Consider the following 71,257-nt stretch of genomic DNA (forward strand, 5'->3'; position numbering starts at 1 on the left):
TATTTCAAAACCTTATTCCTTTCTCCAACAGCATTGAATATATTCCCATGCTAACACTGCGCCAACAGAAAGAAGTGAGAACAATCATAGAAACACAGGATAGGCATGAAGCAGCCCCTAAATGAATTCTCACTTGTCACTGCTGAAGTCTCAGGCTTCAGACAGGGTTCATGCATGAAACAACCTGACATTACGACTAGAAATTAAACAAGAAAATAAAAAGGAGATAAATTAGCAGGATCCATCTGCAGAGACGTCTGTTCCATTTGGAGAGTGAACAAGCTCTTCCCTAAAATACATGTAAACAACAGCACAGCCTAACTGTCCCGGCATACAAATATCATCAAATCATTAACCTGCTCAAAAACACCACCAGCAGTGGCACAAAGTTTACCTGGGTGTATTTGGAGCTATTCTCTCCGTAGAAACAACAGTGCACAAGAGTGTGATATTAGACCCAGGAAAGGCACCCAAGTATTTTTTAGAATTATTGCATCGGGGAAATAAATTGCTTCCAGTCTCCCCACCCTCTACTGCCTTCATAAACCTCATTTCCTCCTCCCCCTCAGCGGGTCAGTTGTTGACAACTGCCTGAGCGGCTGCTTTCTAGGCTGCACCGCTGGCTGTCTTTGTATTGAAGCTAGTGGGAAGAGTCAAAATTTGTGCAGAGAAACGAGGGAGTCCGAACCTGTATTTCACACAGATGCCTTGAGAGAGTGAAGCCCAAGCTACCCCGTTAAGAGTTTTCAAAGAGAAAGCAATCACTGCCTGTTCTCCCACTCGCCTCAGACAAACAGGTACCAGTAAGGTAAGAGGTTACAGCAGAGGATGCAGAAAAGGAAATGCCTCAGAGCAGCAAAGCAGTCAGCGGAGGGTAAAACCCTGTGTAAACAGAGCAGCAGCTTTAATTCGGAGCAGTTTCACCTCTAACTTGATATACGTGTACATATGAAGTACAAGCCGAAGGATGCAGGAACATTAATTACCCTGCAGCTGCCATAATCTAAATATATGCAAATATGTGCATATATGTGCAAAAAAAGAGCAACATATAGAGCAGAAGTTAATCAACTATGACTTCAATTCATTACTTTATTTTTTTTTACATTAAAAAATTACAACATAACAAGGGTTTGAAAAGCCAAGTAAACCTGGTTTCACACACGCACACACTTGCTAAGTCACAGGGTTCAACCGCTTGGAGTGATATTTTCTGATTTTCACCAGGATATTTTATTAAACAATATACATATTAAGAGCCTCATGACAAAGCCAGACACATTTTTTTTTTTCCCCAATCTTTAAGATGTGCAACTGAACACGCAAAGATTCTTGTGGAACTTCCAACTTCCCCCTCAGTTACACAAGACGTAGTTTTTGTTCATTTGACTGCCCTTTCTTTGGATGGGTCCACCTAGAAATTCTCTAGTGTCACATCTCATCTCCCCCAAGCCACGTGAACATATCACATCGTATTGCAGTTTTGTTCGCAGGGCCACAGACGGATCCCTTAGTAATTTCACCCACCCAATGGTATAAAACCTGATGAAGCTGGAACCGAGATGCCACAAAGAGCTACAGAGAAATGGAGAAGCAGGTCATTGGAAAAAGAAAGCAGAGCTTCTGTAGTATGTAAACTTTAGAACGCAAGATTCTTCAGCACGTTGAACTGCTTGAGGTGGGACAGATCGTCAGTGCTAGTGGCGAAGCAAAAGCAACAACAGGACAATTTTAAGGCAAGTCCCAGAACAGGGAGCTATTTACTTTCTAGGCACGATTTCAAGCTATGCATCAAGGCTCCTGCTTTATCCTTTATATTGTCAGTAATTTGTAGAACAGATTAACAACAATACAAAAAATAGTCTACATGTCATTTTTAAAGAATCCACTTTTAGCTGAATTTCATTACCTGCAGCTTGTATTTCATTAATTGCAGATTTATAAACGTTTCTTAGCACTACTGTTGTTTGTCAGGCCCACATAAAGCAGTTCTAGATCTATATTGCTCGTTTCTTGAAAGTAGTTTCGGTCGGAAAACAGATAAATTCAAAATAATTCCTTCTGTTGCAGATCTTCCTACATTTAAGCTCTCTCATACTTAAGAAAGAGGCAACCTCTGATGTCTTTGTTCAAGGGATCATGAAGTTAACAGCCTTCCTTTTATGAAAAGTCTGTACAGTAAAAAAGGGGCAGAGCAAGACCTTACAAAGACAACTGTTTTCAACTCATTAGCTCCAACCTGCAGTACATTCATTTTAATCTCACACAGGAGGATACAGTCCCTGGTCCCCCTCATCCCTGCAGAGGACTAGCTACAATCCTCAAGCATCGACACCCAAGTTCCTCTAGAATCAATGCATTAAGAAGCGGAGATGCGTATCCAAGGGCAGAACCTGGCCCACAGGCGTTAAAGTTAACAGTGTTGTTTACTGAAGATTTAGAACTTACCTAAATGCCACATGAGATTAATACTGCCAAACACAAGACATGCTTTTGTGAGCCTGGGAAGACATTTGGCAGGGGTGTAACAGTGCCTCTGATGTGTTACGCTGTTGTGTGCACCAGTCCTTTGAGTCACTTGCATATGAGGAAGGTGTGCCTGAAGTGGGACACGAGAGTACAGCTCTGTTTATTAGGACAAGCTGGAATATAACTTAAACAAACCACTATTCCCTGAAAATTGGATTTAGAAGGCTAGGTCTCGTTAGAGATCAACTTTCACCATAATGCTCCTCCTTATGATTGACAACTGCACCTAAGTATATACTTTTTATAAAAACACGCAGGTAATTCCCCAAACATTTATCAAATAAAAAGGGTTTAACAAAAATGGATAATTAATCTCATAAAATAAATTACAGTAGCATGACAACATTTGGCTTCTTTAGTGTGACCACGTGCTTTTCCTGTGTTACCTTGCTGTTAAGACCATTACAGATCCAGTTTGCGTCTCTGAAGGTTAATGAGATGTCTGTGACGATAAACGTATAAAACTCTGCTTGCTACAAGCAAATGTCTGATATCAGTTTCACCTGGTCACAGATTATATGTAGACAGCCTTTCTCTGGCCCCAAATAAATATAATATAGTATTCTTGCAAGTTCCAGCATAACTAGACTCAAACAGAAAACTCAGGTCCTCCTTTCTTTGCTCTCAGTAGAAGCCGCCTGATCCGAAATCCTGCAAAAGGATTGATCCACAGGAGTGAAGGCTGACCCCCGAAAACAGATTTCATTCCTTCCCAGCGTAGTCTCCGCTCCCACGTTGGCTTTTCACTCTTCAGTCTTTCGATCTCCTGTGTATAAACAGACAGGCAGTGATGCACAGTTAAGTCCGAAGCTGAGTAAAGTCTAACAGCCGTTATCAAAACTGATGACTGTTTTGCTTTCTTGTTGACAAGAGGGTCACTCTACCTCTACCTCTTCCCCCTCAAACTAGAGGACAAAATGACCACAACAGCTGCTGTTACAGTAGATCTGCAGGCAATACACCTGCACTAGAAGCTGTTTACTCAGTCCATGCGACCAGACGATAAGGCTTCCGAGAAGGCTCTTGTACTGCAATTACTGAAGCTAGGCTGACTCTCCAAATGCATTATTTTGATGATCATTTTATGGACTTCCCACTAATGAAGGCTGGATATTTACCAATTGCTTTTCACCGTTACTCTTCAGCACAGAAGTACACTTTGAAACAGCCTCACACGAGAAAATTCTGAACAGCCACAAGATTCAAATTTCTTATGTTTCCAGTCAATTATCCATCACAAAACACCCTCTGAAGGCTTTACGCTTCAGATCAAGAGCAAGTGAGCCAAAGGTCCAAACTATGGTGAATATCCTAATAAAGTCTATCAAAGTGGAGGCAAGTGTGAAGGGGTGACACAAGACAGCTAGTTCAAGTGCAAACCTGAGAAACGCAGACATTTCTCATGACACATATCAGGAGTTTATGATAGTTGAGAAGTGAAAGCCCAAACTGAAGTCAGAAGCTGTGCAATCTTTGTAACCAAAAACCTAATTATAAAATTTAGGTTGGAAAAGCAAATAATGCAAGAACTTCTGTCAGAAAGCAAACCCCTAGAAAGTATCTCAATCTTTACAGCTGTGGAAAATAAAGATGATGAGCTACTTCAGATTTGGGGTTTTCTCCAAAATAAGAGCCTCCCCTCACGCAACTAAAACCACACCTAATCACATCTTCCCAGAATAATTGTTACAGCAATACAAAGGTAGAGGTCTTTACCGTTTCGTCATTGCATATTGAGTGGATTTGGGTGCCAAACATGACTGCAGTGAAAGTAAGAAACAGAAAACCCTCAAGGCACAAGAAGATCATCAGGATCACAGTTACGGGTGGGGAGAAGTCACTGCATTCTGTGAAAACGATATATGTAGTTATGAAAAAGAAGCAAAAAAAGAAGAAAAATCTATAAAGCATGTTCTTATTGAGACATCCCCTCTTCAACAAACAGCAATAGAGGTTAAATATCTGACACTTGAAACAATATTTCACAATTAAAACAAACTTCTAATTTCTAGCACTGCAGCAACTTCATTTGCTGCCCAAGGAAATAAAGAATTTTAAGGACGTAACACTTTTGGCTTCATATAAAGCACACGGTACTGCACCACTGCAGCCCTGCCACAATATTTCAAGGGTATCAAATAAATGTTTGCACATGAGATGATTTAAGTACTTGGAACTGCACATCTATAAAGATGAGAGCAGCTTGAAGTTTCAGGCATGATAAATGCTATAAAAACCACCACCACTGTCAGCTCTGACTTGCTAGTTAATCTAGAAGTTCCATTTTGCTGTGACTGTTTTGGTGTTTTGTTTTTGGTTTTTTTTTTAATTCACCACACAAAGCGATCAGGTTGTGACTTACACGAGCATCTCTGGAGATCCTCTGATCAACTATTAACTCAGTTATAGTTAAACAAAGAAGAAATGGGACAGTATACAGGAAGCACAATGTCTCAGGTGAAAAAAGGACTAAGATTCCATCCATTTAACGGAATACTCAGAAAAAAACAGCCACATGGATTCCCCTGTTGCTTCAGGTACCAGGAAGAAAACATGATCAACCACCTTCTGTCAAAAGTGCAAGATCAGGTGAGCTCCGGCACATCGGAATGTTAAAAAATGCAAGTCAGAGAGGCCTAAACAAGTAACTGGGCCAGTTTAGGAAGTCTCTTTTCTACTGGAGCCTCACAGCTGGCTCCAGTAACAGAATGAGGGAGAAAGGAGAAAACAGTTCCAGCGGCTGTTCACCGAGCTGTGGTGGGACACACAAAGCCCAGCTGGCAGTTCCAGGTAACACAGGGCTGAGGACCAGCTGCTTCCTTCCTGTTACAGAGGCAGCAAATTTTCACTGTGTGGAAAGGGACCGAGAAGCTCTTGCCAACCACAGCTCTTACAGTGAGCGATGAAAGGAAAGAGAACGAGAAAAAAAGGGAGAGATGGGTAAACAGGTACGACATATTTTCAGGACCTCACTTTAAAAAGATCAAAGTCCTGTAGTATTTCATACATGGGACTGAAATCGGTGGAACTCTATGACTTTCCCTTAATATCCGCTGCATTATGACGTGAAAGTTAAGTATTTGCTTACCAGTCCACTGCCCTCGGACACAGGAGAAAAACTGAAACCCACACAGTACGAGCGCATGAGCTGAAATTAGGGCTATATACATCTGGAAATAAGAGAGAGTGCTTACTTTTGGCTGCTGCCAGGTAGCAAACCAGACATTCCTTTCAGCCAGCCTTCGCTACTGCCCACTGAACATACTTTCCCATTTCAATTTTTAATTCAATACAATGACATAAAAACAAATTCTAATTAAGCTTGAATCTAAAAACATGGGCAACAAAGAAAGGTTAAGGATTAGCTCCCTGAATCACCGTACCGTTTCACTAATTGTTACTACATAAACCACAGCAAAATTAAGACACTTTAAAATAACAGCACTTTACAGGTTAAAATGAGTATGAGTAGAAATACCTTCGTGCTTGGAGAATATCTTGCATAGAAGGAAAAAAAAAAACAACCACCACCACAATTGTGCCCTTAAGCCATTACTCACAACTAAGCACAACCGAAACTGTTATTATCAAGGTAGATTCATACTGAGACCAAGCCGCTGTTGATTTTCACTTACCGTAAACAGAACAAAAAATCTCTGATTTTTCTCCCCCACACAATTATTCACCCACGGGCAGTGGTGATCCATCTTTCGAATACATCGTTTGCAAATACTGCAGGAAAGAAAAGGAGACTTCTGTTGAGAAACAACACTTTGCCTTTTCATGTAGAAACAAGGGGGTCCAGTGGTTGTATGATGACATGCTGAAATTTTTCTTGACAAACTGCAAACAGTGATTTTTATTTGCATTTCTTTAAAGAAAGCAGTTGCTCACAACTCAGCTTCTGGTTGTTGCAAATCCGACCATGTACATAAGATATTCTTCACGTAAGAAAAACAGTATTAATATCAGAATCATTGCTTATCCAAACCCACAATCAAGCGAATCCAGTAACTTGGTTTTAGACACTTGTGGCCCTGAATGAGCAAAGCTTCAGTTCTTTCTAGATTCAGTATTAAAAAAAAAACAGAATTCTCCCTTCTGGAGAAGCTTTTTTAGACAAAGTGAGTATTTCAAGTTTATTGACATTCAAGCTGTAAATTTAGCTTATGTATCAGAGAAAAAAAAAAAAGAAATTCACATCTTCAAGAGAGAAATGGTCACTCTTGAGGTTTCACCTGGCCATACAACTCTAAACATATGCAATCTCACCTAAGGAACAGCTTACAGTCACACCTCGCTTCCTCAACATACAAGCATTGAAACGGTAAGCAGCACACATTCTTTGCCTACTTGTTAATGAACACTTAACCACTATCGTTCTTTGCTAGTTCTGCAACTAATTGCTTGGTTTCTGCCCAGTTTGGAGTCAAGGTTATTTCCAGAAAAGTCAAAACATTTCAGTAACTCCATTTTACATCTGTTAGGCCCTACAGCACCAGAGGGCTCATTTGTCTTATATTCAGGCCCATCTGCAGCCAAACATGAACAGTTATACAAGAGGAACAGAACAGTTGCAACATGTGTTGAAGTTCTTCCACAAATCAATAGCTTAAGTAATGCTGATATTTCATTTTCCTGGCTTTGTACTTAGGATAGCCACAGCCTCAAAGTGTTCCAGATTTTCCTGCAGAACATCCAAAATATTACACATTTTCATTACAGCAGTTACAAATCCAAATTAGCCTACAAAATGCAGGCACTATTATTCAAAATCCTTTGTTTTTAACGCATGCTTATTTATGGATGGCATCTATGAGCGCTGCAGTGACAAGCCACGAAGCAAAGCTAGATGGTTCTCGCTAGAGTAAAAAAAGGGGGGTTTGTGTGGGGGAAATCAACGCTCTGAGGCATAAAATACTTTTAAAGTCATCACATGCGCATGATTATAAGGTAATTCAGCAAGAGGCAGAACATACTCCTGTGCAGGTTATGTGAAAGAATCCCAAATCTCTCGCTGTTCCTCTGAAGCTGCCTTTGCCCTGAGCTACCATAACCCAGCCCCTACATTCCCACTGCCTGTTGTTTTACGGACATCGAAGACAGTTCATTCTCTGATGCAAACGACCTTGTAAGTAGTGCCAGTTACACAAGAAAACCCCAACACCGTAACGAAACACCACGACCATTCTCTAGCGCAGAAGAAACAGGTATCATTCAAGAGAAGGCATTCAGAAGGCTCTCCAAAAGATTTTCATTTCACAGCCTGCTGCCTGTAAGCTCAGCATCTCATGAATTTCCCAAGCTCTGTGGGAAGGTGAGCTAACTCCAGTTACCACAACCATGCAAGCCTCCTGATGTAACACAGAATATACACTGTCACTCGAAAAAGAATATTAACGTGAAGTACTGAGTAAAATCATACCCAGACTCAATCAAGCCAAACACTGGAGGATGTGAGGTGGGCAGGACTCACTTTTGCTCATTCAGTATTCCTCACGAGCCCACGCAGAGCTCTGATGTCTGGAACCCTGCCTTCATTTCTAATCTCACACACCACGATTCAGCGAACTCTTCCAGCCAATACACTCACAGCAGTGCTTCAAACAGTGGTTCTGCCTTCTTCCTACCCCTGTCACTTGTATTCTGCTCCTTCCCCTACCCAAGCAGAGATGTTTGCGTGGGAAGAGTTTGGGAAAGTCACTCCATCAGCTGCAACGTGGGTCACGTCACTGTGTGTGAACACACAAGAGGAAGGAGCAACACGGTAGTGACAACAGGCAGCTGTGGACAAAGGAAGGTCTTCTCCAGCTTGGCACTGCTGCTGAATGCATTTGGGCAACTGTAGATGCCATTACAGTTTTGAATGGCAAAGGTAACGTTCAGAAAGCCACAGCTAATGGCTTAAGAGAAACTGGTCTGGAGAACAGAAATTCACAGGAAGACAGATGCAAACATCTTGGTGACACGAGGCTGAATAACAGCTCCCCCCACACAAATGCAGGTGCTCTGAATAGGCCAGAAATAATGACAGTTGTGCTCCTTCAGTGAAAATGAAACAGCATCCACCCAGGATAAGCCTCTTCCTTATGCTGAAAATGTTAACTGCTTAAGTCAAGTCTCAGTTTAACGTATTTCACCGAGGTGAGGTATTTAGCAGTAAATAAAAGCTTCTTGTTCTTCTTCCCCATCGCTGATGTGTATTATGAAACTGGTTTTCTTCCTTAAAAGAACTTCTGCTGCAGTGTTGCACAACAATTCTCATAACTACATCACAAGAGTCTCTTCTGTTAATAATTTACTACTCAAAACACACACTGTGGCTTTGAGTGTAAGTATTTCCCAACAGGAATCAACTTCAATTTCCATTTTCAAGTATCTTCTATCAGTAAATTGCCACTTTGACTACTTGGGACTAGATCATCCTTTCAATGTCCTTGGAATGAGTTTGTAAGCCAATAAAAAGCTGGCAGTATAATTAAACAAACCTTTTTTCTATTTGGTAAACTTCTGCAGCGCTAAATCTACGGCAAAGGATCAGATCCTGGTAGCTCGTTTTCAGCCCATTTACCTGCCTATGCAGTATGTATTCAACACTCAAGAAATTACAATAAAATCCTTTGCTTTACGTCATGAAAGTTAACAGCAACTACTAACAGCACAAATTGTATAACAGAAACAAAGGCAATTAAACCAGATATCCAGCTGCTGAGAAAAACACCACAGCAGGCTTACAAAAGAATAGCACATACACTTTCAGGCTCTGGCTTTCTCTCTCAGATGCTCTGTGAAGCCAGCTATGAGCTGTGCAAGCACCAAAATGCATCATTTGTCCTTAATGTGGAACATCTCACAGCTTGTTTTACCAAGGCATAATATGCAAAGGTAGGTCCCTAAACCAGTGGTTACTGAAAACAATCCCTTTGAAAGTACCACAGGTTTCCTTTGTTGTAGATTCTACCCATTTTTGCTCTGCTTTAACAATAAATGTTGCCGAAATCCTTGCTATAAATGTATCCGAAGTCCCTACTTAGTTTGTTTTTATTCTACTTCCACAAAGAAATAATTTTTCTTGTGGGAATTTAACTCGGATCACAGGCTCCTGGAACATCCAGGATAACCCCGTGCCTGCTGGGGACACCTGCCCGGATGTACCCAAGGGTCTGCACAGGTAGGTCTGAAACCTACCCAGGTCTAACAGAGAAGTGCTGCCCACGCAGAGCCATGCAGCCACACGGGCTCGAGGCTCTCCAATACTCCAGCTTTTTTGCTCATATGCAGAGTTCAACATAAGATGTCTCCATTTAGGGCTACTTCCAAATCCTATCAGGACCAAAGATGTGGGAAAGGCTTTACAAAAATAGCTGCAAAGTCTCCGAAGGAACCAGCCTAAAGCTGAGGTGGGAAAACGAGCAAGATCCAACCTACGCTCGGCAGAGGCTCTCAGGTGTCCCTTTACCACCTCCCAGGAACACAATGCCAGGATATGGGAACAGACTGCACAAAGCTGGTTTGGATCCCCGGAGACGAACAGCTTCTGTTCTGCCACAAGAAAGCAGCTGCACCGCTTCCAGCCCCCGGCCCAGCGAGCAGCCGGGACAGCTGTGCTCACGCTGCGCTCTACCGGAGCTGACAAAGGCAGCCAGGACCAGAACTGCCCAGGAAAGCAGGCCTGGTACCCGCACCCGTGCACAGGCTAATCCACACCACAGACAAACTAACCGAAGATCATTCTCTACCCGACTATTTATACACGAAACTTTTCCCTTCACACTCCAGATACAAAAACCCACTCACATCTGAGACAAGAACAAGATTTCAGCGCCAAGGCTGGGTATTTATAATGGAAATAGCTTCTCAGCCATAACTTTCACACAGATAAGTGACATACACCGAGACATTTAATTTAGAAACCACAAATTTACAGAATAATTTGAGAGTCCTGACAAGACTTCACTCTGTTCTTTTGACGGGCACTAACTCAGAGACTTAAATTTAATACACCGCACAACTCAATACACATCACTCCTCACACCTAGAGAGAGCCACCAGAAACATTTACATATTTATGTAAGTCTTAATTATGCAGGCATATCTATTTTCAGCTCTCTCACAATAAACATTACAAATGCATATCCACAGCGCCTGAAAACTCAAAAGATTGAGCATTAATTAAAAATGGATACATTTACTATCTCTTCCATTGCATGTTTAGTTCAAATTATCATCACTTCTGTCCTTATTAAAATGAATCTTCAGTGAGCAGAAGGGCATTTAACCAATTATGCATGCAACTTCGGAAAAGTAATCTGCCAATTCACATCTAACTTCAAATGATGCACTATGAAGTCAAGAAGACACAAATTACAGTGATAGTTTAAAACTAATCTGTATTTTCTTAACTTAAGATTGCAGGAGCCATTTCTTAGATCAGCTTCTATCTGAAATGTCCTTGATATTCTTCCCTTTGCCCTGCATTATTAACAGTACGGCAGTAATTAGAATGATGCACAGGAAAAAATATTCACAGATCAAAAAGTACTTAAGGCACCACAGTATAATTAGTTTTAAAAACTCTTGAGTCTCTTGCTTCTTTCCCCTCATCCACACTCATTTTTGGCCACAGTATATTATATTTATAAAATATTCTGCAATGGATGAATTTGAAAGTTTACCGGATACCAGAAGAAATCTGTGGGGAAAAAATGAACACAAATATTGGGAACATTATTCCAAGAGTCAGTACGCATAACTGCTTTAGAGAAAACTATGGCATACCTGCAATGGTGTGCACGTTCAGGTTTGATACTACAGCACTTTGGACATTTGTAGATCACTTCTCCTGGTTTCAGTTGCAAATTATCCATGTATTCTTTAGTGGCGTTTCCTTTGGGTACAGCCCCCTGAAACCATTTCAATTAAAGGAGAGAAAGCTTCTTAAATGCTATGAGAGCATTTAAAAATACATTTTATAGACTTCATAGCAGTAATCTCAGGATAATTGCTGAAATAAGTTCATTTATTCAAAGATAGTCTGCCATAAGCCAGAATCATTTCCAAATGAATAAATTACCTCTGCTTGACCTCAAATTCAGTTTCATTTCAGCAACGCTCTTCTGTGGCCAAGTATTAGCATAATTCTGACAGAATCTGTCTCCAGCATACATAAAATGAAGAGGAAGACACATCTTTCCATGCAGATACAAGCACTACAGGCACGATATTCGCCGAGAAGTTACTCTGAACAAGCACTACGAAGAGAGACGTGCTTTCTTACAGCAGCATACGTTAATCGTCGTGACATTCGATTATTAGGTCAGGCCATCCACAAAAGTTAAATCAGCAACAACTCCTTGAAAGATGTTATATCAACTCTCCAAATCCAAGATTTAGCCACCTGCCCCAGGTACACAAGTTTTTGAGAACCAGCCGCCGCCCTTTTTTCCTTTATACTTAAGCATTTAGCTTGGATACTGTCACCATGGGGTTCACTGTCACCATGAACCACCACCGGCTTCTTTACTCTACATCTAGTATCCCCTGCTGCCTTCTGCTACTGTGAAAGTTTGCGTAACTACATGGTAAACACCTGAAGGAACTGACCCAGAAGAAAAAAAATTATTTTTTAGTGATTAGTTCTCCGAGTCGTTCGCTGCATTAGCAGTTGTTTCAACACAATGAGGAAAATGACGAATGGAAGGCAACAGCAGGCAACTGCTTCTTCCAGTTACAGTACTAATCTACAGCCTCGTGAGAGCGAAATCTAACTTTGGATTAGTAAGAAAATAATGGACAGTATCACTGTCACCTTGCTGATTTCTAGAGCTAAAGGCTCATCTGTGACAGGAAGTGATTGTGAAATAAAGCGGGATGTGAAATGAAAGCACAACGGCCTTTCTGTGCCGACTCCTCCAGCCCAGCACTTCCTTCACACAGGGATAACCTTCTCCAGGTTGGCTTACATCATCTGCCACACTCTGTAATTATTTCTCGTTCAAAATAAAAAGCCCACTGGCAACATCATCACTTTCCATAGACACTTTAAGGAAGTTTTGGGGGCAGAATTAAGAAACCAGCAGGCACTTCAGATTTAATTGTGAAACACCTCTCTACTTACGCCGAAAGTTTTTGTTGCCTACAGCCTGGAACAACAATTTTGTGTTTGTATTGCCCGAGACACAGCCCAAGTTCTGCCCTGGATGAACTCTTTGCCTAAGTGGCGCTTCAAACTCGAGCCCGCTGAAACTGGCCTTCCCAACTGAAAGAGAGTTTCTTAAACACTCACGTCGTATTGCTGAAGTGGTTTTTGCACTATGAATGTTCTCATTGAAGTTACTGCTTTGGTGTAAATATGGTGAATGATCTCAGAGAGAACTCCTAAAGCACAAATTGATCTTTTTCCAGGTAAATTTATGCTTATAAAGCACATCTCACGTTCACCTATTCACCTGTCATTAAGGACGATAACTTCAGGCTGTGCTTTTGGCATTTTACTGATTGAAATACGCTCCATTTCAAACATCTTTCATATTCTCAGACAATCACCAATCACTTTCAATGAAAAATCTATTTTTATAGTTATAAAAGTAAAATTAATTCACATATGTTTTGAAGTAGTTTATTCCTTTTTTCCTTCAATCTCAGTTCCTATCACAGCCGTGTGTTCCAGTCTGCGAGTCAACAGGAAAGGAGTGGAGGAAAAAAGGTAGTGATTCACCTCAAATTCTACCCTGTTTTATCCATAAAGAACAACATAGGTCTAGAAAGACACAGTTTTACCAGGACATATTTTTAAGCAATCTATCCTTAAATCATTAACTTTCTTAGCTGTCACGGTCTGCGGAAGTTACAACATTTCATCTCTGGGTGTGGGCTCAGAAGTAAATCAAAGACCTAGAAAACCATTAACCACAACATCCCGCTGTTTTTTCAAAGACTCCCATAACTGCCATACACACTGTTGCTGTCTCAAAAATCTGGAGAAAATTGATGGTTTTCCCCTCACCCCTCTTCTCCCCAGATTTCTTCCCTAAAACGAGTAATAGATTTTAGTACAAAATAAACAATTTCATTTCTTGAACTCTTGAATTGAAAAGTCCTAAGAAACGAGTACTTTCAAGACCTCTTACACCTACACTATTCCAATGTGGGTTCAACACAAATGTTCCTTCCCACTGACTCCAAATACCCAAACACAACAATGCGTGAATCATGTAGGACAGCAGTTCTTACTTTATGCCAATACATGACAAAGGTTTTGCAGCATGCTTATTTCTAAAAGATCTTTCATGTGCCATAAACGGAAGATACATGTCAAATGATACAACAGGACGAAACAACAACTTCTTCTGAAGTTTTGAAAATACATCTGATGAAAAAAACTATGAAAAATTAGGACACAAAAGACTAAAGCCTTATTAGCTTCTTCAGAACCTGGGTTAATATTTTACAAATCAACTGTATTTCTCATGAGCCTCTCTCTCCCGTATACATTAATTTTATACTGCCTGCTCCTCGAGTTAAAAATGATTTATGGTTTCATTAACAGAACAACAGGAAAAGTACAGCTATCATCCCTTCACCTCGAGGGTTTTGAATCTAACACTACTTTTCCCAGCTGGAGAAGCCTGATACCACTTCTCCAAATTTCTCTGCGGAGGATGAGCTACGTGAGCGAACAATCCAACGTCAAGGAACGACCGCATACTTACTGGATCAGTTAGCATAGTTCTCAGATGCGATGACAAAGCTAGTACTGCCAAGCAGTTAAAGAGAACACCGTTGATCACAGAGTACCAAAAGTCTTTGGAAGGCAGCAACATGACAAAAGTCACTACGAAGTCTGCATAGACAACCAGAAGCCATGTCATTATAGCACAGACCATACCACAGCCATCTCGGATGAACCAAACCCTCTCTGCCATGTCAGCCTCTGAGGAAGAGGAATCGTAGCTGTCATTTTCAGCAAGAAGCGGGTGGTGCTCAACATCACGGAATCTGTGCCCTGATGACTGCATGGTTTTCTGGCCTTGCCCTGCAGGAAGCAAAGATACTATTATTATGCATGAGGGAACTGGAAATACAGGTGGCTTTCGCTTTTTATTTCTGTACTATAAAATATATCGAAGTGCAAAATAGGTTACTGAGATTTTTTTTGATCAAAACCAGAAGAATTCTAGGACTACATAAAGACGAAATATTTCTGTAACCAAAAGATGTTTATTTACAAAGTTTCATCAACAGTTTTGTAAGCCATTCAGTGAATTTTATAATCCCATTACTTTTTTTTAAAAAAAAAAAAATTATTGTATTGGGTTTGTGTAGCAAGGTTTTGGTAGCAGGAGGGGGGGGTAAGCTACAGGGGTGGCTTCTGTGAGAAGCTGCTAGAAGCTTCCTCTGACACAGCCAATGCCAGGTGCTCCAAGACAGACCCACTGCTGGCCAAGGCTGAGCCCATCATCGACGGTGGTAGCATCTCTGTGATAACATGTTCAGGAAGGGGCACCCAGAGAGAGGAGTGAGAAGATGTGAGAGAAACAACCCTGCAGACACCCAGGTCAGTGAAGGAGGGGAAGGAGGTGCTCCAGGTGCCGGAGCAGAGATTCCCCTGCATCCTGTGGTGAAGACTACGTGAGGCAGGCTGTCCCCTGCAGCCCAGGGAGGTTAACGGTGGAGCAGATCTCCACCCCGTGGAGGACCCCATGCTGGAGCAGGTGGATGCCTGAAGGAGGCTGTGACCCCATGGGAAGCCCACGCTGGAGCAGGCCCCTGGCAGGACCTATGGACCCACAGAGAGAGGAGCCCACACTGGAGCAGGTTTGCTGGCAGGACTTGTGACCCCGCAGGGGACCCACGCTGGAGCAGTCTGTTCCTGAAGGACTGCACCCCGTGGAAGGGACCCACGCTGGAGCAGTTCATGAAGAACTGCAGCCCATGGGATGGACTCATGTTGGAGCAGTTCGTGGAGGACTGTCTCCTGCGGGAGGGACCCCATGCTGGGGCAGGGGAAGAGAGTGGGGGGTCCTCCTCCTGAGGAGGAAGGAGCGGCAGAGACAATGTGTGATGAACTGACCACAGCCCCCATGCCCCGTCCCTCTGTGCTGCTGTGGGGGAGAAGTATTGAAAAATCAGGAGTAAAATTAAACCCAGGAAGAAGGGACGGGTGGGAAGAAAGTGTTTAAGATTTGGTTTGTATTTATTTTCACCCTCCACTGTGAGCTGCCCAGGGAAGCTGTGGATGCCTCATCCCTGGCAGTGCTCAAGGCCAGGTTGGATGGGGCTTGGAGCAACCTGGTCTGGTGGGAGGTGTCCCTGCCCATGGCAGAGGGGCTCGAACTAGAGGATCTTTAAGTCCCTTCCAACCCAAACCGTTCAATGATTCTCATTAACCTACTCTGATTTGATTGGTACTAAATTAAACTAATTTCCCCAAGTCCAGCCTGTTTTGCCAGTGATGGTAGTTGCTGACTGATCTCTCCCTGCCCTTATCTCGACCCACGAGCCTTTTGTTGTTATTTTCTCTCCCCTGTCCAGCTGAGGAGGGTGTGACAGAGTGGCTTTGGTGGGCACCTGGCCTCCAGCCAAGGTCAACCCACCGCAATCATGCAACCTCAAAGTTTGACAAAGGGATTTTGGAATGGTTTCATTTCCATCTTGCTGTGCCCATAAATCATTCTTCCTCTTCTGTTAAGAATGCAGCCTCTTTCTTTTATCTCAAACTAAAACGGCAAAGTCTTCATTAAATTACAGCTCATGTCTCTCAGAAAACAGCAAATTATGGCACCAGACTGTTGACTTTTCATACTGCTCCAACAACCCAGGGAAGAGCAGAAGGAAAAAACAGAATGGAAATAAAACTCTTCTAATACATTGTTCGCAACAAAAAACCACAGCAAGTTAGAAAGCAGCTAAATTTGTTGACAAAAGCGCTATTGTGTTGAAAAACCCACAAACTTGTTACAAAGATATATTGGATAACTTACAAAATGGTCTCAGATCAGACCAAACTTAAGGGAAACAAATGGTAGCGGTTAAATTAGCATGGCAAGGGATTACATGAACCAGATTTTCAAAGAACACATTAATTAATTTAATTTCATGAAAACTCTTTTAGGTCTTTGTTGTTGTTCCAGCATGGAACAAAAACAAGATTTGAAACCTTTATAGTTTTCATGAAAACAGAGTTATTTTCCAGACATCTCTAACAAGCAAAGACACAGAATGGCAGAACTGAAGTGCTATCAACAAACAGGAGACAAATTAAAGCTTAAACATTATGCATCAAGAATAGCCTGCTACTTTAAAAGTATACTGCGTTCTAAAAATCATATTGATTCATGTTATTAAAGGCCAAGTCTGAGAGGAACTTGAAAGCATTTATATTGACTGACGGCAGCCACGCAGAAGTCTCCATTTTTCCCCTTTATTAATGGTAGCCTATATAGGACTGGTAGGAATTCTGGCACTTCAATTTACACCCCAAAACCTTGAATATAGGATCACTTCGTTAGTCTAAAATGCTCAAAATGACCATTACCAGGTAAAGAGCCTCACACTGGGACAGTTTTCGGATGAAGCTTTTTATTTCTAAACTCTTTAAAAAAAACTCTTAGTCCTACCTACAGATAAATATATTCTACCCAGTAAATCTTTCTGATCCTTAAGCCTGAATGCTAGAACTAGGGAGAAATAATCCAAGAGACTAGAAATGAAAACAAGTATATGCAGATTGTGTAGAGATCCCCGAGCAACAGTTAAAATAGCTGGCTGAGATACAGGACAGAGCTAAGTGTGGGCTACGTTCTCTGGTTGTGAACCAGAACAAACTGAAATTCAGCTCTGGTTTTTGGATCTAGCTGCTAACAACTCAATAGTACAAATTCTAGTAGTTACAGTGTTTTCTATCCACACATTGGGGGTTTTAGTTAGTTTGGTTTTTTTACACAAAAGTACCCTCTCTTACCAGAATGCAGCTACCAACCCTAAGGTAGTCACATACCAGAAAAATACCTTAGAAAAGAATAAACTTCCCCTCCCTTAAAAGCAATTCAATCTTACCTTAACCTAGATAAGGCCCTCTTTTCAGCCACTTTATCGTAATCTTTCTAAATATTTACAGTTAAAACTACAATCTATGCCAATTAATTTTAATGGCACTTTGGGACATCAACCACCCCTTGTAGTCAGGACTTGTAAAAGAAAATTCAAGTTTCACAAAGCCTACATAATCAGCACTGGAACATGAAGATAACTAGGCAAATCAGCTATTATTTCATCAAAAATAGGCATATAAAACTTTTAAGAAATATTATTGTCTAACTTCTTCTCTCCCCAAAAAAAGGACCCACAAAAGAGTACATACAATTAACTTGCAACTAAGCCTTGCAGTATATGAAGAGCTGTCAGCCAAGCAAAGTTATCACACACACAAAATACCCAATAAACGCTCTAAAGAGACAAACTTCTGAAGAGGTAAGTGGCGGTACTGCAGAAACAGTCAAATATAAGGCATTCACGTACTAGTATTTTGTCACAATATTTTTTCACTGGCAAATTCAGGTTTTGTAACTCAAATTTAGGGTAAATTCAACCAAATTCACAACAGCAAAACTACTAGCTTTTCACATTTTTTTTTTAGTATTCTTTTTTTGCCCCAGTTTTATCTTTTTGTTTAAAAAAATCACTACGTAAGTAATTTGGAACTTTTTCTTTTTTTAAAAACAAAATGTCTTTTTTTTTCCCCATCAAAGGACTGTTTAGAAACCTCACTCCTTCGAGACCTGCCACACAGATGTTTTGAAGTGTCCGAGAGAAATCAATGAATCAAAACCAGCCTCCCAATTCTGACACTTCCTATAGAACACAAATTTGGAATTCCTTCCAGTTAAGGTTGCAATACCTCAGAAGAAGAAATATGCAATTATTTTTCAATCAAGGCAACTTTTCAGCTGCTCAAATCAACAAATCTGCTTAAATCAGAACAGATCTCGAGATTCTGAAAGAAACCCGAATCATTATTTGTGTATGTCATGACAAATGTGAATTTTAGATCAATTCTGCAAGCAACTCCTCTAGCATACAAATGAAATGGCAATAAATCACTGTATTCATTGTTTTAACCGTATTAAAGACAACCAAGAAATTTTTTTAGCACAACAGAAAAAACCACCACGTACCTCACAAATGTTTTGTATGTTATTCTGACATTATGTCCTTCCTTTGGGCTATCCTGGGCTATTCACATAGTCATATCCGATGTAATCTGAAAAGACATGATCAACAAAGTGATCAGTAAAGCACTCTTGCTTCATCAAGAAAATAGTGTTAAGCACAAATAACATATGCAGATAGTAGTACTCTGAAATACGCTGCGTGTACTTGCAGCAAACAAGCTTCTGACCGAGAGGAAAAAACCTTCCAGATGAAGCTATCAAAGCACAAACTAAAAAATTCTAAACAGTGTTTCAAATTAATATCTGTCTTGTTCATTGTTTTTTTTAAGGAGTTGCATATCCAGATTTTAGCATTACAAATGCCTCTATCCACAGACCAACTGCTTTTTCCTGCTTGCCACTCCTGTATGACTAAGAGACAGAGTATGCAAGAAGTCATGATCTCACTTGACTGTCTTCAGAGGTCACAGCAAGGTTTTGGGTAGCAGGTTATTAATAACAAGTATACATGCCTACCACTATTTCTATATTTGTAAGATAAGACTGGAAAAAAAATTATTTTAACTCTAATTATTAGACCAAGCTATGGCCAATTTAAAATAAAGAAGCTACTCTTTCCGAATCTCTGTATAAAAGAAAGTGGCCCACAACTATGCTAAAGGGAATATACACTTAGAAAAGTCTCCTTGCTAGAATTCCACCATATAGGCACATAATTACCATACAACTTAGGATATACAAATCAGTGTAAGGACTGAAACGCTAGCTTAAGCCGTTCTAACCATGCTTAACTTGACAATGCAAATGTTCCATGACCTTGAATCGCGTTCGTTCCTTTTCACAAGGACATAATACTCAAATGCAGCACAGACTGGGTAAAGTCACTGAGCACCAGCAGTTTTAAACGCCCAGATTTCTGTCTTCATAATGAAAGAGGAGGAACAACTTATTTTATTTAGAAAACAAGGTACTTCAAAGCTTGAAAGTTTTGGCAGTTAACTTTTGGAAATCCCCACATGGCATTTGGAGCAGGACTGCAGCACAAAACCTTGAGTTAGATTTCTATTTGGGGAAGAGAACAGAAGAGGTGTGGGCCTGAATTTCTGACTGGAAAAGTTAGTGATCACACACATGCTGCACAGAAAGCACTGCTGCACTGGTTTCTGGCAAATGAAGTTGGGACCCGTTCTGCACAACACCACTTTACTGCCATTGCTGTTCTCTCACCCAGTCCTACTGCTGCAAACTACGTCTGTCTGGCAGTTAAATCCCCAGTATGCGATCAAAGAAGATTTTTCTTGCTTTGTTTTATATAGTACAGGATAAAATGCCTAGCTTGGAGTAGGAACTGCAAATTTGTGTCTGATTAAAGCTGGCTAAAGAAGTACCTAAGTTTATTTCTTCAGTTGTTTTATTTTCTAGCTTTTAAGATAAGCTTTGTGACACGGAACCTTCACTCTTATTTGGAAGGTTAATTTAAATTAATACATTTTGAGAGTAATGTAAGGATTCTGGCATTTAACAGCTATTGAAAATACGAAGCCACTTACTTGTAAAGGAAAGCTTCTGAAACTGGCTTTTTAAGAAAAAAATATTCCAAATACGACCTTACTGATAGAGTTCTTCAGCATACATTTTCAAATTTTCCCAATTCAAGGGGAATCATACCAATGCAGACTTCCCCTGAAAATGAGAAGCCTCTTCCATATTTAAAACAAACTCATCTATCCTATTGCAAGCCTAAAAGGTAATGCGAACGCTGATTATGCACATGCGACTGCACGAAGCTACTGATTGCCTTCTGGTTTGTTTTATAAATAAGCTTTTATATTTTTGTTAAACAAGGTCTCACAATATTGTGAAATCCACAGTCATTAAGTTGTCATTGAGACTGCATTTCATGGAAGCTCAGCAGAAGCACACAAAAAGACGACGGGTCGAGTGTAACACATTGATTTGCAATGTCACCCACCCATTCCCTGAGTGGAAGATGACAAGCAATAGCAGACGACATGCAAAGCCTCTGCAGGTAAGATACTGAAGCCTGAGTAATCATTTGAAATTGTTAACAGAGAATTCATTGACAAGACAGGGATGTGATTTGTTCAGTCAGTTCCCTAATTCTGAATGCAGTTCTGTGAAAAACTGCAGTGTTCATCCCAGCCTCGTCACTTAGTGGTTTACGTGGAAGTGCCACCACAGTTCAGCTTTTGCGAGAATAATAGATTTAGTCAGTCTCATATGCTTTCTCCCTCCCCTGCTCCTGCATGTTGTTCTCCTCTCCAGCTGCCCACACCATTACCCCCCACCTTGGTTCCCTTCAAGGGGAAGAGGATCAATGTTTGAAAAGCACTTAGACTTTAGGAAGAGCTAAGCATCCCCACAGAGATGCTCACTGAGACTACTGATTTATTTGCTTCAATGCCTGTCCTAACCAAACTGACATTGAGTCTTTGTTGCACACTTAAAGCACAAACCTCCAGGACAAAGCGTGACACTTCAATCTCCGATATGCCAAGCAGCAGTTTTTAATTTGACGGTTTAAAAATCTTTACCTAGCACTGGAAGATAAAACTAGCACTAGAAGATAAACCTACATTACTCAGTGTTTCAGGCAAAATGTTCTCTGTTTGCACAGGTGATGATATGAAACCTAACCCAGTGCTGTTCTACTCTTACCTGTTACTTGAAATTCTCAGGCTGGGAATGCCTCATCTGACCTGGACCTCATTGTTAACAAAACGTACGCCCAAAATATTACTATCTTTTCCAATATATATTATTGGAATAAAAAAAGCTTTTGAAGAAGTTACGTTACAAATTCACGATCACTGGAAAGATAGTCTTGTAAGATGACTGTGCCCAAGATGTTTTTAGTTTTCTAATGGGGCTAAAGAAGATCCACTGCAACAGCAAATCTCCCTTCTCTAAGTTTACTGGAAAAAGGTTACCAAGGTCATTGGGAAGATGAATGATACAACACAACTATTGTATCAGGAGGCCCCTCTGTTAATTAAATTTTTAAAAAAGGGCACTCCAGGGTTAAGTACAGTCCTTTTCCCTGCTATTTTTTGAAGAAGAAAAAAAAATTGTTGTAGGAAAAAATGTAATTTTCCTTTTTTTTTTTAAAAAAAAAACCAAACCAAACCAAACCAAACCAGATATACAGATAAGAATTTATATACAGGCTAAAAATCCATCACCTGTCCAAGCCTAAATCTTTTTTGGTCACTTTTTCCTTCAATTCCTACGACTCCTCATATTTCAGTTACAACACAGTACAGGGAATGCTTTTATTTCAAAATTTCTGAATGCATACTGGTAAGTCCATAGCTGTAGGGACACTAACAGATACTGCACACCGGGATAATAATCCTGCAGCTCTTACCTACAATGGATTTGAACCCTACCTAGAAAGCACAGCATCGATGGCAAACCAAAATCACAGAACTGCAGTCTCATTAAAAGGTTACAGCGTAAACATTAACTGCAATAACTGCAAAAATTTTAAGTAAACCAAATGGGCACACCTACTATTGCATCCAATTCCATGGGCAATTTGGACTATTCACTGCTGACAGATGAATATCCATCAGATAATGTCTAGACACAATCACGCCTAATTTAGGTGAATAACCCACTTTTAATTGCAGATACATGCAATCTGAACTGCAAAGCCATTAAATAAGTAAACTGTGGCTTGTTTCAACTTCTCAGTGACTGGTCTGGCAACGACCTCACAGCAAACAAATAAAACTACTCCAGTAACGACATCAACCAGTAACTGCACTGAAAACCCTTCCGCTCAGCCCCAGCAACAGCCTAGCTCTGTACGAGGAGCCCTCTGCTAGGGCTTCGAGGCTGACCTTTCTGAGCAACCACGTGTAAGAGCAGCTAGGGGAGCAAGTATTCAGAAGAATCAGTCCATCAACTGCAATCCCAACTTAGCCCTGACAGACTCAGCTTTTGCTATCTGTAATTACAAAGAGATATGCCCAATTTCAGGCACTAGGACGTACGTAACACAGCGCACACAACTGGAAAAGAGCAGCTGAAATAGCCTGTGATGGCAACCCATGATAGAAGCCCAAAGTCTCATTATCAACTTAGCCCCCAATCTCTCCCATACCCTCAGTGGCATGGCTCATCACCTAAATCCTTGCTGCTTTTGCTCTAACTTCATGTATTTTGTACCATATTTATCTCACGAATTTCCTGTTTATGCCTTGTAAGTCCTTCGCTGTACTGACCCGTACCTGCTCTACGGCAGGCATACAGGGACACTTTGCAGTGGAAACACGTAACTAACATGATGCTGTTTATATGCCAACACCTGGCAACACACTCAAGAGACAATCTTCAGCAGGTACCTATTTAACACAGTTAAGCTTCAAGCTATTGTAATGATTCTCCTTACGCCAGTCTCTTAGGATACAGCAAGCACCAGGCCATAGGAAAACACTGGAATTGTTTCTTTTCTGCTTTGAAAGAGTATATACTTCTAAATAATCTCAGAAAAAGGGTATACGGAAGAAGTACTTAAGCATAAGCATAGCTGTCTCACTGGGAAGCTGGTCATCTAATTACTTATGTCTTTATGCCATTACCATCTTTATAAACATCCTCAAAACCCATCAATGAGAATCCAGGGTAAAACAAGTTATGCAAAATGAATGAAAAGAAAGCTACGTATGTCTTCAGAACGCATATTTATGAAGAGTATTAAAGAGCTTTGCTATCAGCAATAAACCCGACAGTTTTGTGGTACCAAGTCACTTTCCCATAAGCCCAAAAAACCCACCCAAGAACATCTTGGGTAGCTTTTCGATGACCTATTTTTTTCCCCCACAGATACGGAAGTCAAAGAAAAATATATTCCACGAGACTTTGGTGCCCAGCAAAGATACACACCATCCAAGCACGTGAAGAGTTCACTGAGCTACAACCGCAAGGGCAGAACACTTGTGGATTAAAGAACAACCTTTACCTGAAAGGAGGCCATGAACACAATCTACGGCTGGGCTTTGTGCCTTACCTCTTTTGGAATATGGCCACACATGCAAACTCAGATTAGACTCCAGAAATCTAGATGCTTAAACCAGTATCAGTATCATTCCGTGGAAACTGAGTTTCACTTCTTTGCCAATGACAACTGGATGAATCACATTCTACTCGAGTATAATTTTTTAACTCTCACTTTTGCATTCACCAATATATGCTATACCCTCGCACGCAATTGAGGACAGCCTGGCTATCACATTTACTGACTGCACCTTGATTATCAGGCTGGCAAGTCTGTCAGTTATTTGTCTGTCAGTTATTATATCCATATCCACATGTGATTCTTCCTTCCAGGTTCCAAAAAAAGTAACGTCACAGATCAAACCCGAACTATTTTCACCAGCAATTTTCAATATCGATTAAAGGAGTGCTAAAGCCTTTGTTTCACTGGTTCCTCATATCAGACACACATAAAGCCCCACATTTCCTGTGTATTCACCTGCAGCCTTTCAACTGCAACAGAATTCTACCAGTTAACTTTCTTCAAAAGTTCAGTGTCTTCATAAAAGGCATAAAAAAGAAATCCATCAGATATATATGATAAAAAATATACCATGTTCGAGCAAAACCAAGAAAGTTTCAGAGATGAAAAGTATTTTAGCCACAAAGAGCTTTCAGCTATTTAACTCCAATCTAAAACTGCTAAACTTTTACTTCGGTTTCATCTACAAATGAATCAGTACTTGATCTGTAAATTTTCAACGTTAGAAAGCATCCACTTCAAAAGATCTAATTTAAGTCTGTTAACCGTGAACAGCCACAGTGACTTCAACCCAATTACATCTCCAGCAAAGCGAACAGTTACATGATGTAATTCAGAATCCTGGCACCATTACACAACCTTATACGTAGTCTAGAAAATAGTCAATGATTCCCCAATCCTTTCTTTTTTTGCGGCACAGATCACATACGTGCTGTGCTGTACGAACCCACCCTCTCATCTTCCAGAGTGTGAACTATTTGCATTCCTGCTTCCTGTAAGCGCTGTTCTTCCCTCCGGGAAAGAAGGAAAACTAGCACCACACAAATCAGCAAAACTCCCTAGAGCAAGTGCTAGGACATTACCGAAAAGCGTGGTGTGTCAAATGGTTGCTGTTCCCTCCCCTTTTCAGCTTCCCACGGCGGCAGCTGAGACTCTACAACACAACTGTGCTGGGGCACGGGGACGCTCCCATGCACTTGTTTCCATGGCTGCTGACAGATGATTTTTACTTATTTATTTAATTTTTTTTAAATAACCCGAAAAGAGGCAGAAGCGCAGCCAAGACCCAGAAACACCCCTTAAGAACCGACCCCAAACAGGGACGAAGACCGACCCGGCGCCCAGCGCTCAGCCCGAGGCTGATCCCCGCTAACCTTCCCCGCTCGTCCTTCGCCGCGGCTTCCCCGCGCTCCTTCCCCGCGGGGCCGCGCCTCCGGGAAGGCCGAGGGCAGCGCAGGGAAGGTCCCACGGCGGCCGGGCCCGGGGCAGCGGCGGCGGGAGCCCTGAGGGGACCCGACTCGGTGAAGGGAAGGTAGCCCCGGGAGCGAACGGGAGTGGATTTACCTCAGCGGCGGCGGCCCCGCCGCCCTCAGAGCTGCGGCTGGCGGCGTGCCGGCGGCGCGGTGGGGCGAGCCGGGGCCGAGCCCCCGCCGCTGGACCGCCGCCGCCGCCACCGTGCCCGTCGCCGGGCGCTCCGCGGAGCCGAGGACTCCCGGAAGCGGGAAGGGCAGCGCCGCAGCAGGCGGAAGCCGGGCGCCCCGCACTGCGCAGGCGCCCACGAAAGGAACGGGGCACGGTCCGCTCTGCGCAGGCGCTACCCCGAGCGGGACGTCCTTGGCGGCGACTGTCCGGCCGGAGGGCGGGCTGCTGGTGCGCATGCGCGCGGCGCCACCGGCCGCCGCTGGGCAGCGCCGAGCACCGCCGCGCCTGAGGGCCCGGGGCGGGAGGTCGCCACCGTCCAGTGCCCGCACCCCCTCTGGCCGCCGTAGCGAGGCGTTTTTCCCCCTCAGGTTTTCAAAGAATCATGATAAAATGGGGCTCGTGGGCCTCTGAGGTGATACCTCGGTCACCAGCGGCCGCAGGGTGAAGATGCGGGGCCTGCTGTCAGGGCGGCCTCAGCCCCACGCTCCCCCGGCAGCGCCCGGGCCGTTCGCGGGGGGTACACCCGTGTTACCCCCGGAGGCACCGTCCTGCTGCCATCCCTTCGAAGTCTTCGTAGCCAGCGGCGTGGCAATCCAGCAGCAGCACACTACGGGCACCTGCGGGGGCCGAATTCAGAGCCAGCGGGTTTTGCTTCAGTTCTTCCATGAACGGGTTTTGCTTTATGTCTACGCACGTTTTCGTGGTGATACTTCATTAAAGTCCCTCGTTACCTCAGGGAGTCTCAGGAGGGTGACTTGGCTCCGAAGTTCTGTGGCCGTTTACTAAGTTTGGTCAACCTAGGCTTCAACAGCAGTAGTTAAACTAGACAAACTGGTTTATATGGAAATAGTGCTGCGTGACACTCTTTCAGAATTTTCCACGGCCTGTAAGGAAAAATACATACCTACTAGCGTTAAAAATTAGGCACAAAATGGCAAAACTTGCAGTGTGTGAGCTTGAGGATACGTTTAAAGCACTAAAAGATAATGCTGAAGGATGACAAACAAATTATGATGGCTCAGGCACACTTCTGCATCCTGTTTTTTTTTTTTTTTCTTGTAGCATGAACACCATCTAGTGGGACATGGGCAGCAAGTGCATAAGGGTTTGTGTATGTCGATAAGTACAATGAAATGCAGGTGCCCACGTGTCGTGTGTTTCTACCTTTTTTTTTTTTTTTTTGCATTTCCTTCTGCTGTGCTGAAATATTAGGAACTTAGAAAAGCTTGTCTTTGTGCAGTCTTCTATTTCCCAACAGCTGGGTTTCATATACTGAAAGAAATTAGAGGATGCCAATGTCTCTGCTATTCAAATGAAAGTCTGTAAACACCTACAGACACCAAATCATAAGAGCTGATCTTTTTCTAAACTTCTTTCTCCCTCCTTGTTTTCCCTTAATAGAACTTGTATGTCAGGAATAAAAACTAAATGAAGAAAAGCACTTTTTCTTGGATACCTACTTACGGGGGCACGGTGGTGATTATAGTGAGCTTAACCCTTGAGAAAGCTGAAACACATGGCTTGTGCTTTCATCTCAGTATGGCCGTGATACGACAGTTACCCAGAAGTTACAAAAAAGTTAGTACTGTGTGGAGTTTTTCTTAGCAGTGCCAACTAGACAGGACTCCGCCTGTTGCCCCAGCCAGGAGGTTGTGTAACTCAGCAGTTCTCACGTGTGCTTTATCGGCGAGAGCTTCTCATTCCGTGGAAGTTTTGCAATCGAGTTCGGTGGAACCCATGCCTGATAGCTTGTCACCGCGGTGTAACTGGTGCGTTTGTCCACTGGATGGTGCACCGCTTATTTCTGCAGCCATATGACGTTGGCAAACAGGGTATCTCCAGGTGCAGATGCAGGGGGGGAAAGGTGTATAGACAAGGCAGTTGTTTGACAATCTTTTAAAGAAACATCACATATAATTACATGTAACTTAAATACAGGCTGAAACCAGGAAATTCTCTCCCAGACCTGCGCTTTCCTGAAGTCCAGGCATGTCTGGGTCTCATGCTACAATGTGAGTCTAGCCATTATTTCTGGATGTAGTTCTGAAAATCCAGTTCCATTCGCAGCTTTCTGAGGAGGAGAGGGCCTGATGCTTTTTTTTTAAAAAAAAAAATTCTTTCCTTGGCTTTGATTTCTGCTCAAACAGCGCTGGAGAGACTGGAAGGCTTCGCACAGCAAATGCAGTCAGTGCTCACCGCAGGGCAAAGATCCTGAGAACCCGGCTGGACCTCGGAGCTACACTTCAGCTGGTTTTGCAGGCCCTTGATTTCTGAGGGTGCTGAAGCATTTTTTTCTGGTGGAATGGAGTCCAAACATACCAATGCCCCTGGCCAGGCAGCTGGATTTTAAAGGCAGTGCTGTTTAAAGTGTTTGATGGCCAATATTGCAGATGCTTAAGGGCAAATTAGCAAGTTTATGCCACCAGAAATTCTTAAATTCAGCTTGCTTTGTTCTCTGTATTTTTAGCACCCTCCATCAGTCGCAGGTTCATCCTTTCCTCCTGAGCTTAAAAACTAACAAATCAGTCGAATATTTTCCACCCCACATTTTTGCTAGGCGTGTGGAGCACACCTCAAACTTATTTTAATACGCGCAGCGTTGGTTTTGCCATGCTAAAAACATTGCCAGACAATGTCAGGACTTTGGTTCTTCTGCAAGTCCTGCTGGTTTGGAACCCATTTCCACAGCAAACAATATTGCCAAGATAAATTGTTTGCCAGAGATAACTTCAAGTCCCCAAACAAATTACCTAAGAAATGTTGAAAACTAATGCTGCACGCAGCAAATTGTTTCCATGCTTCCTGTCCTCGGAGGAAGGAACGGAGCTTATCTCTGTGGCGGATTCCATAGAGGCAGCCACGATACCTTTGCCGGTGCGTTGGTCAGGCTGTGGGAGTTTTTGGATACCTCATGTATCAGAGGAACGCAGGAAATATTCATGCCCTGTTTATCCTCCGCTCAGAATTGCTCAAATTCAGATGATTTGTGTAAGGACTCCAACAGTTTGGCAAAGGGCGGTAGAGCTGCTGGTGGGCTGCAGCAGAGCGGAGCTGCTGAGGGTTTAATTGTGCGCACGTCTGTGAAGTCCCAAAGGTTTGTCATTTGTGTGGATCTTTGCCCACTGGGTATTGCTTCGTGTCAATACCGTGTTTGAATTTTAATGAAAAATAAAAGCTGGTGTTGATAATCCGTTCCCTTTGCAGCCTTTCTCTGGGCAGAACCGTATCTGCTGTGCTGCAGGTGCAGGGTGATAATGTTGTGACACATCTCCTAATTTTAGACTGTTTTCAGTCCCTCCAAGACACAATCTGAAGCAAGAAAAAAACCCCTTATTGTCCCTTTGGCTCTCTGCCTCCTCTAGGTGGTTAACTTGAAGATGTACCCTTCCGTATTAACTGAAGCAATGGCCATTTAGAGAAGTACATTTCTGAACCTCATTGTCTTAATCTCTGGTGCCTTCTGCTTTTTAGGTTCTGCCCTTCTGCTCTAGATTTGGTCCACAGACAGCAATAAAGCAATACAGAACAGTTGTGCTCGCTCTCAAAAAAGGGGAACTGTGTAAAAATGAGGAAGCTTTTTAAGAAGAAGGTGAGAGGAACATCTGAGGCACTAAAGGCTTTTGAAGGATAGATAGAAACATGATCGTAGAGGCAGAGTAAGATAGATACCTAGATACTAGATGAAAAGACGAGATACGGAGCAAAAAGAAGCAGCAGAACTAAGGAGGTTGTTAAAAACAAGTTGCATTCAGAGAAGAAAATCGAAAGAACCGTAAGCACTGATCTGTTAAACACAAACCACAGCAGAGGCTGTTGTAAAACCAAATTGAGGGATGATAAAAATGTACAATAAATGCTTTTCCAAGTAACAGGAAGTTCGCTGAGACATCTGTAGAGCTAACAGGGAGTCAAAACACTCGGAAGACAAAAGAAAGCACAGGTTCTGAGAGCCCCATCTTCCTCCAAAGCAAGAGGAACTTCAACCACTCCTGAGAGGCTGGGTTTATTTTAGTGTAGGGAAAAGAGACTAAATGCTTGCTAATTGCAAAAGGAATAAAAAGATGTGTTGTGCAGCCAGCCAAAAGCCTTCCAAAATACAGCTTCTAGAAGCGGTGCCTACAAGAGATGCTGGAGAGATGCCCGCTGTGATTTCATTTTGTTTTATTTTTTGGTGCCTTGGATGAAATGGGCTGCAAAGCCTTTTCCCTGCCCCTTGGCTGGAGCTGGCAGCGAAGGACCCACCGACACCGAGAGCCCGACAGAAGAGGGTCCGAAATCTGCCACAGGCACTGCGATCCGAATCAAAGAGCTGGGAACAGCCCCGACCTTCAGCCTCGGGGAGGAGCCGCGGATGTTGCCCTCGTACCCGCCGCGATAGCCCCGGGGAGGCGGGGGAGACCCCAAACCCCTCCTCTCCTGCACCCTGAGGCTTAACCCGGAGGATTTCCGAGGAGCTTGGGCTGTGCCTCTGCAGGGGAACTGCCTCAACCTCCTCCCCGGGAGCGCGGCTGGGCGAAAGGCGCGCTGAGATCGCGTTTCCCGCGGAAAAAATTTAAAACAAAACATTAAAAAAAAAAAAATTAATAATAAAAGAAGCAAATACAACTTCCCAGAGTGACCTCACCGCGCCGACAGCCGGGACAAAACCCCTCGCGGAAATAACCGCGACCGGCCCCGGGACACAGCGGGGAGCGGCCCCGAGGCGGGGTTTGGCGGCGGCCGGAGCCAGCGCCCGGCCCCGCGCTCCGCTCCGCCGCCCCGCTCCGTGCCCCGCGCTCCGCCCCGCGCCCCGCTCCGCCGCCCCGCTCCGCGCCCCGCCCCGCGCTCCGCGCCCCGCTCCGCGCCCCGCTCCGCCCCGCGCCCCGCTCCGCCGCCCCGCTCCGCGCCCCGCCCCGCGCTCCGCGCCCCGCTCCGCGCCCCGCTCCGCCCCGCGCCCCGCTCCGCCGCCCCGCTCCGCGCCCCGCCCCGCGCTCCGCGCCCCGCTCCGCCGCCCCGCTCCGCCCCGCTCCGCCGCCGCGCTCCGCGCCCCGCGCCCCGCTCCGTGCCCCGCGCCCCGCGCCCCGCTCCGCGATGCTGGCGCTGCTGGCGCTGCTGGCGGCCGCGCTGCTGGCGCTGCTGGGGGCCCGCCGGGCCGCCGCCCCCGGCGCCTGGGCCCCGCTGAAGCGCTGGGCCCTGGGCTGCCTCCTGCTCGGCCACGGCGCCTGGAGGCAGCGGGCGGCCGGCGGAGGACCCGCGGAGCCACGGCGGCCGCGCCCGCTCCGCCCCGACCCCCACGTGAGTGTCCCGCCAACCCCCCCCCCCCCGGCACCCCTGGTCCTGGGACCCCCCTTCCCCCAGAGGCCCTTCGTGACAAGCCTTTCCCTGGCACTCCCGTCTCCCTGCGTCCCTGGCACCTCCCTGTTCCCCTGGGACCCCGTCCCCAGCATCCCCACCCACCCCATCACTGGAACTCCCATGCGCTGGGACCCGCGTTCCCCTCACAACACCCATTCCCCCTGGACCCGTAATCCCCCTGGACCCACACCACCTCCATCTGCAGAGCCCACGTCCCTCAGGGACCCGCACCCCTCTGCATCCCCTGCACCCCGGCACCTTGCATCCCCCTGGGACCTGCGTCCTGGTGCCTGGCACCCCCCGCTACCCAACCCCTGAAGCCTCGGGACCCACATCCTTTCCCTCGCGCTTCGACACGTCCCACGGAGGGCAGGTTGGGGATGTCGCCTTGGCTGCCCCTTGCAGGGAGGAGGGTTACCTCCCATCAGACCAGCTGATGCGGATGGGAAAAAGCAAATACACTGTGGGACACAGAAGCCTTTTATTTTAGCACACCTAGTGAATTGAATCCAATTTTCCAGGTGTATTTGGCTGCTTAATAACTAATAAACCCTCTACCTGCACCATGTACCTCGCCTGTGTTCATGGACCATCCTGTCAAAACACTCACTGTGCCTAACAGGGAGATTTGGGTGGGCTTTGCTGTTCTGTTTGGGAGAGGGGGAAAGGCTGATGAGACAGGATTTCCCTCGGTTTTCCTTGCCTCATCAAGATTCAGCTTGCAGATGGCAGCTGTGATTTTGGATCCTAAGTAATTTCTGTGAAAAATCAACTCCTTGCTAACATTTCCTGGAGCCTTCTGGCAATCCTGAAGTCTTATTATCTAACAAATGCATTGAGGCTTCTGCTTAGCCTTTTAAAAAAAATGCTGTTTTCTCTAGCTTTTCCTTTCTGCTAATTAAGCTGCTGCTTGGAGCGTTTTCAAGTGTTTTGCCAATCTCAACCAGATTTGATGGGGCAGGAGTGACACCATCTTCCAAATCAAACTGACGTCCAGGGTGATTTGAGATACAGCCAAGGGGTCTGTGCTTTCCTCTCTGCTCCTCCAAGCAGCAACACTGGAGCAGCACTTACCAGAAAGGTCTAAAAACGTGTCTGGAAAATACTTCCAGCAGTGATGTCTCTGAATTTTTGCATTGGCATCCAGTAGGCTCGCTCTGTGTGAATTTCCAGACTCTGTGCCCTCCAAATCCCCCCTTACCTGCAGGCAGAAGGGCAATGATCGTTCTGATTTCACTATTTTTTTGGCATTTTATGATGGATAATTTTTCAGAAGCAGAACTTCATCCATGCCCCAAAATGCATTCATAAACCTTAGTTTCCGTGTTCCAGCGTGTAAAATTTCACTTTGAGCGAGTTCTGCACAAATACATGAAAATGTACATTTGATTTTGACATTGTGGACTTCTGTGCCTCATAGTTTTTGAGATTTTCAATGTTAACTGGCCCAACTGCTAATTGTGTTAGTCAAGGGCTGAGGCTCCTGTGATTTACTTTCTTTCTGTTCCTTTTGCCTTTTTAGTTCCATGTTTCCCCTACGTGTAAGTTGTCCTACATACAGTTTGGAGCTAGACGGGGAAGCAGCATGATTGTGGCTCAATTTCATCCTCACGCATACTCTTTCTGAGGACGCATTTCGTAAGGATTTTGGTCAAGGGAACTTCTTGTAGCAAAATAATCATCTTAATTCAGGATAATATTTCACCTTGTCCGTGGCTAACATGCAGTAATTATGTTCCCTCTCTAAAACTGTTTCTCGTCTGCTCCCTCTCTGCTTTCTGTATCTGCCCTGGCGAGGAAATAAACAAACAAGAAAGGAAAAACACTTTTGTGTCAATGAACGATATGGTTATTCTACGCCAGATTAACAAAATGTTGCAGATCTCAGTCATTTTCTGAGCACACGGGCTGTCGTGTCTGGTGAATGAGGCTTCACTGCTCCTAGCAAAACTCTCTGGCTGTTCGCTGAGGTGCCTGCTATTAAATATAAAAAGTGAAAGTAAAATTTGATTCCTGAGACGAAACCTACGGAAAACAAAGAATTACTCACCCTCTCCCCCTCCTTTTCCTGCCTCCAGCTGGAGCTGAAATCCATTTCCCTTTCCCTAGGCCCTTGATTCGGTTTACTTCACCGGCTTTGCAGAGACCAACAAGACCTTTGTGATTGTTCGTCTTGCGAAACGTCCTGAGGGGATCTGCGAGATGTGGCTCTTCCTGAGGGTGGATGGAATAGGAGAGTTTGAAGTAAGTGGTGGGTGTGGGATGACATTCAAGATCCGTGCTTAACTCCGATCTTGGGCCCATGCTAGGATCCCAAGCAAAAAATAACGTTCTCTGCATCTTTCCTACGTTAACATCCTGACAGTAAGACATCAGTGCTGTGTCTAAAGACAGGGGTAGCACTGGCCAAAGTGCTGGTTATGTCTAAATGTTTGAGTAGGTGCCTGACACTCATTCCCTTTTTCCCATAATGTGCACGAAACATAGCGGGTTTTTTTCTAAAAAACGTCTTGGTAAGTCTCGCAGGAAGAATTTGAGGATTCGGTGTTTCTGATAATGTGCAGCACATGGTTAATAAGTCACTGGTTGTATGGTGGCCGTTGTTTTTTTCCCTACTTTTTTAATGAGCAAATGCTATAAAAACCGTTGTGGAATTGACTCTTTAAAAGAGAAAGGGCAGATGCTGGGGAGTTACATGTGCATCTGCTCCATTCTTGCTAAAAAGAAGACTATTAATCCTATATTTTGCCTGTGGATTTTCTTTTGTGTTAGTAGCTGACTACATAGTAAAGAAGGAGAGAAGATCTGGCATGAATCCCGTTGCACTCAACTATCTTTATGTTCATAAATTTGTTTCGCTAAGTAGCCATGACCAGAAAAATCAGGAAACATTGTATTTGCAGAAAATAAAAAAAGAGAAGACTGATATGCATTGGGTTTTTTTTCTAGTGATATTTAATATAATGATATTATTTGTGGCTTTGTTGCTTAGAACTTAGCCAAGTTCAGGACCTTCTTAGATCCTTCCCTACAGCAGCAGGCGTAAGCTCTTTCAGAAAGGTGGCGGCTTTAGGAAACAAGACATATATTCAAAGAGCAGCTGAAGAGTTTTGGGAGCTTGCATGCACTAGAAATTTAAATCAGTTTAGAGTTCCATCAAATGCAGTCTAAAAATAAATTTACCCCCAAAGCCCTGCATCAGGCTCGACAAAATCACTAGCGTGAGGAGCTGAGCTCTTGCAGCCACCTCCCTTCACACAAGTAATTCAGCTGTATTATCTGAAACAATAATGTGTTGTCTTGTAACTCAAGTGTTCTGGATGCCATTTTCCCTCCCTAATAATCTGATTGCCAGAAAGCAGGTAGGACTGAAAAGCCAATTCCACCAAACGTTCCTCCTGCAGAGCCCCATCAGAGCAGGAATTCACCCACGTCGCATCCTCACAATTGAATTAAGCAAATGCCTTCCTGAAATGTCTTTTTAGCACCCGCAGCATCCAAACATGATGGTGAGTGATGAATCTGAAGAGATTTGGAGTGGGGGAGGGCTCACTATTGAATACTTAGAGCCCCAAACACGCTGGAAGATAAGCTTCGATGGATTGCTGAGGTACTGCAGCACTCTATAGTTTCATTTATCTACACTTAAGACCAAGGCTTTTTGAGCACTGCCTGGAAATATATTTAACCAACTTGAACCAAAAGCTATTTGGTAACAATAAAATTGTAGAATGGTTTGCGTTGTAAGGGACCTTTAAAGGCCATCTAGTCCAACCCCCCTGCAGTGAGCAGGGGCATCTCCAACTAGATCAGGTTGCTCAGAGCCCCGTCCAACCTGGCCTTGAGTGTTTCCAGGGATGGGGCTTCTACCACCTCTCTGGGCAGCCTGTGCCAGTGTTTCCCTGCCCTCATTGTAAAAAATTTCTTCCTTACATCGAGTCTAAATCTGCCCTCTTTTAGTTTAAAACCATTACTCCTTGTCCTGTTGCAACAGGCCTTGATCCAGAGTCTCTCCCCACCTTTCCTGCAGCCCCCTTTCAGCACTGGAAAGCCACTATGAGGTCTCTCTGGAGCTTTCTCTTCTCCAGGCTGAACAACCCCAGCTCTCTCAGCCTTTCTTCATAGGAGAGATGTTCCAGCCCTCTGATCATTTTTGTGGCCCTCCTCTGGACTCGCTCCAGCAGCATGCATTGGTTTTTGCGAAATGAAAATACAGCTGGAAATGCATAGCGTTACGGTTCTACCTTAGCACACAATAGCGTCGTTCTTGTGCAGTGTCTCCTATTGCATCCGTTTCTAAACATGTGAGAAACATTTGGCTGTCTGTTTAGGAGTGATACAAAATTATAGTGCTTTGCCTTACAGAAAAGGACCCTACCGACAGCAGTGGAGTGAAGAGGAAGGTGAACTTGTACCAGTTAAATTCTCTTTCCAGTAAGAACGGTTCACATTTGCTTTGGGACGTATAGTGAGTTCATGGTTAGAGATTTGGTGGCTGTTTTCAAAGGGTCGTGCGGACAAAGTAACACATGAAGCCCTTGCCTCTGCTTTCTCTTTCTGTTTATGGACTCTGTATGTCTGATAAAAAATGATTTGCCATCAAAGTAGCACAGCATTTCTGGAGTAATGCTGCATTTGTACCTCTGGATAGACCACCTGAGAGAAGGCAGCATGCTTTCGCTTGTGGCTCTGCCCGGCCAGCTTCCTTCCTGGGTAATCTGTTGTGTCTTTCAGGCCGTTGTTGCTCTTCTCCATTTCCTTTTGTTTGCTTCCTTGAAAAGTAGAAACCTATCTAAAATTACAAACCCCAGGATTTTCCAATAGTGATAAAATACAAAGATTGCCACTGTCGGAGTAGCAAGTGTGCAACTTGGCCTAGTACAACCTGAAAGCTAATAATGCCTTTTGGTTTTTCCCCTCTTTTCCTAGTTGGGAGAACCTCACAGAAGTCTTTAACTTCAGTGTCGACAGTCACCCCAGCAGTTTTGCACGTGCTTTTGCCCAGGAACCATGGACCATTGAGTTCTTCCAGAGGGTCAAAAAGTGAGAGGCGAGATTAATTTCTTTTGGGGTTAATAGTAAGTTTTCTATAGATCTCTTCAGGGTCTGTTGTTTGTGGTGTTTTAGGTGATTTTAGAAAGTGTGTTTAATTTGAAGCGAGCTAGTAAAGGACATAGCTCCTGTCAGGTATCTCCTGGTTTCATTGCCACACCAGACCTGGCAACCTCGAAGGAGGATCCTGCACACAGACGGGGTCTTCCTGATGTGCGGGTGAAGGGATCTGCCAATGGGTTTGGTCTGCGAAACCTTGAGCATTAGAAATATTTCTTATTCTGTCTTTTTTTCGTTGCTAACAACCTGATTTAGGCTGCTTCCAAAGTCAATGGTGCAGGTATATCTAAGAAAAGGATCGAATATAATCCTGTGAAAGGGGGGCTAAAGTTGGTGTTTTAATCCCTACACAAGCTTTGGAGACCTGAAAATAAGTGAAGAAAATGGGTATCAATAGTGTGTTGTCTAAATACAAGCAGAAAATATGTGCACCAAGAGCGTGCTGTCTTTGGTGATACCTGCTGGCATCTAAGCAGCCACTGTTTGGTAGTACAGCATTTTTTTCAAACAAAGGGCATTTTTCTGCTCTGTCAGGGTGGGAATTTGTTGCTATTTCATTCTCAGGTGTCTCATAGACATTACGTAGCAGTAACTGGGAAACGTAAAAGTGGTTGCTAATGTGTAAAATCTGGCGTAGCCATGATCCAGGTGCTCTGAAATCTCTCCTTCATTTTGGGATATAAGTCTATCAGATTGGCACTGGGGCCGCCCTGGTTTTGCCTTGTTGATTTTGCCTGTTGATTCGCTTTTTTTCTTCTCTCAGACAAAGGGAACAGCATTTCCGACACGAGCAGTGGGGCCAGTCTGTTGGAGAAATTGAAATAAAAAATCATGAGAAAACTGAACTTTCCCTCAAAGGCGTTCGGAGCCACTCTTATGGTAACAGCACCAGCAACTTCTCACTCGCTGGGCCACCTTCACTGTAGCTGGTACTGGCAGGACAGTGGGATTAAAGATAATCTTTTAAAATAACCAATTTCATGACTGGGTATGAAGCAAAGACATTTCAAAGAAATACCACTACTGTTTTGGGGACATGCATATGCTTACTATGTTGTCAATTACTAGATATTTCTTTATCAAAAGTTAGTGTCGAGTCAGCTACCATTAGTTCACATTTTCCAGCAATGGTGAACTTTAGGTTGGGTAATTTCGTTCTTTTTCACAGGTATACGGGACTGGTCTGAGATTTACCGTTATGTCATGATTTTGGCACGCTTTGAGGTAGGTATTAACCTGTCCCAACAAATTGGGAGCATCCCTAGTGTGCAATCGGAAGCGCTAACTGGTGCCATCATTAGCACATATCAGTGCTGGCAGCTGCTCTCATGTGTGTAAAACTGAGCTTTTGCTCTACTGTTTGAACCAAAAGTTGGTTTGTTAACTTGAAACTGGGGGTTGGCTTTTTCTTTGCTTTTTAAGAAAAATTAGATAAGCAGCTTCACAGGACAGATTCTCAGCTGCTGCAAATACCCAGCACTCAGTGGAGTTGATGCAGGCCTTATTCACACTAATTGAGAACCCGAGGTGTCTGAAGGCATCCTAAGCCTCCGTGACAAATATTTCTGCCTGTGCTGAGTTCTAATTCCCTGCTCCGTGGTGGCTGTGCTGGAGGAGAGTCAGCGCTGGGGCTGTTGGGAGCGCACAGCCTGGGGAAATGCTGAACGCTGGCCTTAGAAGCTGGCATGCAACCTGAACAGATGCTCCTGAAAAGGCATTTCCTTTGCCAACACAGGCGTGAAGAAATCTAAACTCTCTGTTATAGGCAGAGTTGCAGGAGTTAAGACTGAATTCGGAATAGAAGTTCTTTTCCCGGCCAGCACAAAAACACACCTTGGAAAATCCCACATGTGTGTGGATCCGGCAGCTGCTGTGATGTAACACAAGGCCTGTGTACCTTTTAATAAGACTGTGCTTTTGTGCTGTGATGTGTATAATCAGGTAGTCACCTCTCCTTTTTCTTCATCGGTATGCAGGCCTTAGAATGACTGCGGCTCTGCCCCTCCTAATTAAAAGACATCTGACTGTTTGTTAAGAAGGAATTAAAGCTTATTGCTGATTGAAGTTTGGAGTTCACATACCCCAAGTGTCTGTACATATATAACATCACAGCATAGGCTTATATTTGCCTCGGAGCAGCCCAAGTGGAGCGTGAAGGGATTCAGACTCAAGGATGGAAGAGAAATGAATAAAACCCATGAGATTCTAGTTCTTCTTATTTAGCATTTTTCCTGTATGCTGCTCTCAGGCATAGAATAGTATAGGTTAAGAAGAGGTGTCGGGTCCAAGCAGGGCCAAGTTGGATAGGTTGCCCGTCAGTTTTGGACATGGCTAGCTGACATCTCTGCACGTATTGTTTCCCTCCTTTGCATATGCCCGCTTGCGGTGGACTTTCTGTTGTCCTTAATGCCCTTAATTTGTCCTTAATGGGTTTGGTTTATATTCTTGGACTCTCATTTGCAGCCAGATTGTTCATGGAAGATGTTTTGAGAAGAATCACCGCACACTGCATAACCTGAGTTATACCCAGTGTCTTCTTGGTCAATGTATGACCCACAGAAGGGAGTGCACACAAGTTAGACTGCTTTTTCTTTGTCACTCTCTTACAGGACGGGACTGCGGCACATTTAACAGTTATTAATATGCCAGCTACCACAACTAAGTAAGTAACCAAGGAAGGTTATGCTGCTAAAAACATACCTCTTAAAGGTGGCAGAAGCTGCTCTGCAGGACACCTCTATGCACATTCTTGCTTTGAACCTGTACAGCCTGATTTCCATCCACACCCTCTTGCTCCCTACTCCCTCCACCCGATGTTCCATTTGCAATTAGTCACAAGGACAGCTTTTACCTTCAATTGCTTCCTTTCCTTTCAGTGACTGTTTGGCTGGTGCAGCTGCCTGCCTTACTGTCTAGATGATTTAGAGGTGCAAATTGAGCACTTTCAGCTATTTCAGAAGGTGTGTCCGTCTGTAGTGGGGCATCACTCAGGGAGCCCTGCCTGGCTGACTGGTGCTCTCTGCATCCAGAAGCTTCAAGACCGGCGTTCATGGCCCTGGGACCAAGTGGGACCAAGTGGGACCTGCCTGTCCCACCTGCCCACCACAATCCATCCTGCAAGCCTCATCTTTCCTGCGTGCGTGGCTTCCCCTGCTCAGCATTTGCAATATCCCACAATATAACCTTTTTTTAATTTATTCCTCCTGCTTTCCAGGAATGAAGGCCATGTTCAGCGTTGAGCTCCCCTGGAAGGCCAATGTGCCGGTCCCTTTGAGTTTTGGTTGGACTTTAAATCTGCTCCGTTTCTTTCCCCTTCAGCCTCACAGTAGGTTATGTCTTTTTCCCCGATGGGAGGAAGGCTGGCATTGAGCAGTCCAACGCCTCGCTGGCTGACATGGCTGATGATGGTGTTATCAAGGATGAGTATGGAGTCAGTTTTACTGCTGGTAAGCTAAATGTAGCCCAACTATGTCTGCCTTCAGCTTTTTGGCGTGCAGTTAATTTAGTGGGGGAAAGACTAGTCAGTGAAATTCCATCTGATCCTTGGAGCAATGTGATTTTCACTTTCTTGGGTGTCAAAACGTAGAAGTTGTATTCAGCTGCTCTGGAAACATGGCTAGATCAAAGATTTTTCTTGATTTACAAAGCAGAGAGGAAAACTATTGCTCTTTAGAAAAGCATAAGAAGAAACCATATGCAAAAATAATAGATCTTGGGATTTTTTGGGATAAAATACTACTGAAAGTTGGAGACGTTCTTCCCTTTTTACTCTTATCAAAGGTGGCAAGTACTTTGATGTTTCTGCAACGCTGGATAAGCAGGCTTGCCCCACGGTGTATAACGGCCTGACTGGAAGCGGCGTTTTCCACGAGTGCATTGCAGATTTCCAACTGGACGGGTTAACGCGAGGCTGGGGCTTGGTTGAATTTTATTACAGGTAAAATAATGACAGGCAAGAAGAGATAAAGAATTCCCATCCTCCTGTATTGGCCTATGTGGCTACAGCTCCATAGATATTTGAAGCCTAAATTGCACTGATTTTTTTGTCTAATGTAAAGAATTGTTGTTCATTTAGTGCTTAATGCATTTATTAAATTGGCAAACACTTTATGTATTATTTGAAAAAGAGTGATTGTGCAAGCACTTCATACGTGCAGACAGACCATGGGCACCTGTTCAGTTGTTTGTTACATAGGTTTATGTAGGATTTTATATAAGTCTCCATATAGGTTTATGAGTCGGTGGATGGTCCATTCTGGAGTCTGTCTTATTTAAGCAATCTGTCACATTATAAAAATAATGAGTCCTCTACCCCAAACAGCAGGCAAACTGTTTACAGGGTGAAATTTGCTCACACAAGTATTTTGTCAAACTGGAGCACAGAACAGATATGTGTTCAGAAAATGAATACAGGAATGCCTCTGCTAGGGGAAAGGATTCGAGCAACAAAGTGCGTGCTTCTCAGTGAAGTGCTCTTTCTTCTGCCACATGATTGTCACAGTCTTTTGCTGGACCCTTTTCCCTATTGAGTCTTTTATGAAAAAAAGGCAAGTTTGGTTGTTTACATTTAGTTTGCTTTTTAAAATAAACACTAATTCTTGGCTGTCAGAGGAAATGCCATAGATGACTTCCAGGACATTGAGAGCTCAGCTTCTTCTGAAAACCAGACACATTTAAAGCACGTAAAATAGGCCACTGGGCTGCCAAATGCCCTCTGGTTGAACTTGAAAGCTGTGGCCTGTATCTGCTGCCGGGTACCTGCTCTGCTCCCTTCACTGCCTGTCCAAACCCGCACAGCGGTGGAAATGACCCAGCACAGAAAGTCTCAGCTAAAACCCAAACAAGGCACCTTCTACAAGTCCAGAGACTCCTGGACATTTGTAGATCTGCCCCAAGAAGGCTTAATTTGGCAATGCTGACAAAATTCCCTTAGGCTTCCGTCTCGTATCTGCTTCCAAATCAAAACCATGTTAGAAATTAAAGGGTGGGTGTCTGGTTCTTCCCCCTCGCCGCAGGACGCCAACTCAGCATCGCTGCTCTTCTTACAGGGATGAAGCCACCCAGCTGGTTCCAAACTTGCAGCTTGGTTTGAAAGCCAAAGGACCCAACCTCTCCTCCTGGCACCCTGTGACCGACGGCTCTCCCCCATGAGCTTTTGCAAGCTTGTCCCAGCAACGTTAGCAAGCAGCAGCTTTCAAAAAAAAAAAAAAAAAAAAGTTATTCTCTGCAAAATGCACAGTTTTGAGTGTGGAACTCATTGTCACAGGATGCTGGGGAGGTTGAGGGTATAAAAGCATTTGGAGAGAAATGAGATACATTTTTAGTTGTGCAGCTCTTAGTGGTGGCTAACCATGGTGGTCTGGAGGCAATTTAAAGGAAAGCTCTGAACAGCTGATTACATGAGGAGTGCACTGGGAGGGATCGCTCGATGCTCTGTCTTTTGGTATTTTTCCTAAAACTGCCAGCTGCTCCCTACTGTGAAGACCAGGACACTGGGCTATGTGGATCTCTAACCCAATTTAGCAGTTCCTCTGTTCTTGCAGAGTTGTTTTTGAAATAAAAGCTCTATCTCTCTGAATTCTCTGGTTGTTACAGTCATTAAAGCATGGGGAAAAGCTATTGCAGGAAATGACACCGATTTGATAGCCTGGCGTATGACTGTATGAGAGCTGAATGGGAAGAAGTAGGAGAAAGCACATCTACATGAGGTGTCCTCTAGGAATAGAATTAATGGCCAATGAAGTAAGTGGTACAAACACATTTTTCCCTTGCCTGAAGGAAAGCCAGGGTCTGGTAGTTCGATTCAGAAGACGGTCTGAATTTCTCATCATTCACTTGAACTTAGATGCCGTATTAATCACAACATCCATGTCAGTCACTGGGAGCTGCTGGCCCAAGGTGGCCTACAGCGCATTCCCTACGTAGATGCACCTTACTGTTAAGTGCTGAAAATTAAACGTGCTTAGAATATGTCAAGAAAAAACAGTTACATGGAAGACGTGGACAGAAGGAATTAAGGAAAGATGCCTCATTCTCTACACCAGGCAGCAACACTAAGCAACTGCTGGGAGCATCATAAGGATACGTTATAATAGAGCCTCCACTCCATTTCAGTAGTGAAATCTGGGTGCATATGTATATCTATATGTATAAGCTCTGCTTATGTTGACACTGGAGGAGACTTTAATAGACTTTAAAGAAAAATTTCTCCATTCTGAGATAGTTCTTATGCTTATTAGTATAACAGCATGATATGCAGAATAGGTGCATGAATCTAAAATTATTCAGCCTGTATGTATCACAGCAGTGACTGCCTGTTCAAATTTGGGATGAAATTTCAAATTTACTGAACAGGGCTGGGATGATAGAAACAACAGCCTGATATGATGCAACAGCCTGATCTTACCAGCAATTTCTTCTTGTGCAGCTGCAGGTAGAGAGATTCCCACTCCCTAATTTATAACATTGTCCCTGTTCTGCTTTTGTGCCTGTGAGCTGTGCCCCACCGAACGCAGGGGTGTGTGGTGCGAGTGCTGTGCCCCTCCTTGCACCCCAAACCATCAGCTCTATGTGCGAAGCAGACTTGCAGGCGCAGTCCTTTTGGGATAGTCATTGATTCAGAGCTTTGGGGCTTAGCCGGACTTCTCCTACAAATGCTTCTCTAGTTACAGTGGTATTAAGAAACGCATTCTTGTGAGTCTTGCACAAATTTAAAGATGCCTTAAATCTGTCTGTGCACTGGAAGTCTCAATGCACCTGAACAGGGAGCTTCTAAATTACTTGAGACAATGGTACTTTGACAGAAGGGAAGGCCTTATGCCTCTTTTTACACATAAGAAATCAGTCAAATAGGTAATTTTAGAAAGGTTAGAAAAATAACTATGCTATACATCACAGTTTGTTCCTACTAAGTATGTGGCTTGTTTTGCTATGATCTCAGGAACATCTGTTCCTTTTTTCTGTGGACTTTTTGTCGTCTCTTTCCTTTTTTTTTTTTTTTCTTGAAGACTGAAACATTAACATTTAGAGGAAGGAATACAGGCACATAATCCAGCAAGATCTCTCGAGGTGTCGGAGAATGTAGATAATGAGAAAAATTGTTAATCATTACGCCGGAATGATAGTTCAAGAAATCACTGTAAAAGAATTCCCTGTTCAGGCCAAAAATTAAAAATCCACCCCATCAAAGAAGGTGTTGATCTGGCTGTTTCTGACTCACAGAAACTGGGCTATAACTGGGGATGCTGGGGGACAAATGGCAGGTAACTTTCCAACTCGTAGTCTCTGAAGTTCATATTCCTGCAGTGGAGGAGGCAGAGGAGGATGGCATAGCCTTCTTCACTCCTTTTGTCCTCTTTACTTGTTTCTTTTGGTACTAGTGGATGGAGGATTAGAGCGCTCCTGAGTTCAGTTTGGAAAAGTTCAAGAAGGGTACAAAAAATGATTAATAAAGTTTTGAGCTGGCAGGTTTATTTGCCAGGTGATGAACTACTGGTACGGTATTTCAGCTTAAAGGACTGAAAAAATTGACTGTCAGGGGTTTTCTCCCTGGATTTCAAATTAGTTTATAGTGAGCTTGTGTCCAGAACACATGGAATAACTTATTTAATTTAAAATAAATCTACCAAGCCCCACGCTTTGACCATATGAAGTGGTCCTTCTCTTGAGGCTCCTTTCTCGGTGGAAAAATCCATCTTGGGAAATGCTTCTACAGCCCAAAAGCATTAATTTTGAGCAAAAAAAAAAAAAAAAAAAGAGCAGTAAATGAAGGTAAGTCCTGGCCAGAAGTGAAATGTAGCGTATGATCTGCTCTCATCCAGCATGAAGGGAGGCAGCTGGAGCCTTGTTGGGATGAGCTGCTTTCCAGCATCTGTGTTTCGCGTGTCTGGGAGGAAATGAACACCTGCAATTCCTGCCGCTGTCAATGGGCCAGCGCCTGACACGGCGAAAGACTTGCACAAAATACTTGCACGTCCCACTGGAGCTCACATGCATGTTGAATTTCAGGATTCAGGCACTTGTAAAGAGGTCATTTAAAGGCTGTCAGCCCCAAACTAAGCATTTCCCATCAATCTGGCTTTGGCTACTGATGTCTAGAATGGTAAATATTTTACTAGGCTTATTTATTCTCCTTCCTTTTTGCAATCTTTCATGTATTCGTAGTATAGATATAAAGGCCATTTTCAGTGACATTGTATTTCACTGGCAGAAAGAAAGGAAGAAAAGTATCTTTTTTTCTGTTTGGATTTATGTCCTAGCTTTACAGTTGGTGAAGCAAAGTGTAGCCCAGGGAGTTCTGTAATTTATCAAAAAAAAAAATGCACTATATGGCCCAATTATCTCTGCAAAGCAACCAATTATTTCAAAAGTAGACTTTTCCCTCCATAAGAACAAGCTCAGCAGCCAAATGATTCAAAGACATTCCAGACAAAATGACTGATAACCACCCACTCCCTTCTCCCATTTACTGGAACCCAAACTGCCTCACGCTCCCTCTTGTTTACCATAAAAAGTCTCGTCAGTCTTGCTCTTCCTTAAACTGTGGCTTTTTTATTGTTGCTGCTCTCCTAACATACTTAGAGCTCAGGTGTCTGTAGCAGGGCATCCAAAAGGATCCGTTCGGGGGGGGGGGGGTTGGGTTGTCCCCCTCATTTTGAGCTATTTTCCTGTCCTGGTTGAGGCTGTAATTAGTTACAGCATTGATTTTTGCTTTTATTCAGCATAAAAAACTTTACTAAAAACACAGTGCAAGTGAAGTTCATTCTAATCTGGCCATAAAATTTTATGAGGGATGTAAATCAAAGGGAGGAGTGGCAGCTAATGCTCTGGAACAGTTGAGCCCTGTTCAGGCTTTCTTAATAGAGTTAAATCCCTCCAGGAGCAATTAGCCTAACAAGCTGTTTGGTCCACTTATAAATAACGTCACCGGTGGAGACGTCTGGAGGTGTCTGCTCTGCACAGCAGAGGCTTTCCAAATATGCTGAGTGGTGAAAGACTTTTTTTTCTTAACCCACAGCAGGGAGATGGAAATGCATATCTGCATGTCCCAGCAGCTTCGTTCGCATATTTGTCATGTTTTCCAGGAAAAATACAGAGGGGAAAGTAGGAGTGCCATGCTCTTTCAGAGTGTCCTCCTACGTTGCTTGGTAGCTGTGCAGGAGACAGCATGTCTCAAGTGCTGACACCAAATGCTTTGGTCAAAGTAACTTAGAAATGGCCCCGTGCACAATAAACCTGGGAGCGGTTCGTGGCTGAAATCCATCTCACATCCCCTGGGACATCTGAGACTGGGGAGGGAGTGCTGGTTGCTATAGGTGTTGGAAATGTAGTTTGCAGAAGGACGTCCATCAGATGCCATTTGAGCAAGAAGGGGTTGACAGGAGTGAGGGTCTGGGTGCAGCTCATGGCTGTGCCAGCCCTGGAGGGCTGGGGCATGAGGGAGAGAAGTTTTACCTTTACAGAGTGTCTTTTCTGCTATTATTTGTCTGGAGAGACTCAACCGGGTGGAAATTTCATTTGCATGTGACCAAGTGACTTTGGTTTCTGCATTCAGGGGCATCTCTGGCACACTCAGACCCTACCACCTCAACTAACTCTATGGCCTCGTTTTTCCTTTCTGCTTGAGAGCTGACCTCAGTCTTCCCACCCATCCAGGTGGTTCGAAGCATCTTCTTGGGTTTTGGGTTTGTTTTTTTTTTTTTTCATTGTCATCTGTTTGTCTTTTCTTTTGCTAAAATACATTGTAAGTTTCTAGTTTTTGTGGTCTAATGATTATGGAGTAACCTTCTGCAGCACACACTGAGCTCACTCCATAAAACTGGCTTTATGAAATGCTAATGAGTTGTGTTCAATTGCAAGGATAAATAACTGTCCATATCCCTTTAAAGTCCAAATTTTAAAATAGGGCTGAACGGGGCTCTTAAGCAACCTCTGCCAAAGCATGAACTCCACCATTGGTGAAAAAAACACCCACACAAGGAGAAAACATCACTGAATAATTACAGTAGCCTTAAGGTGGTGCCTTTAACCGTTGCAAATGGAGACCTTCGTAAGCAAATAAACCGCAGCACAGATGCTGCCTTGGGTTCAGCTCTCATATGACTCTGTCATTTGAGTTTGTTCACCAAACCCAGCAAATTTCCATGTGTCAGGAGGCATGAACGCTTTTGGATGAGAGGAGGAAAAGGATGGATAAAGGATGAAAGGCCTTTGCTCTCGTCCTCTTTGCACCTTGAAGGGACAGGCCTGCATTCCACATATTGCATCCAGTGCAGAAGAAGGGCTGTTGTGGGTGACTGAATGTGCTGGTGTCTGAGTGTGAGTGAAAATGGTGATTGTCTCTTTCAGGAGTTCCACCATAAAATCTAAATTGATTTGGTGTGGTCAGGTCCCGTGGCTAGGGAGATAGGATACAACACAGTCAGACAGGACTATGCAGCTCAGCACCTGTAGGATAAAAGTTCAGCTGCCCAGAAATCCCAGTAAGCCAAGGTGCCAGGGCAGGGCCAAGCAGCAGGGGCAGGAACAAGAGCAATGTCGTGGTTGAAGGGACGGTAGCAAGCACACCTCTGTGGTGGCATGAACCAATATCGTGTGTGTGTCTATAAACACAGAAAAGGTGCCCATGAGGACATCTGAGACCTGATTTACACCTCAGTACCGGTCAAAAATACTATTCATGTGTTTTCTCTACTCTTAAGGCTAGGAAAGCAGCAGCTATTCAGGCAAGAAGATAAGGATTTTTTTTTTTTACTTAAAAAAAAGGGAGTTTTTACTCCCGTCACCCCTTTTCAGTGGAAATTGCAATTTTTTCCTTCTGTAAAGCAACCCAAATTTTGATTAACTTTTTAAACCTTCCTTTTGGATGATGCATGGGAAATTCCACTGTTTGTTGCTTTTGTTGTCAATCCTAAATATCCTTTGAGTAAGGGCTGGCTAACGAGTTGATAAGGAATTAAAAAAAAATTAATTACAGGCCCCTAAAACTGAAGACTATTTAATTGCATTTTGCAGAGATGAGGAGTGGGAAAAGCTCTGAGGTTACACAACGTGCTGTGCTGCTGGTTGTCTTTTCTAAAGCATCCAGATCCCAATGTTTCCTTTCCCAGTCTTGTTTCTGCTGTTATTCTAAGGCATGTAGGCTTCTACCACATGTTTATAAGCTGATAAAACCATAATGCCAGGAATGTTTTCCTTCCTCTATTAGATTAACAAAATAAGTGACTTTTCAGATACAGCCCTGTTTACCATACTCTCCACACCAAAACAACAGTGAATAAATGTCATAAACTCACAGAGAGGTGAGAAAATAAGAGTCGCTCTGCATAACTGCTGATGTGAAATGTGTTGCACATCTCTGTGCTGATGAGAACTGTTCTGCCCTCCGGACATGCTCTCCTTGCGGGAGCCCCGGTATTACACTGCTGCTTTGCTGGGCTGGCAACCTTCAGCTGTCACCGGAGGGGTGACATAATGCTTAGTCCAAATATCTAAGAGTAAGTCCCATCAGACGTGGCTGAGTCCTCCTGCAGTCGCTGTCGAGCAATTCATAATCGTACATGTCAGGCAGCTTTCTGACGACATGGGGTTTGACTCCCATTGAGACAAGGCAGCCACACAAAATGCTTTTCATAATGAAGCAGGAATATTTTAAATGATCCCTAATGAGATTTTCCCAAAGCCATAAATACGTTCCTCTTGATCTGTCGTGCTCTTAGAAGAGCCGTTGTGTGAGGCTTTCAGAACAAACACTGACATAGAGAAGTTTTGGGGATGGGGAAGAGCCTTGAGCCGTTGGAGCCAATTACACTAAACTCCCAAAATACATAAAGCATTTCATCAAGGGAGATCAAAGTGCTTTTCATGGGAAGGAAGAGCTATGGTCTGTCTTCTACCCATGGGAAAACTCTGGTGAAGAAATTGTCTGGCCAATTCTATAGCTGCATTCTTTAAATGTTAACCCAAGAGTTTCCTTTACGTTCATCGGAGCATCCCGTACACCCTTGCCACCTCTTGTGAGCTCTACCCAGACCTACGGCGGCCTTTATGCATTTTGGGGTGGGATGTGGAGCAGGCAAGATCAAGAAGGGGGAAAAGTCTGCAAAAGAAACTAAACGCCGTCAAACCATGAATGAAACAAGGTGGGACCTGCCGTAGGTACCTGATGTGTGCTGCATCACGTAAATGCTGTGCAATCACGCCTAGTAAAATAGTTCAAAATGTCTGCAAAGAAACGACGAAATGTTTTTGCTGAAGTTGAGTTGCATGATATTGGTTGGAAGTCGTTGCTTTGGACTGTGAATATCCCAATGGCTATGAAGAATCCTCAGGTTTGACATACGTAGCGAATATACCATGGTGATAACACCAAGGTTTTTCCTTCAAATCACGGCTAGTCTTTGAGTTTCACAGTGATGCCTAGAGCAGCTCAAGCAGCACAGTTAGCATAATCTGGATAATTTGGTATTTTGGAAATGATGGACAAGCACTGAAATAAATGATGATTAGCTCAGTTATCCCTCACTTAAATGAACTGTGGTTAAAATGTTCCCTAAACATTATTTCCATATTTTTACATTTGTCTCAGAGAGAAAAGTGCACAGTGGCAAAGCGTGCAAAAGAAGTCCAGCTCTGCACGCCGACAAACAGGCATGGAGTGATGCTCACAAGAAGACTCAGGGTCTGCGTTCACACTTATGATCTCCAAAACATGGTAGTTTCCCATGGACAGGCCGATCCTGGTATAATGAGAATACTGAATGTTTCTGCCATGGGAAGTGGTTTATGGAGTTTTGTTTCAGCACTGGATCCCGACTTTGGCTAACGCTGAGCCCTTCAAAGGCTTGTGTAACGTTTGGGAAGCGCTGGAGCACAGAGCAGCTCTGCTGATGTTTGGGGCTTCTCTGTAACTGGTATAAGCTGGATGGTGAAGTCTCATTTCTAACCATCTCTTTCTCCCTCAGCTTCATTGATGGGCTGTGATTCTGTACCCTCTTTTGCATGGACTGGACTGACTGTCTCAAGGAAACAATATCAAATCCCATGGAGATTCTTTTCTGCATTTATTTTATTAAATCCTTCCTCAGTCACACCAGACATCTCATTCAAATGCTATTTGTTAGCATTATTTAGCAATATTTCATATAAAATTATGTAGTTTAAGGCACTTTATTAGTTCACATGGACTGAGGAACAAGGACCCTGGGCAATTTTGTGCAAGTGCATGGACAAACTTGTGCTGGGAGCCAGGAAGCACCCCGGTGTGTTCACTGCCTTCCATGTTAACTGGAGCTACATTGGCACAGCACAGGCACTCCAGGTGGGAAGCTCCTCTGCATCTGTCAGCGTTGCAGTCCCAGAGGAAAGCGTCACCCTGGCCGCCTCTGCTCGCTTCACGTTGCTGCTTTCTCCTTTCATGACTTCGGGATGGTTTTGCTGTCTCTCCCCCTTCAGTCTGCTGGGACTTGCTCTTCCAATTTGTCTTCTCAAACGACTCCGGAGGGTGTTTCCGGGAAGACCTTGTCTCTTGAATTTGTTTCCCCTGTCTGATTCACAGAGCCTGAGCTTGTTTGATCTCCCAGGGCTGGCGTTTCCAGCAACTCCCTGGGGTTCCATGAAAGGGGAGTAAGGAAGAAGAGTTCACATATGCTACACAGAAATCTCCGTATTTTAAACGGTATCCTGTATCCCCGCTGGAACATTTTTAATGGTCCACAAATCAGGAAAAAAAAAAAAAAAAAAGAGAAAAGGTTGAAAACCACACTTAAGGCATTCATTGTTCAAAGCCCAGATCTTCTGGGGGCCACCGTCTTCACGGAGGCTCCACAGGGCCATGATCTGAGGAAGTCTGTGCTGAGATCCGACTCAGAGACCCCACTCACCCAGGGCTGGGTGGGGGTGCCGAGCATATGCTCTCAGGCACAGAATGTTTATCTTTCGGGGAAATGTTTCCATTTTTGGTAAAGGAAGCAAGAGAAAAGATTTCCAAGGAAGAATATGCAAAGGTATTAGTTATGGAGATTTATGCCCTACTTATGACAGCCAAAGGGGATTTGGTGAAGTGTGTGTTAGAAGAGGCAAAGACTTATTTTATTCCCCTTTAAAACTGCTACAACAGAATTCTGTTCTCCTCGTGTCATCCTTTGATGAGACTTAACAGTTACCAAGGCTGGCCAAGCCAAAAATGGTCGCTGGAATTTTCAGAAGTGCTTGGTAAAACCAGCATTAATTCAGCGTGCTGCAGCCTCTGCCTTCCCTTCATGTTCTCCCTTCGTACCCTCGGCGAAGCCCAGTCACCGTGACTAACACAGAAAAATGGAGAGCTCCAAAAAGAAAGTCTCCTGACTTTAAGTGAGCTGTTTAATAGGTGTCTTCTGCTTTAGTCTTTGTTCACAGGATGGTAAGAGGAGTTGCCGGGTGCTGAGAATGCTCCAGCTCTTCAGCAAGGACATATGTTTTGTGGGAATGATACGTAGAGACTGGATTTAATCCTACCTGTACTCAGAAGAGCAGTTAACGGAGACTGAAGAAACAATATCCCACAGGAAGTGAATGATGGGACTGGCCAAAAACTTGCAACTTAATTGTTTAGACAAACAGAAAGAAACGTAATCTTCTTTTGTGGAATTGTGAGAATAGATTCTCCGAATGTGTCCACTGTCATCTATAAGTACTTTCAGAATATGTTTGTCCTACAAAGTCTTCTTGGAATGGGATTTACCTAGAAAAGTGTTTGTGCTGTAATCATTTGGTAATTCTTCTTCTTCCTGGTCAGTAACTAGCTAAAGCAGAAATAGTTGGTAGTTATACAACTGAAATGTAATTTCATTTGATTTCTGAATGTTCCAAATCAAAATGTACCTTCTGTAACTATTCTGCAAGAATAGGACACATATTTGTAAGGTCAAAATCGTTATAAACGTTTCGAAAGTAAAGTTGTGTAAACCCTTAAAAACGTTGACAATCTAGAAAAGCCAACAGCTTTTAGGGAATTCCCATCATTTCAGCAGAGAAATTTGCTAACAGAGTATCTTTTGCCAATATCCTCCAGCATATTAAAGGTGTCCAGTTAAAACTAGTACAAAAGGACTGGACACTCTGCCCATCCTCCCTCCAGGCTTGCAGTGCCAGCAGTGCCACCGTTGACTGACCAGTGGTTTGGTACTAGATATGATGCTTTCACAGGGAAGAATACCTTTTTCCCTGTTTATCCACGGGATAAGCAAGTGATACTTCTTCTTTGCCTCAGCTGCTCTCGTGGGCTAATGAGAATGGTGATGAGGCACTGGAGCAGGCTGCCCAGAGAAGCCGTGGCTCCCTGGCAGTGCCCAAGGCCAGGCTGGATGGGGCTGGGAGCAACCTGGTCTGGTGGGAGGTGTCCCTGCCCATGACAGGGGGTTGGAACAAGATGATCTTTACGGTCCCTTCCAACCCAAATCGTTCTATAATTCTATGTTGTATATTTTTTCTGCCCAGGGAGAGCACGGATGCAACCCCTTACTGCCACAAATTAATTCTTTCTCACCTTCGAAGACATTTGCCCACTCTCATGTAGACACCCCGTCCGTCCTCCTCCTCCTCCTGGCTGAGGAAGGCCAAAATATGCCAGATCCAGCAGGGGCACACATGGGGGTCCACATGAGTTGGTGAAGGGGCATGAGCGTCCAAACATCCATCTCATTTTAAAGCAGAAGAGGAATACATGGAAATATCTTGTGATTATACAGGGCTCTAGAGACCTCTCGTGGACAAACACATTTGTTTCCTTCGTGTGACATGTTTGCTTTAGATCTGGGTAGCAGTTATTTCCCGAGCCTTAACCCAGTGTGATGTTATTAGTGGTGAATGGTGAGGCAAAGGCTAATTCTGGTCCTATGGCGGTGATCAAGCAAATAGCATTTTGAATATTCTTGATCTACTTTCTCACTTTGCCTTGTTCGGCAATTCATTTTTATGTTAGGACCTTTGTATTCTGAATACAAAGGTGTAGGGCGGTGAATATCATTCCAATTCACACAGCTGCCTTATTGCTCTTGACCAAATTAGGTTTGGTTTTTCTTGATGTTTTTAACTTGTTCAGACAATATAGCTCCTACAGGAGGAAGAATTAAAACAGCAACAGTAAATTTGATTCCTATGTATTTATTGTTGACCATAAATCATTTCGAAAGTGGTGTTTTATAAAAGCCTATCAAGATTCATTGATTTTGTTGACTCTTTCCCCCCTCATTTTTTATCGACAAACATTTTTTTCTGTCACAAAGCAGAAAATTTCCATCAATCAGAGAGAAATCTGGGGGTTACCGGGCATTTCTCAGGCTGGCAGTAGGTGTTCAATGATTGAAAACCACCTCTCTTAAACAACAAATATGTCAGTACTTGAATTTTTATTTACTGATGAAAAAAATTCAAAACTTGTCCCTGAGAAATGTGTTAACCTGCTTGGGTCCAGGCCCTGGAAGGTGCCTCCTGTGAGACAAGTGTTATACCAAAATCCACATGTCGGTACCCATCTGCTAGTGCAGGGATAAATTGCTTTTTCTCCAGAGATTATTCGATTTTTTCCACGATCCGCCTCATTTTCCAGTTCCATCCTTTCCTCACTTAGGTGAATTATTGGTGACCCTTGATGTTTTCACTTAACGAAAAGCATAAGGAGAAATGTCTGTTTTCTTCACTGCCCTGGCTTTGCATGAAAGTGCTGTAAAATTAAAGGCAGACAAAAAGTTTTAAATTAGGGAGATATAATTAAAGAGTGCACTCAGTTCTCAGTGCTTATCTCCAGCCTCTGTGAGCAGCCCACTGTGTGGAAGTCAAAGGCAAGGTAATTTTTCTTTTTAATACTGCAATAACTCTAAGCTATTTTAAGAGAGAATCTGCTGACAAGAAAGCTACATTTCAAAAATAAATTAAAATCTTGTCAGGAAGCGCTTGATTTCGCAGGAAAATTTCAATGTACCAGAAAGCTGAAAACCAAACGAGCGGGACATATTTCAGCTGAATGCACTTTGATTTTTGCCAGGGGAAAAACACAGATCGGGTTCTTCCTTTTTCATTCTTTCCTGCCGTTTTTCTGCCGGGGAAAGGACCGGGCAATATTTTTTCCTCGTCCTTTGTGGCTTTGATTGTGGGTGCAAAGGACTAATGGGGGAAATGGGAAGAAGAGGATAGAGGTGTTGAGGTTCAGAGCTAGCTCTCCTTTTCCCAAACTGTGCTAGGAATGCTTTATATACTGTGCTCCAAGCAGGTTTTAAGTGGATTTTTAGAGGAATTTTCTGTCTTCAGCGGGTTGCTCTACTCAGCTCCCACACCTGTGTAATTTTAACACCACTTTTTAATTTATTCTTATCCTTGTGCTGACTCTAAACCAGCGTATTCTCACAATAAAATTCTAGGTATTTTTTAGACATCGGGGAAAGACTTCAAGTAATGTGGTAGTGGGGTTTTTTTAATTTATTTTTTTTCTGTTTTTTCTCCCTTTTATTGCTGTATCCAGGCCAAACATGGATTTGAAATCTCAGGTTCTTGCCCCGTTTTGCTCCCTATCTTTGCCTAAAGCTTTCTCATTTCAGTTTGACAAACCACCAAGAAGTTGGAGTCTGGATATTATTTTTCGTGGTACATCTTATCGGCCAATTAGTGTTTTAATTTAAATGTACAAGTGCCTATCTCTCCCTTCACAGTTATTCTGCCTGATATAAAACAATTGTTTGGTTACAGACTTCATGAATCAATGTTATCACGACTCGTGAAGTATCTTATTTGCTTTGTGATATGAATGTTTAGCGTATTTTTAAATTCTATTTTCTTGGGTTTTACTTTTATGTGCCATGAAAACCAGAGTGATCTCAGCAGGCTATTTTCCTGTTGTTAAGCCCTGAACCCTAATCTGAAGGAAACAAACCCAGCTCCTCTTATTTTCAAACAGATAAGATTTGCGAGGTTATTAATCACAGGTTCAAATGGCTACACTGGGAATTGAAAATGATATACAGTTTTATATAAAACTTGTCAACATTTATTACAGAGACGGACCATCCGTCCAGTGGGAGCCTTAGAAAGTCATTATGTGTCTGGTGTATGATAAAGAGCAATTTAACTACATAAACAGCCATGACATCATGCTGAACTTACATGTTCTTTCATCTGCCCCTAAACGATACCGTTTCTTTTTGGCTATTGCCCTAAGCTTTGATTTTGAATGGGGGAGATCTTTCTCCTCCCGTGTATCATTTAATCTATCTATCTTCTTTTTTTTTTTTTCTTTTTTTATTTGGAAATAGAACAAATAGCCACTGTTGGGTTTATTTTTCTTAAAGATATTTCTGGCTGGATTCAGAGGATTGGCTCCTGGGCAGGTGTAAATCAGCATTATCCCACAGAAGTTGGCTTCCATCAGACAAGAGTTTAGCTTGTGGTGCTTAATCTTGGTAAGTTTGTACGCTGGAAAACATGAAATTATGTCCTCCTCCACATACACAGATCCTGGTAGGCACTGAAGACATCGAAAGAAGATAATTTTCAGAATTCTTTGTTGCCTTCCTGAGTGTAGCTTCTCAGACATTAAACCTATTTCATGGGTGACTGATATATTAGGGTTACCCAACCCACTGGCTATGCAGACAATTAATGACACAGATAACTTAAAGAGGAGATTAGTTTCTTTTTGTTATAGCTGCCAGAAGCGCTATGAGTGCCCAACAGCCTTTAGCTGCAAGGGCTTTCAGCACGTGGTGTAACATCACCATTACTACGACAAAGTAGGTTGAAGCCCTCATAAATATCCCATCAAACTCTCCCAGTGACCGTTTGGTGCTGAAATAAACTGCCAGCATTGCTTGAAAAGAATGATACGGGTATCTATAAATATAGATATAGGTGCAGAGGTACTTTGTAGTAGCTCGTAGTGGGAAGGGACCCCTTGCATGGATGCCACGGTGCAACCGCAGCCACCGTGGGACGCCCCAGATGCCTTCCCCATTTACTGCCAAGGACTGTGCTGGAGTAACTGGCGATAAGATCACAGTATGCAATAAACCTCCCAAATCCCTTCCAAGGGATAAACGATGGGGAGGGAAGTGTTTTAAGTGCAGCCAGATTGCTGTCCTAGGCTGGGGAGAAAAAAGAAAAAGCAATGAAACTGGTATTTGGAAAAGTGGTCTCTGAACCTTGTAAAATTGTGTTTGGCATTGAGAAATTAAGTTCTACAGAGACTAATAAATGTAGCTTTTTGCAACGGGTGGTGCTGCAGCCTTGAACTGGCATCCCCAGGGCTGCAGAAACCAAAGGGCAAAGATGTGTCAGAAGTGAAGTGGAGAAACCGAGATCAGTGTCTTGGAGAAGGACGAAGATTTCTCCCGTTCCTTTCGGTGATTCCTCACTCCAAGAGGACAAAGGGCAGGAAGGCTGCTAGAGGACTGATGGATTTTCCCTCATGCATACAAACAGGTTGTTGTTAGAGCAGAGAGGAGGAGCAGTGTGTCTTGCAACAAAGGTGTCGGGGTGTTTTTTGCAAATTCACAAAGGAAAAATAGTAACAGTTTGGGGTTTTTAAATCCCCTATTTAAAAAAATAGTCTCCTCTCAGCACCAGCCGTTCTCCCCTCATGTGTATGCTTATGAAACACCATTTAAATGGCTGTTTGGAGCTCCTGCACTCCACTCTCATCCCTGATAGGGCTTGTGTCACTTCTAAGTAGAAACTTCTTCAGAAATTGTTCTGGATCGTCCTTCAGAGTAAAAGATAATTTCCATTTTCCCTTTTTTTTTTTTTTTCTGGAGAAAACAAACTGTTTTCCATTGCTTTCTGAACCTGATGAACATCTAATCCCACTTCCCTGTACACCTGCTGCAATGGCAGAATGCTTTTATAAGCTGACTACAATCTGGCAGAAAATATCCCTAGGCTTTAAAAATCTTAAGATATCAGTAAAACCAATGTAAGGAGAAGGAAGATCTTATTAGAAGTGAGATTTCCACAGGGCATTTCTCTATTTTCCAAGAGATGGTTGCTCAAGTCCTCTGAGATCACAGTAGCAGAAGAAGTCCATGGGATGTGACCGTGCTATAGTTAGCTGTAACTGTGTCAGCTTTGAACTGGTCGCTAGCTAAACTCCAAAATATGTACCCCGCACCTCAGAGGAGTTTTAAAGCCAGTTCTGAGCTTTGCTTTGCCATAGCCAAGTATAGCTGAACTCCAGGTGTAAAACACTGCTGCGCAACACTGACAGCAGAGTAGCTCTTCCCTGCAGTGTGGATATTCAGTGTTGATAATCCTCCCTGCAGCCACCAGCTGAGTCTTTCCTGTTGCCGCTGCTGTTAAAGTATTATACCTGCTATTGTTTGGAAGAAAACATTTTCATGAGTTGGCTGCTCGTGATGTCCCTGGTGGTCATAAGCAACTGAAATGGGTGTATCTGAGGATAACATTGCTTGGGAATAGGAGTGATTTGCATGAGTAAAGCGTCTACAAGTGGGTTTTATCAAAATCCACACACTGCATTTAAAGGGAAAAGCATGTATGCAGGAAGAGACATTTTGTTGAGGCTTTCTCTGGTTTAGTCTTACGGTAGGTATTTTTCTCTGAAATGTGGATGTAATTCTGAATTTCAAGATTTTTTTAACACAAAAGGCGACTTGATTATGGGCTAAAGCTGATGCTGTAAAATGCTCCACTCTATGGTAGAAAAAGGTTCACTTTTTATGCAATTCTAAATTCTTCCTTTTAAAATAAAATTTACAGCCTCCTGAAATGACTCGCACAGACCTCCCAGGCTTTGATTTCTTGCAGAGTTTTTGAAACGCATATTAACCCTGAGACTGGTAACAGACTGAAATAATTACACTCAATGGTAGGTGTTAATGCCTTTGACATTGCCTGCCAGTTGTCTTCATGCTTGTGAGAAATTTATGTACCAACTGCCCAGCATTTTACTGCCAAACTGTATTCTTTCCATTCCTCTTAGGGACTATCCTTCATGCCGTGAATCTTGTTCATTTATCATAGCAATTCTTCAAGTCAGCTTTATTTCGAAGAAGAAAACAAGGCCGTGGGCTACAAATTGCTCGAATTGTGGTGAGGTTTTTGGAGAAGGTCAACAAACAGCATCAGGCACCCTGTGCAGGCATGGCATTGCCTCGTGCATTTGCTGTGCAGTGAGTGCAGGACAGAGGAAAAGCTGGTGAGGATAGCTGGGGTGTGCTGTACCTTCAGGCAACGTGCTGAAAAGCAGCTTCCAGATCTGCTGAGACATGGATTTGGGAGGACATCTGGCCTGGTTTGGCTGGGATAGAATCCTAAGCAAGCCATGCTGGGCATGTCATTAGCAGTTTGGAGTCAGCCAGGGCAGCTGACCTGAGTCAGCTACATGGGTAGCCCACACTAGAATATCATGATCAGTATAAAGGGGGAAGGTTTGCTGAGGAAGGGAGCTCCTGTGGGGTTCCTCCTTCCTCCTCCTCCTCCTTCTTCTCCTGTGCACTGTGAGGGCTAGGCATTGTAGGCTGAGTATAACTTTGTATACTTTATTTGTTTTTCTATTTCATTCAATCTGTCCTTTCTTCAACTTTGGATTTCCTCTCCTTTTCCCAGTTCCCCTTCTCAACTGGGGAGGGGTCGTTAGGTGATAGAATCAGTGCTTTAGTTTAGCCCCAGTACAGGCTAAATGTAGACAACGTCTAACAAACATCAGCAGCCTGGTAAACCTTCACCTCTCAGTCTTTGTCTTAGCTAGGGAACATGGTGTGGTCAGTTTTCCAGTCCCCTGGGTTAAACATTAGCTGTCCCACTGCAAAACCATAGAAAATGGAAATGAGAAAATTCAGTGTTTCTGTGGAGTAAACTCGGCTATGGTGGCACTCGGTCCGTCTCCCAGACTGAGCTCACAGTCAGCACATTTGGAGCCTTACCTCCCCTTGCATGGTCTTATGAAATCCATTATGAAACCCTACCTCCTCCATTTCAGACTTTACAGCTTGGTAATGCATACGTTATCTCAGTGTTTAAGAACAAAACAGACCAAAAGGAGGCTGGAGTCCCTGTGGCAGCACACGATGATGTGTCTCTGCCTTGTAGGATGCTCTGCCCCCAGACCCCTACAGTAAGAACTTGGGAATGTGCAGCTGAAGACAACTCAGAAATTGGCTTTTCTCAGATTTTCAAATGCTGGAGCCTAAACCTGCCTCTTGGACATCTCTGTGGATTTTGGAGAGGGGATGGGGAAGGTCAGCCTGGAGGGAGGCAGGTGGGGGGACAGGCAGCAGAGGACTGAAACTTCCACCCCAACCAGGCTGTGCATTCATGGGCAGCATTGACTTCCTCTCCTCTCAGCTCGGAGCCAGGTCTGTGGTAGCTTTGTAAAGACAAAATGATGAGGATGTAGTTGCTGAGGTGCAGATTGTGCCCATTGTCTGTGCTTTGTTGGGTTTTCATCCAGGCTTTAGGTAAGAGGTAGATCCAAGGTGCCACTGCTGTGTGTCCTCCACCCACCGCTCCCAGCGATGCACCATGGCAGGGTGTGACATCAATCACAGCACCTCCCAGGCACGGATGCTGCTGAGGTTTTATAGCTAGGTGGGACCACAGGTCCTCTCTTATGTCTAGGAGTGCTGAGCCAATAGGCCATGACACGAAACGGTGTGATTTCACCACCCTTTTTTTCCTGGCACACAAGTGTGTGCACCATGGTGCAGGAGCATGTTTAACCATTTAAAACAATTCGGGAGATTTGATTCTTTTCTTGGTGCTCTCGCAGTGGCTTTCCTTCCAAAAGGCAAATACACAACTGCACTGGAGTCATTTCCAGTTTCATCATCTAAATAGGTGCAGGGATGTGTTCGCTTCCAATAAGTGACTGAAGGGAGGGTTGTTCATGCAAGTAACTGACCTTCGACAGAAATAAGTCACCTCGCTTGGAGAAGTCAGAGCTTGATGAGGTTTTGCATTGTATCCCAATTCCAGAGTTGAAAAAGCTGCTTTTTAGTCCATGAAAACCAGCATTGAGGTGTAGCAGCAACCCCAATGTGTGCCAGAGTTGCAGAGTGCAGCATGAGGCCCTAATATCTCTTCAGGAAATGCTGTTTTCTGCTGGGCAGATTGGATCTGGGCTTTATTTTTCCAGGTGGTTGTGGAAGAGGCTGGTTCTGTATGTTGTGGTGATGAATGCAGCAATTTGGCAATTTTCCTATCAGGTTCTGACATGTTAAACTCTTCTGGGTGATGCTGAGGAGACTAGGAGAGAATGTAAGCACCTAAACAATTATAATTATCTGCAGCCAACACACTGGCCTGTCAATGCTGATGCTCAAAGCGAAAGCATTGAGTGAGAACGGGGTGATACGTAGCAAAAAAAAAGAGGCATGGAGAAGGAGGAGCAACATCTCCACACCTTCTGTACGTATCAGAAGGGATTTGTTGGGCATACGTCCCATAAAAGAGCGTTTGCAGCCCACGTTTATTGCTCCGGCGTGTTTGGCGATGTGCTCTCCAAGGGCCTGCCTGGCCTCAGGACAGCTGTGTGCAGAGCACACGTCTGGTTGCAGGGCTGGAAAATAAGTGCAGCACAACGTTTGTCACCTTCCACAAGTGTTTCACCAGCTGCCTTACTCCTCGGTGACATCTTGTCTTGACTGTTAGCTTAGAGAAACTGATGCATTGTGGATGCCTTGAAGAGCATGTTCTGCTTTCTGGGGGTACACCGGTTCTCTTTGCTCTTTTTTTCCTGTATAGGGACTTTTCTAGTCGCCCCAAGATTTACTTATTTCAGTGTCTACTCTTCATGTAGCATAGGAAACCCAAAGAATCTTTCTGTAGACTACTTCTAGAAATTTATATTCATTTTGAAGTCCAAATAATTCGATAACAAGTATTTCATAGGTCTTGCTTTTAAATCCATCAGAAGTGAGGAAAGGGAATATTGGTCGAAAGCTATTTTCCTTTTGGTCCAGAGAACTTTGAAGAGTTCTCTTAAAACAGTAGAGTTCTTTAATAATGTTTTCAGCTACACTCCATCAAATAGTGTGGCTCAACAGGGAAATGGCCAGACCTTTGAACTATTTTTGTGGCTCCTCATCACTCACTTCTGCACAGGCCTCTCTCATAACAGTCATCCCAAATAGAAGGGCAAGAGACATATTTAATACGTGAGCAGTGTTTCCTGCCAGACCTCAGCTGATCTCAAAGAAACTGTAAATGATCCTACATCTAGGCAGAACCATGGGTTGCATCGTGGTGATTTAATTTTCATTAATACCTTAGTTGGGTGTAAACCCCGAGGAGGTCCTTTGGTTTAGACCTCTGCGGAGGATGCGATACAGATGAAACCTCCCTAGGGGTTGAAAGAGACCCTGTGAACCAAAAGCTGTAGGATTTACTTTAAAAAATGAGAACTATCCTCAGACTCATTTATCTCCCCCTGCAGTGAAAGTGCCACAGGGATTTCGTTCCTTTGAAGTCTGAGTTGAGAGGAGTGGGAGGTCGATATCTGGGGGAAGGCATTGATCCAAAGAGCGGTCTCTCTTGGGTTAAGAACAAAATAGCAATGGGTTAGCTGGTAAGCAGCAGCTCTTTTTGGACATGGGGCCTACAGGGTGGTCACGCAGAGCTGAGAGGTCTCCAGACCTCCCATCTTACTGTGCTGGAAGCTCACGTGGAAAAACACGGTGTCCCAGCATCCACTTTCCACCTCCTCTGCCGAATTAGCATGAAACTACCCGTAAGCCTTCTTGGATGAAGGAGACCCAAAATATTAGTGAGCTTTGAGCTGAGTTTACAACCTTTATCCTGAGGTTGGGAGATGCGAGTCCCCATGTGGGAGCTGGAGGGTGGCCACAGCCACGCTGACATCAGACCAGGCTGTGGCTGGGTGTTTCGGTTCCGGTTGTTGGCCAGGGGTGGGAAAATGTGTCTCTCTGTTTAATACAAGATAACCAGCTCTTGTGGGACATGGGCTAGCAGGGCTGAGCCGAGAGAGGCAGTCGGCCCCGCCGTGGCACATTTCCTCTTGCAAATTAAAAGCCCTTTCTATAACCTCAGCAACACCCGCTGCCAAAAGCATTGTTTTACGGAGTGCTGTAGATGCTGCCCATTAAACAGCAATTAGTCTGTGTTGGATGCACAGCCTGCTCTCTCTCCCAGATGGCTAGTTATTAAGATATTTATGGTTAATATGAATTTCCCCTGTCATAAATCACCAGCCTTTATACCTGCAGGGAAGTCATGGCAATCAGCGACCCCGCTCAGTCGGCCTGGGCAATGAGCGCTGTCTTGTAAAATAAAGATTGTAACAACTTATCATCGTCGTAAAAACAACAGGAGAGGGAAAAATCCCAGTGCTGGTATCTGATAACGCGCTGTAATCAAGCGCTTGCATATCCTCTTCGAGGAGGCTGGTAAATGGAAAGTTACACAGATCCATTTGTCACTCTGGGACTTCTGGACAGGGAGCCAAAGCCTGTTGCAATTAGATGGGTGGGAGGATGGAGGAGCAGCGATGCGGATGGCTTGCAGGAGGACCGCACGCCGGCAGGCGTGGGGTGCACCTCAGCCAGCCCAGGGAGATGCGGGAAACGTCGGGGTTTAAGTAACTCTGCTGGGAAATGAGACATCACCCTCTGGGACACGCTACCGTAGGTGCTGCAGGCTGAAGTTATTCCCAGGTCAAGGTTGTCCTGAGTTGTGTACACGTTTTCTATGCAGTTTCTATGCTTTGGAAACCTGGGTTATATGTATATCTCAAAATAAACCCTCTTCAGCAGTATTAGGTATGCACGTGGCACGTTAGTTTTTTCTCATGATTGGCATTTGGATGTAGAGCGGTTATGAACAACCTGAAAGTATGCAGAGTATTTCTACCTTTGGGGCTGATCTCGTTTTGACCCTGTGATTTTGGCATTATCAGAAACTAATGTTCATATCAACCCTGGCCCGTTCTAACCACAGATCTCCAAAACAGGGAAATCACGCTCCCTTTCCTGTCTTTTGTTTAACCTATCTGGGAAGCGTTAACTCTGTGAAGTAACTTTCTCTAAAATACCTTGACTGACAGCGGATGGCAGGAGATGACACATCCTCCTCTGCAGGTGTGCAGCTCCAAAGCAGGCTTTTTTTTCCCCCATATATAAGACACCAGTGGCCCCACTCATGTTACTGCCCCAAGCCACATTGCCTTGTCTCTGGTCCTTCCTTTCAGGTGTTTCCTCTTGTCTTAAAGGACAAGGATTTCACGTGCACCTCACAGAACAACGTGCCCTTTGAGCACCACTGAAGACAAGTAACCACCCTTGCATTCCCCATCACACCTTCCTGTGCCTTGCAGAGGAAAATCCGGACCTGCATGAGATCTTTGCATTAGGAGCTCTGGACTGACACCAGTAGGTTTAATCCCTTGCAACAGCCCTGCTAGCACTAGTATAGTTTGTTCCAGTACCAGTTTATGGCTGCTTTAACCGGGGCTTGTAACTCAGAGGGCACTAGAGTTTTAATACAATGACGACGGGATAGAAAAATCAGCTTTCGGGATCTCGTGCTGAGTACATGGGAGCTGCTAAAATGCAATGTCAGTAGATGGCACTATTTTATACTTTATGAGGACACCGTACAGGTAGGGAGGGAGCAGGAAAGCGCAGGAGATGTTGTAAACACAGATTTCCTCCTGCTCACTCGATGCAAAAATGCTCCACCAAGATCAGCGCAAAAGAGGTGCGGGGTTTGCTCTAGGTGATTTCCTCTCTTCCCTTTGCTTCTACTGAGCCTTTTGTAAAGGTTAAGCTTTAAGGACGATCTCTGTCATTGCTGGTTCTTGGGATGCTGAGCTTCCCTTGCCACGTGAAGGCAGAGACGCGTTCGTCTGCTTATTAAACATCTCTAGCTAACCCACCTTGCTTGGAAAATATTCGAATTGATGCAAACTGCTCCCGTTGGTCTCATTCGCTCCCAGAAACTTGCTAAAAGGGGTGACATTTTATTCCTCTGAGGCCCAGAGTTGCTTATGGAGTGATTGAGAACAGCTTTTTTTTTTTTTCAGCTGGGCAGGATTTAAAGGTCTCTCTAAGGTAAACTGGCTCTAGGTGTTTTATATCTTGACATAAATTATTCCGTGATTAATACCATGTTATAACCTCGCTCAGGCAAACTGGAGGAGGGAGGAAACGTGCAAATTGGGGCAAAATGTGACTTTTCTGGTATCCGTTGTAAAGCAGAGATGATGATGGCCTGTGTCCCCACCTTAATTCTTTCACCCACTGCTGTAATGCCAGGAAAATCCTGGAAAAATCCACTAGGCGACTCTGGTTGGGGCACGGGAGCAGAGTTTGGCCGCTGTCTGTCTGTCCACAGGAGCCACTGCCACCACGGTAGCATTGGACGCAGCCAAACGTTGCGGCCGAAGCCACCCGAGGGACTGACTCTGCTGTTGCCATTTCTTCAGAGTCACCCGGGGTTTATTTTGGAGGCTTTAAAGGTCAGAGAGTTCAAAGTTCAAAAATGCTCATCAGAGTTAACATATATTTTGCCTTTATGTTTAAAAAAAAGAGAATCTGCCTTTCACTGCTAAATCCCTTATATTAGGAATTCCTGTCATCCTCTGACAGTGACATTTTTATTCCCTTTAGTAATTGAGTTTTTTTTTCCCTTTCCCCAGAGCTTCCTTTGTTTTGATTCTTGCCATTTATTACTTTTCTTTTTATTGGGCATCTCAGAGAACTGTCACCATTCCACTAGTGTGATATTCCGTCCCTTCATACATGTTTTGTCTCTTTTTTTCTGTACTAAAAACAAATAACGCGTGCTTGAAGAGCAGTAAAACCTCCTGGTCTTTGCTAATGCTGGTCAGCAGAAAGACTAAACTGTGCCCGTTTACACCCAAGTCATTTCCCCCTCTCTGCCCTCCCGCCTGCTGCCTTTCCGTTGCTGATGCAATGCTAGATTTGTAAAAAACCCTGACGACTATACTGTTTTTATCTTGAGGCACATCTAAATCACTTAGAAGTCTGTTGGCTGAACTCAACAAATAAACAGCAGAAAGCTCACTAGTAGCCGTGAGTTATGGCTTTTCTGTCACTGCTACGCAGGGTTGTGTACAGCAGCTGCACTAACAGCAACCCCTCTATTAGCATATGTCCCTTTTAATCCCGTTCAGAAGAATTAAAGCAGTGTTCCCTGCAGCAGGGACCGTGGCGTTTTATAAACCATCCAGATTAGGTTCTGCCCAGGTGGTGTGTTGGTGCTGGTAAATAAGTCACAAGGGTTTGTCCGCGTCCCTCTCGCTGCGTGCGGAGGAGATGCTCAGCCCTAATCACACGTGCAGCCCTGCTCTGCTCTGGTTTGATGGAGGAAATGAAAATTTCTGTTAGTGTGAAAATCTCCAAGGAGCTGGCAAAGCCCAAGGAGAACCAGAGAGTGAGCAGTGCCTTCTCCTGCCAAGGCAGTAAGCCCAGCTTCAAGACGAAAGGAAAGTCAAGTTGTGCCTGATGATCCGAACTTCTTCCCATGCCTCTGTATGTGTGTTTATAGCCATATAGATGAAAATGTGGGTACAGAGGTCATTAAGTCTGTAGCGTGAAGTGGGCACAACAAAGATTTATTCCCACTATGACAGTACACACAATTAGATTACCTGAAAATAGGTATGATCCCTCTCCTAGCACATCCACTACACGTATTAACTGTATCATGTCTTTACAGGTCATTCTGTACATGTCTGTGTACGGCAGAGATCTAGTGTAATGTATGATTGAATAGTGTATTGTATCTAAATTACTCATGACATCTGTGATTTAAGGAAACAACTCTTATTATTCACAAACAACTCTCATTATTCACATATAGTCTTCTCTATACTGGTTATAAAAAACCCTAGATTTTAGTTATCTACATTTTGAATATGTATTCTGTGTCACTGAATAGTAATGACCTGGGTTTTTTTTAAATATTCTGACTTTTTGTCATGCAAAAAGCATACTAAGCTATAATTTTATTTTATTTTATTTTATTTCCCCAGGGTAGCAGCATGACTTGGTCTGTTCTCCGCTTTTGACAAAGCTTACAATTTTAGGTTCGTGTACAGGGGTTTTGTATCAGAACCTCATAAAAGTATTTACAATATTTCATTGTATTTTAAACCAAAAGCACTGAGAGAAAACACTTCAAATAAAAATGCCCATAATTTTCCGGTTCCGTCGTCACTGTCTTAAAACCTTATCAGAGTTCCTCATTATTTTAATGGTATAGGATTAAGGGTAATGAAGAAACATTTAGGGTTCTGCAAATCACTTTGATTTCATTGTATAATGTAACAGCACTTCTCTTTGATTTACTACTCAGTTGTTTGAAATAGCCTATGGTATTTATCAATCTTGGAGGAAACTCTGTTTCCTTGAACAATTGACTGCTCGGCCTGAAGTTGCATAACTCTTTTATTCTTTTTTTTTTCAGAGCATTTGTGCATAAGAAATAACGAACCCTCCACTGAATCCTACCTTGATGCTTAGTGGAGTAAAGATGAATATTTTTACTACAAATTTTCTTGCAAACATTTTTATTGTCTAGACATTTTTCCCCTTTTTCAAGGTTAAAGCAGAGGTCACTGATCATTATTAAATTGGTTTTACTTCTATATTTTTGGCAGTTTTCACTTGCTCATTTTGATTCTCATTTTTCATTTGGTTTTCAGTTCAGATCTGTTTTCCTCATTGCCCACACAGATTTCTCAGTTCCCTCACTGAGGGGGGTGTTTCTCAAGTTAAAAAAAAAAAAAAAAAAAAAGTTTTGAAATAAAACACTGGCATTCAAACAGAACAATAACACTTCTGGCTATTACAATGCTCATAAAATTAAAAAACCATAAATCTAAAGAACTCCAAAATCACCCATCTAAAAAACCTTTTAAAAATGTTGCAATTCTCATGGCAATTCTGATCTTTCAGCTTTTCCTATTCGTTAGCTACTGAAGAAAGAGTCCTTTCTCCATCGAATTTACCAACTTCTGCAGGAAGATGCCCTGCCTTGAGGTGAGTGTGTTGGTATAAAACCAAAAAGAAGTGGCTGCTTCGCTTATATTTCAGTTGCCTCTACCCCCGGCACACGGTTTCGGAGCGGTGCCTGCTCCTGCACTCTCTGCAAAGCGATTTCTTCCGCTTGGGATCCAGACTTCTCCGTGGTCTGAACCGATGCTGCTGCATGACCTGGGTATTAGGAAGGCTGAAGGCACCCCGAGTTCACGGGCAGTTCAGTGCATGCGGCGGCACGCAGGGCTTCAAACAAGTTGCTGGCGTCGTGTCTAAAATGTTTCAGAGTTCCCCAGTGCAGTAAACTCCTTTAAGCCATTTAATAATTGAGGATTAAAATAATGCATCTGTGGTTTTGCTTTTACTAGAATGAAAAGAGTGTGTAGCTGCACCAGTTCTCCAATTCCCTTTGATGAATTTTTCCCGTGGTATGCGCTAGCCAGGTAAAATTAATCGTCAGGTTGGAAAGCCTTCGTGTCAGCACAGACTCACTTGAGGTTCAGCTCTTCCCAGCAGGATGATCAGGAATTGGCCCTGACAGAACTGTGGCTGCAGAAAATGAACACTATGGGATAGCCCTGCCCTTAAAGGGTTGATCAACGCAACGTCTCTGGAGCTGGAGGTAACCAAGTGGAGCAGGTGGGGAAAGAGTACCAAGAGGTCTAGGAAGGCCTCTGAAGCCTGAAAATGGTGAAGATTGTTAACAAGGCGGGTGCGTCCTAACAGGCACGAGGAATTTGGTATGGAAGAGGGGGAGCTGGACATGACTCTCTTCCCAGTCCATTTTCTCAGGGCACGAGCTCATGTTGTAATTCCTCTGCTTCCAAATTGCGTGGGGAAGGCCCCCACCATGCAGTTGTGCTTTTAGTCCTGTAAACTGCAGGATTGATAAGTGCTGTGAAATAACTTGAAAGGCCAGTGTGATTAAAACGCAACTGATAATTCTGATTTGATAGCCTGTCACCTGGCAAAGCTAGCGTGAGAAACGGCCATCCACAGCTTTTGAAGCAGCTGCCTACAAAAGGCATCAGAAGCATCTCGTGAAAACTTTCCCCTTGAAAATTGAGGAATATAAGCCATAACCTTAGATCCAGCCAGACTGCTGTCAAAAGCATCTGACCAATGTAAGATCTTACAACCTACACCAAGTCTAGCTTTGTAAGACTTGGAAAAGTTTAATCCCGTGTCTGTTCTTTGGAAGTCACTTCACTGAATCCACTGAGCTCGGATTAGCGTCTGTTAGTTTCTAGCTACTTGCTTTATAAATTTTCAATGGTTTCTTTGTAATATCCCTGGTCTTGTAAGCAGAGAAGTAACGTAGGAACCACAATATATCATGTGCTATATTATATCAGCAGTATAATCCTATATTGCTGTTGGGAGATAGCAATATACTTAAGAACTTAAGGAATCACAGAACAATTTTGCAGTGTAGTCAGTACTACCAAAATCCCACTCCCAACATTTTTTTTGGGGGGGGGGTGCAGGAGGAGGGAGGGATTTCAAACTAATTCTTTCCATCTGGGCTTCATTTACGGATTATGTGGGAAAAGGCGAGATTAATACATGGGAGGAATGAGCACGCATTAATTTGCCATCTGTGGAGGTAAACAGGAAGCCCAATGCGTTGTGCCTTAATGTGTGCTTATTGGTTTAGTGAGGAAAGATGAGTTGAAAGACGGGTCTTATGCTGAAAATATTTTACTAAATGCTAATAAAATATTATAAACAAATGTCAGTCCAAAGCTTTTCCAAAAAAGGGGAAAAGAACATTGTCCTTGGATACAAGAGGAGCTGATAGGAGGGAAAAAATCCTTTGAATGAATTTGGCAAGAAAATCCCACTTGTTTGAGATTATTTTTCTTGAAGTTTGATTTTTTGAAAAATTTTCTTTGAATTGAGCATGCAAATGAACGCCCTCTTCAACTTTTGAGCATCTGCTGCTTCTCCTTTTAAAATGTAAAAACTGGCCTCAAGGACTGACAATGCTTTTAAAGCATAAGTTTAAGAAAAATCCTTTCATACTGTCATGGCTGAGTGAAAGAGGGATGATCTTTTCCCCTGGCCTTTTCTTTTTGTTTCCCACGTATTCATTAAGACTGGCCAGACCACCTACGTGATGGGTAACCCTGAGGTCTCCTGCTTTGCTCCCAGGTGATGGGATACCATCTCTTTCCACGGCTTCACTCCCTGAAATACATATCCCTATCTTTCCTGAGCGCCTTTGTCTGGAGAGGTGCGACCTGAGTAGTTAAACAGAGACACACAGATTCTTCTTTCCCAAGACCTGTAGTTTAACTCCCACCTTCCTCTCCTGTGGCAGGGGGTGGCCGCTCCACCCCCTGCTGCCCCATAACCGCAACTGAAACACCACGATGTGGTTTCCCATCCCCAGCACATGCAGATGCCAGCGAGACCCTGCAGCAGAGCAGGAGCTAATGCCAGAGCACACTGCAGCATCACGGCAGTGTGAAATTGCGGAGGGGTCCCATAAGGTCAGCGGGGTTTCATTTCTCTTAGGCTAAAAGGCCTAGATCAGGCTGTGTTTGCTCCCAGATCATCCAGAGGATGATTTTTGTCTGCCTGGGAAGCAGCTGTCACACTGGGGTTCATAAATACTCCCAAGGAGAAATACGGAGGTCTCTGCAGACAACCGATTCTTTCAAGCCAGGAGTGTTTATTTGCTGTCCCTGATTCGAGACAGTGATCGGGACTGCAGACAATAAATGTCAAGCCCTGGCACTCATAGTTTTACACAAAATTCATTTGAGAAATGAGGGCAGCTTGCTTTTATGGCTGGCTACAGAAATGGCACAGTCCCTCCTCGTTTTAACCCATCTATCCAGCTCTCAGGATCCACTGTGGACATGGGCATTCCCATCCAGCAAGCTTTGCAGGGTAGGATGCTCCTTGCACTTCAATAGGATGCTCTTCTGTCATCCCCAATATCGCTCCTTGCCCAGGAATCTGCTGCAGGGCTGTGCTTGGTGGCGGTACAGTGTGGATTTCATTTTTAAAGAAAGTATGAGGCTCCTCAAGACTGCTAGAATCCCACAAACCTAGAGGATAACTCATTTGAACCTCGGAGCAGTCTACTTTCCGGTCCATATCCCATAATTATCCTCTATATTAATATTTTTTCAAGGATATATATGTGTATTTACTCATCTACCATTAATTGCGGGGTTTTATAAATTTCCATTCCTGTCTAACAACTTTTTACAGGCAATGTAATTACCAGTTCTTTTTATTGCTATTATAACTATTCAAACATACATACACAAAAAGCATAGTCCAGCTGAAGAAATGGCTGCTGTAAAATTCTATATATATTTTCTCCACATAGCTTTAAATTTATCCATTTTTATTAGGGTGCTTGGCAAAAAAATTAATCGGAAACTGAGTCCAAACAGGTTAGGATTTACTGCAGCTCTATAACTCTGTAGAGTGACTTGATGGATTTAAAACCATTTTTACAATTAAAAAAAGCATAAAGCAAACAAATTATTGTGGGTTAAAAGCTGGAAAACTATTCTCCCGTCTTGTGCTCTGCAATTTGAACCAGTTGAAACGATAAACTCCAACTTTGAGTCTTTCAGTGAGGAAGACTGATGGACTCGGAGCAAACAGCGTTCGGGAACTTGCCTCAGCAGCTGCGAGGAGACCCCATTTCCCCACGGATGCTGCTCGGAGTCACAGCACGGCTTCCTCTGGACCTGTGGTGGAGCAGTTGGGGAGCAGAGCTGGACGCTCCGTGGGCAGCACCTCAATCCAGGAGGAGGTTCATTGATTTCAGTTTTTGAAGGTGGTTGTTAATCAACTACGCAGCAGCTTGTCGAAGTTAAGCAATAAGCGCTCTGAGCCTGAAGGTTGCTAAACTATTCCTTCCTCATCTCTTTAAATACGACACAACTGGGTACCCCTGTATCTTCTTTTGAGTTCTTTGTGCAGAAAAGCAAACCCAGTTAAAGCAAGGAGATGCCATTATGTCTGCGATGCCCTGTACGATCCAGTGCCTGTCTGTACCCTGTCTTGGTGAAAGCTAATCCTGGTGGCAAGTCAGTGGTGCTGAGGGCTCCGAGCACTGCCTGTGGTCGCACTGGGCTGGGCAAGTGTTAATTAATCCTCCAGTCCTTTGGAGGAATGTTTTCCAAGACTCATTTTACATGCTTTAAATCAAAGCACAGAGAGTTTCCTTTGTATGCTTTGAAAAATGCTTTCTTATTATTTATATTACTGTGCTGTTCAGAGGCCTTAGAAGAGATTGGGGTCCTGTTGCAATAGGTGCTGTACAAAACCTCTCTGAAGAGCTGACAATTTAAACAGCTAAGGCAAAAATCAGAGGTATGGAAACACAGGGAAGTGATTTGCCAAAAATATAAGGAAGCTGGGAGCAGCTATCTTTCCCCATTGATTTGGTCACCCAGTGGTCCAGCTAAAGACAAGACCCAGCTGCCACAGGTGTAGCTGTGGACAAAACCATTCCTCTTTCTTAGATGTTGGCTTTAGTACTGCCTTGGGATCCCCTTCGGAGAAAACAAGGTCTTGCAACGTTGTTCCGTGTGAGCTGGAATTCAGGAGCTGCAGGGACTGAGCATATTGGCACGTAGCAGGAGGAGAAAGGATTTGCAGCAAACTGGGAGCCACCCTGCTCATCACATTCCTCTGAATATCTTATTTCAGAAAATTAGCTTCAAGGTTACAACGCTTGTCATCCATTTTATGGATTTTTCAACCTTCGGAGAACTAAGAAACATTTTCTATACCTCCTGAGCGGTCCCTCACCCAATAAAGTCACTAAGCCTTTTCTTGCCCAAAGGCAGCTGCCTGTCCCTTGTCCGTAGCAGCGTGTCTTAGTCTGCCAAATGATGTAGTCTCGCACAAACAAGCAAATCAAGTCACTCAGCCCTCACTGGGGACTTGGTCTTCATAAAGGAGCACAAGGTCATTTATAATAACTAGCAGGGGCTGACCCACATGCACTATGTGAAATCCCAGTGCAAATGTACATCTGGCTATCCTGGCTTTTAAATGATGTATTTTCTTCCTTACCCCCAACGTTGTCAGTTTTCCTGACCAGTGTGGACAAGACAAATAGCACCACACACCAATGTGTCTCTGTCAGAGGACGGAAGCGGTAACGAGGGCTGCAAATGCCTTCTCAGAAGTCACTGTTGACCTTACTACTAAGAGAGACGTTTGTGATTCAAGAGGCAACTCCCCTTGTGCTCCTATGCGTTCCCAATTCCTGTATTTGCTTGGTTATTTTTCTTTATCTCCCTGCTTTTTTCTGTTAACTTCTTCCACCGGCAACAGCCATCACTCAGTGGGTCACCCCAAGTCATCCTGAATCGCAGCATTGGCAGCACTTCGCTTATTAGTCAGCCAACTCATGGGATCCTGGCAACCTTTTTCTCTCTATAAGG

At 43.7% G+C, this 71,257-nt stretch overlaps 2 protein-coding genes across 3 annotated transcripts; one reads left to right on the plus strand and one right to left on the minus strand.

The window, feature by feature from the left end:
• Positions 1-1,063: 1,063 nt before the first annotated feature.
• Positions 1,064-18,734, minus strand: ZDHHC7 (zDHHC palmitoyltransferase 7). The gene is made up of 7 exons (XM_086469161.1): positions 18,705-18,734; positions 14,241-14,563; positions 11,308-11,432; positions 6,165-6,261; positions 5,618-5,699; positions 4,246-4,376; positions 1,064-3,295 (listed from the first exon to the last, which is right to left on the minus strand). Exons 2-7 carry the CDS (start codon positions 14,544-14,546, stop codon positions 3,119-3,121), a joined length of 918 nt encoding a protein of 305 aa, XP_086325287.1. The 5' UTR covers positions 14,547-14,563; positions 18,705-18,734; the 3' UTR covers positions 1,064-3,118.
• Positions 18,735-30,084: 11,350 nt separating this feature from the next.
• Positions 30,085-40,983, plus strand: LOC104351799 (uncharacterized). 2 transcript variants are annotated; one of them, XM_086469486.1, is made up of 12 exons: positions 30,085-30,119; positions 30,405-30,660; positions 32,830-32,964; positions 34,206-34,330; positions 35,086-35,154; positions 35,650-35,763; positions 36,596-36,711; positions 37,001-37,056; positions 38,442-38,494; positions 39,151-39,278; positions 39,613-39,769; positions 40,881-40,983. In XM_086469486.1, the coding sequence occupies exons 2-12, from the start codon at positions 30,457-30,459 to the stop codon at positions 40,981-40,983; spliced, it is 1,260 nt and encodes a 419-aa protein (XP_086325612.1). In that variant the 5' UTR covers positions 30,085-30,119; positions 30,405-30,456. The 2 variants fall into 2 exon arrangements, with proteins under 2 accessions (XP_086325612.1, XP_009956286.2); XM_009957984.2 differs by lacking the exon at positions 30,085-30,119 and having other exon boundaries at positions 30,457-30,660.
• The last annotated feature ends 30,274 nt before the right edge of the window (positions 40,984-71,257 follow it).

The sequence above is a fragment of the Leptosomus discolor genome, chromosome 8 (assembly GCF_034619465.1).
Source record: "Leptosomus discolor isolate bLepDis1 chromosome 8, bLepDis1.hap2, whole genome shotgun sequence".
NCBI lineage: Eukaryota > Metazoa > Chordata > Aves > Leptosomiformes > Leptosomidae > Leptosomus > Leptosomus discolor.

Excerpts from the sequence above, each read along its gene's own strand:
- ZDHHC7 (XM_086469161.1), bottom strand. The coding sequence starts at position 14,546 with ATGCAGTCATCAGGGCACAGATTCCGTGATGTTGAGCACCACCCGCTT. Across the intron at positions 4,377-5,617 it reads TGTCCGAGGGCAGTGGACTG|AATGCAGTGACTTCTCCCCA; the intron begins GTAAGCAAATAC and ends TCGTTTTCACAG. Across the intron at positions 3,296-4,245 it reads CAATATGCAATGACGAAACG|GAGATCGAAAGACTGAAGAG; the intron begins GTAAAGACCTCT and ends GTTTATACACAG.
- LOC104351799 (XM_086469486.1), top strand. The coding sequence starts at position 30,457 with ATGCTGGCGCTGCTGGCGCTGCTGGCGGCCGCGCTGCTGGCGCTGCTG. Across the intron at positions 35,764-36,595 it reads TTCTTCCAGAGGGTCAAAAA|ACAAAGGGAACAGCATTTCC; the intron begins GTGAGAGGCGAG and ends TTCTTCTCTCAG. Across the intron at positions 39,279-39,612 it reads TGGAGTCAGTTTTACTGCTG|GTGGCAAGTACTTTGATGTT; the intron begins GTAAGCTAAATG and ends CTCTTATCAAAG.